The sequence below is a fragment of the Setaria viridis genome, chromosome 3 (assembly GCF_005286985.2).
Source record: "Setaria viridis chromosome 3, Setaria_viridis_v4.0, whole genome shotgun sequence".
Classification (NCBI taxonomy): Eukaryota; Viridiplantae; Streptophyta; class Magnoliopsida; order Poales; family Poaceae; genus Setaria; species Setaria viridis.
The window spans coordinates 47922651-47990545 of record NC_048265.2 but is presented as its reverse complement, the minus strand read 5'-3'; the positions used below and the strand labels follow the sequence as shown (position 1 = coordinate 47990545).

Here is a 67895-nt window from a genome sequence, read left to right as displayed (position 1 = left end):
TATACTTAACTAGCCATTGGAGCAACGGCTCTTTGATGCCTTGGGCTATTTATAACCCCTCCACTCGCCCATTTGAAGTTGCTGAGTGTGCAGAAGTTCATTGGAGATCAAGACTCATCAAGAACACATCTAAGCCACCAAAAGTACATAAGTGATTATTCAAAGGCTTAGCACAAGCTTAGAAGAGTGATTAGTGCCAGGATAGTCCTAGAGAAAGAGAGAGTGCAAGGTGTCCCTACCTTGTGATCGATTTTAGGAGTGAACCACAGTTGTACAAGGTGTGTCGGCTCCTTGGAGCCTTAGTGACTCACTGGCAAGTCTTCAACCTCCCGACTTGGTGTAGACCGGCGTCGACGACCGTGTGCGGGGGACGTGGAGATCCCCTTCCTTCGTGGAGAAGCTTCTTAGTGGAGATGGCATCAAGATGATCGGGAAACTTAGCGTGAGCCTTAGTGGCCAAGCGTTTGTGGCAAGTCAAGGGGTGTCCCGGAAGAGACTTGGTGACCGGGAAACAATACTCTTGTGTGGATGCTTTAACAATGTGGACTAGTGGTGGCTTAGTGCATACCGATACCATGGGATAAATCATCGTGTCAAGAGTTTGCTTCCCCTCATCCTCACCTCTTACGTTTCTGCATTTCATACTTGCAACTGGTGTGCCTTTACTTTCTTAGTGCAGTATCTAATTGGCTTTAGGTTGCAAAATTTATTTTGGAAAGAGGGTTCCACGCTAAATCACCCATAGAATGCACATCTTAGATAGTGAAAGTCATAGGTTAAGATTTTAGATTGCAATTCACCTCATTTATTCTTAAAGTTACGACCAACGATTCCTTGCGGTTGGTGGGCAGCGCGCGCCGCAGGCAGCGCAGGCCTCCTTGGACATGGACCCCGGCGCGGCGATGGGCGGGCTGCAAGGACGATCCTGAGTTTGGTGTCGGCATTCCATCTGCCGTCGTCGAACACGATATTGCTCGCTTCTCTCGCCGTGTTCCGCCCGTCACGCGCGTCGCCTCGACAGCAGCAGCGACAGCGATTGCGGAGAGCTGCCTCGGCGACGCGCGCGTGCGTTCACGGTCACTCCAAGACCATCGATCTGAAACAATCCATTCCTGACTACTGTCACCATCAATCCATCCATCGTCAGCTGCGGAATTGTGTTAAAGCAGTTCGAAATTCAGTCTCTCATCACGGAGGAAACTTTCAGAGTCAGCAGTCGGCATCTGGTGTTCGTTTTTTAAAAAAAATCTATTTTGAGTTTGTCTCATGCTCCGATTATACTTTCATCCGTTTCGTGGCGAGATTGGTTCTTTGCAGTCGACGTCACGAAAAAAGCTGCGACGATGATCATGTTTGAGACTTAGTTTCTTTGTGTGTCTTTTAACAAAGCCTTTCTTTATTTTCATCGACTCATCGAGATCAAGTTGGCCATTGGCATATACAAGCAGCCACCCAGTGTCACAAACATGTGGGCCCTAGCACACACGAGTAATCAGTGAGTTGGCACTTTCTCATCTCTATCTTCACGTAGGGCCTCTAGCTCTCCAGGCCATCGCCATGAATGTCGCCAACTCATCCTCCCCGAGGCCATCTTGGAGCGGTGGGGCTTTACCTCCGCTGTCACCACCTTGTTTTGTTTCAATCCTAACGCCTTCTCATCTCTCCTGCTCTTATTGCACTTGCAGTAGTCGTAAAAGTAGCCGATGCAGCGGCCGCCATTTTTGTGGCCTGCCCTCACGCAACGTCGTTGCAGGTTCCCTTCGCCTCGGCACCTGCTCAAGTAAACCACACGAACCAACAAACCAAACAATAGCAAGATATGCAGTTGCGTGATCCTCAGGTTAATACTTGAGTAATAATGCAAGTATACATGATGGGGTGATCGTGCTTTTGGATTTTGGATGCACTCTCGATCACTCACCGTAGGTCAGGAGAAGCAGGACCAAGGCCGTTGCTGCGATCTTGTTCTTCATGGCTGGACTTAAACTGAATAGACATGAGCTTTATTTGAGGCGAGGGGGAGGGAAAGGCCATAAGCTGCAATTTATGATCCTTGGTCTTGGATTCTTGCAAAGTTAGATCAACTTTATATAATATCTAAGATGATATAGACTACAACATCGCATAGGAGACGCTGCATAGCATACTCTAATAAAATTTGGTGAGAAAATAAGATTGACAACTATTAAATTAGCTCTAATCAATCAAATATTAAAGGAATAGCTATGGGTGTGCTATAAGATTGGCCTAAGATGACATGTCAGCTACGGGAGCGGGCTGCAAGTCCACAGTCCTGGCTTGAATATTGCTGCTTGAAGGTTGGGGGCTTGTTGCTGTACGTTGCCAGGTTCCAGTACCCGGTGTCTGCCATGATGGTCGGTGTTGTGCAGGCTTCACATTGTCCTTAATGGAGGGTTGTGTGGTTATTTTGTTGCTCGGCTTGGTGGTTAGAGTTTAGTCAACATCTGGTGTTTTTCCATCTATTTTGGATTTGGCTCATGCTCCGATTCTGCTTTCACCCATATTGTGGCGAGATTGTTTCTTTAGATTCGACGTCACAAAAAAGCTGCTGCAAAGTAAGGCTGCATTATGACCACGTTGGAGATTTAGCTTCTTATTTGCGTCCTTTTTTTTTAGTGTACATAAGTGCACGGTGTTGTCAGATGTCATGGTTATATGCTATTCGGTCATATGCCTATCTCTTTGTAACTGTGGGTTGGTACTTCTTGAAATAATTGAGGTCCGATGCATCCTCGCCAGACGATCTTAAAAATGACAAATCGAAGACACATGGTAACAAAGCCATTTCTTTATTTTCATCAACTCATCAAGATCATGTTGCCAATTGGCATGTACAAGTAGCACCCAATGACACACAAACATGTGGTTGCACGACTAATCAATGAGCTGGCACTTCTCATCTCTCTTCACACATGGCCTCTACCTCTCCGGGCCATCACCATGAACGTCGCCAACTCATCCTCCCCGAGGCCATATTGGGGCGGTGGGGCTTTACCTCCATCGTCACCACCTTGTTCTGCTCCAACCCTAGCATCATCAACATCTTTCCAAAAACTTCTGCACTTGCAGTATCGTCGAAGGAAGGTGCCAACGCAGCGGCCGCCATATTGGTAGCCCATCCTCATGCAAGCAAGGTTGCATGCCGCCTTATTGCAGGATCCCTTCACCTCGGCTCCTGCTCAATGAAATCAAATGAACCAACAAATCAATCAGTAGAAAGATATGCAGTTATGTGTTCCTCAGGTTAATACTCCAGTAATAATGCAAGTATGCATGACAGGGTGATCATGCTTTGGATTCTGGATGTACTCTCGGTCACTCACCGAAGGTCAGGAGAAGTAGGACCAAGGCCGTTGCTGCGCTCTTGTTCTTCATGGCTGGACTCGAACTGAACAGATCTGAACTTTGTTTGAGGAGGGGGGGAAGGGAAAGGACAGAAGCTACAATTTATGATGTTGCTTGGTACATTAATTGCCACCCCATCACACGCCTTCTGAAGATGGATGTGCATGTCCTGGGTCTTGGATTCTCATAAAGTTAGATCAAGTATGATATCTAAGATGATATAGAGTACCATATTAGATTTGTGCAAACTTAGAAGATAGAGAGCGTGGGGAGGAGCGGCCTGCAAGTCTACCTATAGCACTGCCTGGGAGACGGCCGCATCACATACTCTAATAAAAAATTCGGTGAGAGAATGAGATCGGCAACTATTAAATTAGCTCAAATAAATCAGATATTAAAGGTGTAGGCTATACCCATAGCTATGAGTGCGCTATTAGATTGGCTTAAGATATCATATCAACAAGATTTTTTTTAGATAATGGATACAAAATTCAACTTCAATTCAACCACTTCGTAGAGAAGGAATCAGTCCAAAAAATTATTACAGGTAGTATGCTTGCGCTGTATGCTCACATGACTATTGTTTATATGTTTATCACATATGATCAAAAATCAATCGGAGGCGAAGAAATGAAGCGACGAAGTCTCCAACGTTCGGCATGTTTGGATCATTATATCCTTTTGCTCATCATGGTGTTGTAACTACGTTCATTGTCGGAGCCAATAAATTCTGCATAAGACCTCCATAATAGTTTTCGGTTGACATTTATTAAAAAACACATCATTTCTCGTTAGCTAAATTGCGCAAAATAAATCCACCACCCCTATCAGTAAGTCTAAGTTTGGTTTTTGCCGCCTGTTTTATCCAATTTCCGAATAGATCCTTGGTATTAAATGGAAAAACAATACCAAACACAATGTGTACAGCCATCCTCAAGAACCTAGTATAAGTACAATCAAAGAACAGGTGTTTAATGGAATGTATCAACAAAATATATAGCTAGCAACTAGGTAAATTATTTGTCATGGTCCTAGAGCACGTCCAATAACAGGGTTCTTAATTTTGGTGAAATTTCGCTGCAATTTTATGAATTTCGGTAAATTTGGTGGTGATAAAAAGAAAACACCGAAATTTACTATTACACTTATGCATATGCTTTATTGTAAACATAGTACTTAATACTCATATTTTCTATTGTTTGATAAATCATACTAATCATTTATTTAGATTAAAAAATTCAAAAATCTTCTAATTTGGTCAAGACTTAAAAAACGACGAAATTTTACTGAAATTTCGGTAATTTCGTCGGTGACAAAACCCCGAAACTGAAATTGTAACAGGACAGCTTAGTTGTCGAATCGATCAATTACATCAGCAAAATCAGAAGCGGCAGAGAGAAAAATGAGAAGAAAGAGAGAACTTCTCGACGGACCCAGCGACCGGCGGATCACGCTCTCCAAGACAAATGCTGGTCCCGCCTTCATGCAGCGACTCTTTAACTCTCCCAGCACCTCCTTTGTGAGGATGGAAATCTAACAAGAGGTCCGGTTCAATAGGAAATTATGTATAGGAATAGGTAAGGTACTAAATAGCATTTGTACTATCCACAATAGCATCCGTTATAGTGGTAGTGGTATCCTACCGCTACCGCTACAAGGTAGCGGATCCAAATTAAAATAGCATGTTTGGACTTAGCGGCCGCTATTTGCTAAATTTATGGTTCAAGTGACATATTCATATAATCAAATGATAATAATAATAATAATATTTAAAAGGATTATTTAGGTAATGATGAAGATATGGGATGACAAATGAATTTTTTATTCACTGATATGAGAATTTAATGTTAATATATACATCTTAGTTATGTTTGTAATTATTTAGGCGAAGCAAGCGGTGGCGTGTCTAGGAACAAGAGGGCATGACAGTCGAGGCAGGTTGTTAGTGGGCGCCCCGTCCGTATAAAAATACCATCATTACGATCGACGGGACGCGCCTAGGCCCTTCAGGAACTGACAGCCTCACCCATCCCGTCCAATAGGCGCGCGGGCACCGCCCTCGTGCCAGGAGCGCCCGCTGGCTCCTGACTGCCCACTGCCCAAGGAGTGGGCCCCACTACGACCCCAAGAAGTGGCAATAACCTCCCGGGAGCCAAGTTCAACGCCCCTTCCCCCAGGAGGGGGGGCCAGGCCAAGAAGGACGAAGATTACCGTGATAAGGTGGTAAAAAGTAAACAAAGGACTTGATCAGGATGCCCTGGCGCCGTGCGTACCAAGGCAAGGAGTGTTAGGGCAAATGAATGACGTGTCAGAAAACTGTAGCAAGGAGGGCGGCCATTCAGCCGCCGCATTCACACACAATGTAGAGGGGAGGAGTGGGGCACAAAACTCGCCACAACCGATCCTCCCCTGGGCCTAGCCTATAAAAGGCCAGCTCTTGTACATAGGTAGACAACTCTAAGCAACATAACACACAAGACGTAGGGTATTACGCTTCTGAGCGGCCTGACCCTGTCTAAAAACCCTCTTGAGTGCAATCATTCTAAAAATCCCCTGAAAGCCTCTCGAATCCCTACGCACGAACTAACTAAGCTGGATCTCTAAAAGGCTGTCCCATCAGATCGCGCTCTCGGTGCCTGTCCACCGTCAAGAAGGTTATTAAACTTGCTCTTAGAGGGCTGCATGAGCATAACTGATACTGGTGCTACAAAACATACGATGAAGTGATTTCCTTCTGGGGCACTTTGCTGCATAATGTAATGTAAATATCTTATCTCTGGAGTAGCACTCTAGAAGATACAAAATTGTGGATTTGGACCATGTCAAATGCAATTTGGATAATCTGTCAACCATGCCGTCTTGCTTTTGGTTTAGATCGAGTCCATTATCAAATTAACCTGCTCCTATTACTGTCGGCTCTCATAATTTTGATGTCTTTTGTAAGCCGCGTGCGCTGACGGTCACTGCAAAGACCATCAGATATCAGAAACAATCCATTCTGACTTTTATCACCATCCATCAATCCATCGTCAGCAAGCAGTCGAATTGTGTTCTCATTGTTTTTTTCCCTAAATTTCAGTAGCGGAATTGTGTTAAAGCGGTTCGAAGTTCAGTCTCGCCGCAAGCAGGAACCTTTCAGAGTCAGCCAGCAGTCGGCATACTGTTTCTCTATTCAGGAAATTCAGGGGAACTCGTTACAAAAAGTTTTATTTCTTTTCTTTTTAAATTGGTTTACAAGTTACAAACTAAAGTTGTGCAATCTACTAGTATTAAATTGGTTTACAAGTTACAAAGTACAAAATTTTAGCTTTGGACCATGTCAGATGCCATTGGATTATCATTCATCATAGATGAAAGTTTCAGAGCTGCCACTTTCCTGAACTAAGAAATTTCAGAGATGTGTCATGCTGTAGCATGGACGAGGCATGCCGCAGTAGTGCAGTACGCTCCTAGAGCTCAACTCCTAGATTGCTTTGAAATTAAACATACATGGAGAAGGAGATGACTATAGTTACTCTAACATGAACAGATTGACCTTTATACAACCATGTTAAATTCCTGTCTCACACCCCTGCACAGAGGTCTGGCCGTGTGAGGTAAAAAGATGAAAAATGCAGCTCACTTGGAGGCCAATGGTATGGTGATTGGATGGGTGGCAGCTCACTTTGATGACCGTAGAGGAGCAGTCCGTCGTTAAGCCTGCCCTCAACGGCGTCCTCAACGCGGCAGGACGACCGAAGGGTTAGAGTCTTTAGTTTAGATTAAAATTTATATCACATCGAATATTTGGAGACTAATTAGAAGGAATAAATATGAGTTAATTATAAAACTAATTACAGAAGGCTAATTCACGAGACGAATCTATTAAGTCTAATTAATCCATCATTAGCCCATGTTTACTGTAGCATTACATTGTCAAATCATGGACTAATTAGGCTTAATAGATTCGTCTCGCAGCCTCTATCTGTGCAATTAGTTTTGTAACTAGTCTATGTTCTAATTAATATCAGCACGGCATCACAATTGACGGCTCTGAATCATTCATCACCTGTGTCTGTGTCTGAACTCTGAAGTAGGAGTCGCCTGCTGCTGACTGCTGACCCCGACAGGGTCCGCCGCGAAATGTCTGAAGTTCTTAACAACTCGAGACTGGGACTTCATCAGCTGGCTGCACGATTTGGAGAGAGGAGACGACGACGACAGAAAGAGGGGGGGTAAGGAACGGCGTCGCTGGCCGGCCAACGACCATGGCGCCTCCCCGTCTCGCTGTCGCCCTCGCCACCTTCGCTTTGCTCTGCGCAGCGGCTGCTGGTCAGGACGACAAGATCTTGCGGCCGTGGCCGCCTGACTGCTCGACGGCGGACAACTACACGGCCGACAGCCAGTACAAGAAGAACCTGGACCAGCTTCTCGCCGCGCTCCCGGCGGCGGCCGGCGACAACGGCTGGTTCTACGAGGGCAGCGTCGGGACAGGCGCCGACAGGGTGTACGGCCTCATCATGTGCTACGCCGACTACAACGCGACGGCGTGCATGGACTGCCTCTCCAGGGCGCCCGCGGGGATCACGACGGTGTGCCCGGGCAGCCGGAGCGTTCGCGCCATGTACGACGCGTGCACCCTCCGGTACTCGGCGGCGCCGATCCCGGCCACCGCGGACCTCGCCGTCTTGTATATCGTGTACCTGACCTTCCCCGAGGTGGCCGTCACCTCGGAGGGCGTGCGGGCAGCCTGGGTGCCGCTGATGAGCGAGCTCACGGGCGGCGCCGCCGCCTCGCCGCTGCGGCTCGCCAGCGGCAGCACGCCGTACTCGAGCTCGCAGTCCTCGCAGGAGATGTACGGGCTGGCGCAGTGCAGCAGGGACCTCAACGCCAGCGAGTGCTCGCGCTGCGTCAGCAGCTACGTCGGCCAGCTGGGGAAGCTGTTCCCCAACAACAGCGGCGGCGTCATCAAGGGGTACAGCTGCTACCTGCGCTACCAGGTGGCGGCGCTCGACATCACCCTGCCGCCGGCGCCAGCGCCGGCGACGCCGCCGCCAGCTGGAGGTAAACATTCTGTGTTACTTGCACCTTCCTTTATCGGTGGACGCGAATTATCCTATCTTATACACACCTCGACAGGACCTTCATCATCTTCCAAGACTGGGATCGTGGTTGGTGTGTCCGTCGGCTCCGTCTCGATCTTGATACTTCTGGGCTTCTCCATGTGGAACCTTCTCCGGCGGCGACGGCGGAAGGAGGCTAACCTCCACGAGGAAACGAGGGCGATGGAAGACGAGTTCGAGAAAGGGTCAGGGCCAAAGCGGTTTCGCTACGGCGAGCTCGCCGTTGCCACGGACAACTTCTCGGACAAGTACAAGCTCGGAGAAGGCGGGTTCGGATCGGTGTACAGAGGGTTCCTGAAGGAGATGAACCTTCACGTCGCCATCAAGAGGGTGTCCAAGGGCTCCAACCAAGGAAGGAAAGAGTACGCGTCGGAGGTGAGGATCATCAGCCGGCTGAGGCACCGCAACCTCGTGCAGCTCATCGGCTGGTGCCATGGCGGCGGCGACCTCCTCCTCGTCTACGAGCTGATGCCCAACGGCAGCATCGACAAGCATCTGCACAGTGCAGATAACAAATTATCGTGGCCACTCAGGCAAGTTCTTTACGGCTGTGTTGTTGTCTTTTATTTTTTTATTTTTTGCCTCGGCAAGTGCATTATATTTCTTTTTTAATTTATCAGTATTGTTCAAATTGTCCATTTTGCAGGTACAATCTCAGGAATTTTAGAACATTTTTAACAAGTCTCGCAAGGATTAAAAAGGAGACTCCATTTACTAATAGTAAATTTTGTTAAAATTCTGCATGTTTTTAGGCACAAGATCGTGCTGGAGATCGCCTCGGCGATTCTTTACCTGCACCAAGAGTGGGAGCAGTGCGTGCTTCACAGGGACATCAAGCCGAGCAACGTGATGCTGGACGCGTCCTTCACCGCCAAGCTCGGCGACTTCGGGCTTGCCAGGCTCGTCGACCACGCCCGAGGATCACACACCACGGTGGCCGCCGGCACGTTGGGGTACATGGACCCGGAGCGCAGGGCCAGAGGCAGGGCGAGCGCCCGGTCCGACGTCTACAGCTTCGGCGTCGTCCTCCTCGAGGTCGCCTGCGGCCGGAGCCCCGCCGTCGTGCTCGACGACGGCGCCGTGATCCACCTGGCGTGGCACGTGGCCGAGCTCCACGGCCAGGGGAGGGTCCTCGCCGCCGCCGACCCACGGCTGAACGGCGAGTTCGATGCCCGGGAAATGGAGAGCGTGCTCGTGGCCGGGCTCTGGTGCACGCTGGATGACCGGAGATTGAGGCCATCCATCAGGCAGGTCGTCGGCGTGCTGCGGTTGGAGCTGCCGCTGCCGAGGCTCCCTATGAGGACGCCGGCGGCAACCTACAAGCCACCGCCGGCGGCTGGCTTGTTAAGCACTGATCAATCTTCTGTTGGGACAAGCGGGGTCGTCTCTGAAATGTCATCAAGCTATTACTCTCTCCATCAGCAAATATAAGGGATCCTAAGTTTGGTCAAATTTGCGGAGAAGGGAATTAACATTTGCCCCATCAAAGAAGTAAACTATACACACTCTATTTCAAATTGCAGGTAGTTTTAGATTTTCGATGTTCATAGATGTTGCTATGCACCTAGATATACACTATTGGGGTGTTTGGTTCGAGGAATGGAGTCATGCCTCATCTTATCCCTCGTCACTTTTTCGTTTGGTTTGTGGAATGGAATGAATTGATCCCTCACCATCTCATCCCTCACAAACTAATAAATAGTATAGCCATGAAGAATGGGATCATCCCACTAAATTTTATAAGATCTACTCATGATGGACAATCTCATCTAGGATGAGGTGATTCCTCAAACCAAACACACCATATATCTTCCATGATCCATGGGTGTAGAAGCCGAACATTTTTCCCTTATCTAAAAAGATATACACTATCTATATAACAAAATCTACGAACTAAGAAAGCTAAAATGATCTACATTTTGGAATGGGGAGAGTAGAAATATATTTCGGAATGTACTGCTGACGATGAAAACGTCACCTCTTGAGACAGCCGAGAAACGTTCCCTTTTGCATTTCGAACGACATGGCAACTCTGAAACACGTTTTGTGAGTAGTGACAGCTCTGAAACATCCATGTACGATATCCACATGCATCTGGCGTGGTCCAAAGTCCAAACTGGACAGCACAACGACCAAAGGAAAGCCACAATTTTACACGTCCTAATTCAGAGCTAAGATGTTGTTGAGCCGAAGCAGAAGCAGAAGCTCAGCTGAACTTCGTCAAGCGAAAAAAAAAAACAAAAATCCTCCCGAACTCCGCAGTCGTTACTGACAAGCGCCCACTTGCTCCGGATCGCGCGTTCCCGCCGCCGGTGATGGTCGTCGGGCTGTGGTGCGCGCACCCTCACCCTGACGGCCTGACCGGAGCCTGAGGCCGTCGATCCGGCAGGCCGTGAACGTGCTCCGGCGAGAGGCGCCCCTGCCAAGCCTGCCGGTGGCGACCCTTCTTGCCACCGCCTAATGCTTTGTGCAACACGTCTTCAGTTGCGACAGGCGGCAGCAGCAGCAGCACCGGCACCACCGCTTCTGCACCGGACAAAAATGTAGTGTCGAATTGGTTTAGATGTTCATCATGTTTTAAAAATGTAGTGCCAAATTGATTTTAAAAAAATTCAACTGTCCCCTTGATTCCTCACTCACCGACCATGGTAGGAGTGAGAAATCAAAGTGATGTCCTCGAGGAAAAGGACATGGTCGGTGGAGTGAGAAATGGTGTGGGGGTTCTACGGCAGGGGAGACATCCTCGACGCCGCCGACGCGCGGCTGAAAGGGGAGTTCGACGCCGGCGAGATGGAGACGGTGATGGCGAGCTGTCGGGTTGTAGTGCGCGCACCCTGACCGGAGCCTGAGGCCTTCCGTCAGGCAGGCCATCAACGTGCTGCAGCTAGACTGCTAGAGGCACTGCTGCCGAGTGCCGAGCCTGCCGGAGAGGACCCTTGTCCTCCCATCAGCATAATGGTTGTGATTATTTACATTTAGAAGAAATATTAATACATTAAAACAGTTAGGTCTCAAAATTCTTAAGTCAAACAACTAAATCCGATCAAACAACAACCCCTTTTCTTCTACGTACTTGTCAACAAAGTATGAATTCAGGCATTTTCATTTGAAATATATGGATGCCTTATTAACTAATACTCCCTCCGTCTCAAACTGCTATTCGTTTTGACTCTAAATATATAGTTTTTACTACGTATCTGTAACACCCAAAATTCCATCACAATACAATGTAAGCAACTCGGTCTAGTTTTTCGTGCTCTAAGGATTAAATAAATTACTTTAATTAAATTACGGTCTTTAAATAATTAAAGAGCACTTGAAATAATTTTAGAAGCAATAAGTGCTTGGTAGAGTTTTTTTTCTTTTCTCTTTTATTTTGGCTTTTGTTTGAATGCTTGCTTTTGAATTTCAAAAGAATTTGAATTTGATTTTGAAAGCTTCAACTCTATTTAAATTCTCAAAGCCCTCCACCTCTCTTTTCTCTCCTTGGGCCGAAATCCCTCCCAGGAGCCCCTTCCGCACAAGCTTGAAGGCCATTAATGGCCGGCCGACCTTCAATCTCTCCCGGGAGCCCCTTCCGCTCCTCCTCGGGGCCTATAAAGGTCACCATCGACCTCGCTCGGAGTTTCTCTTTCCGTTTTGCTACTCACCTGCCTCTCTCTCGCACCGCTGCGCCGCCGCCCAAGCCACGCCGCCGCCCGAAACTTCCTGTACGCCGCTGCCCATCCTGTTCGCCGGCTCGAGCGCCTGCTTCCTTCAACTCGCCGCCGACAGTGAGGTTCCCTCTTCGCGCGCCTCTCTCTTTCCCCTTGCCTGCACCGGTTCCTCTCCCCGCCGCGCCAAGGGCGCCGGCAAGCCGCCGGTGGTGCGCCGCACCCCTACCGTGCCTCTGGCGAGAGGTAGAAGATGATAAGGCTATTTTCTAATCTACCCCCTGGCCTATCTAATATTTCTTCTTTTCATTCTTGTGTCTTGTAAATTTTCCAGAGAAGCCCCTGAAGTTCCTGTATTCTTTTATTTTAACCCGAGCCATGTCATTTTGTAGATCTAACCCTATGTTTCTCTGTTTTCGCATGTACTATTCAATATATCTTTCTAAAATTCCATGCTAGCCCCTGAAGTATATAGTTAATTCTGTTTTAGCCCCTGAAACTTGTTTATCTCATATCTTCCTCGTTTTAAATCCGATTTCAGCGATTCTTGCGCTCACGCGATCGTCTCTGCATGAACGTTAGTTTTAGGAGTTTGTTGTAAGACTTTGCATATGTTTTTTGTACTGTTTTAATCATTCTTTGTTTGTTTGCCTTGTGTGATCGTGTAGATGACGTGACGTTCGCGGAGGAGCAAGTCCAGGAGCAGCCACCGTTCGAAGAAGAGTACCCCCAGTTTGCCGAGGAAGGCAAGTGGCCTTCTCCCCCTGCATGTCCTTTTTGTCCCAATAATATCATGATTAAACACTTTACTTATTTCTTGTATGTGCATAAGTTTGACGGGAATGCCTATTAAGGACTTACCTAGTTTTAATCCTTATTCCTTGAAAACCTGTTTAATCATGTTGGGTAGACTTGCTAGTCACTTAAATTGGGTTGGTAATGTGCTAATCATGAAACATGTTAATCATGCTTTATTTATGTTGCTATACATGTTTAATTGCAAGAACACTTGTTTTAATCGGAACATGGAGAACCACCCAAGAAAACAGTACAACCACAACATCATATGGCTTTGATCTTAGCTGAATAATTAGGTATGTGGTTAGCTGGTGGCTTTACCGAAAGGGCAAGGAGGGGGAAGGTGTTGGGTGCACGATCCGGAGCAGTAGCCTTCGCTAAGGTGCTGTCTCATTAACGGGTTATGGTCCACATTGCTACTGAAACTCTAGCGGGCTACCAGTTACCTGCGTGTCTTTGTAAAGGCTTCGTAGTGGACCCCCCAGCCACTCACCAAAGGAAGTGTTTAAGGGCTTTGCAAACCTGGGCGACACGGGGGACCACGAGTTGTGGGTAAAGTGTACGACCTCTGCAGAGTGAAAACTGATATATCAGTCGTGCTCACGGTTAAGAGCGGCTTGGACCCTCACATGATAATTGAACTTAAACATGAGATTAACTGTGTTACCTTTACCTTTGGGTTAATGTTAATGTTATATGCTTAAGTGGGTTGATATAAACTTACATCTAGTAATTAGGTGCTGCTAATAAAATTTGACCAATTAAAATGCTAACCGCTTAAAGCCTTGAGCCATTCCTTGTAAGCCTTGCATGTTTTCCCCCACCTGCTGAGTATCCCCCACCTACTGAGTATCAACCATAAGTGTACTCACCCTTGCCCAAACGTTGTTCAGAAGCTTGTGATGACGGGGAGTTCTTCGACGACTTTGAGGAGTTCTAGGCAGGCAGTTCACCAGTCAAGCCTGTGGAGAAGCTGCGCTGTGTGTGTGTGCGTGTTAAGTTATCGGTGAACGATTAAAGACCTTCGTGTCTATCACGCTGAGTGTAATAAAGTTCCTACTGGTTTATGTACATTTTTGAGCACTGTCTTTGATGTATTCACTGATGACGTCAGCATATGTGTGAGAACGGATCCTGGCACACATATACGATGCATTCGGTTTTGTCCAGAAACCGGGTGTGACAGTATCTAGACACACATACATCTAGATCCATATCAAAAAAATTGTATGAAAACCAAAACGAATAGTAAGTTGTGACGGAGTGAGTATTTGTGATAACCACACATTGAATAAATCTTAGGCAGCGAGTTGCACCTCTGTCTATCAAGGATAATGCATGCTAACTGTAGCAGACCAATTGCAATTTACCTCACTCCATCACCAGAATAAATAATGACAAGAACCAAGCCATTTAGACAACATTGCAAAAGATTGGAACCTTATAGGCTACGCAGGTGCTGTGTAAAGACGGTTGAGATATTTTGATAGGGTCAACATTGAGGTTTGATTGCTTTGGTCATAGGGATCTCCTGTAATTTGATCAATCTGGAAATGGGCTAGTAGATTTATGCCTCGGAGTAGAATCATTCATATGGTAGACTTTTCAGCTATCTGTTGGGCCCCGTGGAAAGCAAGAAATGTAGTTTGCTTCTAAAAAATATAATATATAAAAAGAGTAAATACATTGACGGTCCCTGAACTTGTCTTGCGGTGTTATTCGGGTCTCTAAACTCTCAAAATACATTTTTCAGGTGACCAAACTTGTTTCAAGGTATCATCTGGGTCCATAAACTCTCAAAGTGCATATTTAGACCCCAAACTTGTCCTCGGGTTTCATCCGGATCCCTAAACTCCCAAAATATATTTTCAAATCTTAAAACTTGTCACAGGTCGCTAATGGTAATACTTCCTCCTCACTCGTTGCCTTCACAACCACCTTATGTTAGTGATCGTGCATGTGTTGCTTGGCGCTTGATTGAGGATTTTAAAAGGAACCTTGATAGTTTAAGGACTCAGATGACACCTTGAGATAAGTTAGGAGACTTGTAAATGTGTTTTGAGAGTTTAGGGACCTAGATGGCATCTAAGACAAGTTCATGAATCTAAAAATGCATTTTAAAAGTTTAAGGACCTAATTGATACCCTATGACAAGTTCAGGGACCACCTGTATATTTTACTCTATATAAAATCTCCTATCGAGATTGTGTGTTCAGCATCTACTTTCATATCATTTTGGGCAGGTCTCCAGAAGTCAGAAGACAAATGGAACCTGGAGGCTGGAGCGGAAGCAATGAAGACAACAACGCTTCACTTCCATGCGCAGGAAGCACCGACGGATGATGCTGGAATGGTGCTGCTCTAGTAGAAGCGGGAATGCCTGACAAATCATCCCCATGGTGGAACATGAGAAGACTTTATTTTCTATTTAGATTTAAAGTGAATTCCCTCAATGCCACTAAAAATTATCCCCTCAATGCCATCGAAATTCTTCACCTCCCTTTACTGCCACTATTTGAAATTTCCATTCCCTTCGATGCCATTGTCGTTAAGTTTGTTCCACTTACAATATGTGCCCACTGCTGAACACCGTGAAGCTCTAAGCCTAGCTGCGCCGACGACTTTGATTTTCGCGACTTTGCTTTCGCAATATGTTCCCACGGCCGCCGCCCCACCGCTTCCTGGTGGGGAGCTTGAAGAAGCGGCAGATGATCTTGAAGCAGCGGACTCGAGAAAAGGAGAGTGCGGTGCTCGTCGCGCCTCCTCGACAGTCGGCACGGCTACGACACCGCGATGTGATGGCCGCCCGCTGGCAACGACGCCGTGGCCCCGTGCTCCAAGCCTCCGACGGCTCACGAGCAAGAAGAACGAGACGGTCAAGATGAGCGCGGGGGGCAGCAAGAAGCAGCAGCACGCCGGCGGGCTCCTCCAGGCTCCAACTCCTGCTCATATTCTCTGTGGCAGGGCGGCAGCCCCGCGGAAACCGCCGCGCTGCAGTTCTATTTTCTTCCTTCCTTCCTTTCTTTCTTTGATTCATTCATTCATTCTTTTTCTTTTTGAGGAAGCAACTCCAGTTCTTGCACAAGCGAGCACAAGCACAAGCACTAGCAAAGAAGCTTGTGTGGTCAATGTCATCCTTGCAGACCTTCAGGTCGTACACAGCTTTATATGCTGAACACCGAGTTGAACTTCCACCAACAACCCAGCCGTGACGGCGGCACCGTCCCTTGCCCCGACGGCCCGACCACCTGGGCGCCGTCAAGATGGCCGATGACGTCGAGGGGCAGGAGGTCGCCGCAGAGTGCTGCTACTCTGACTGCGACTCCGACGATGACAAGCAGCGGCTGAGCCCTGCCTACATGCTGGAGCACCCGTTCGAGAGCTTCTCGGTCCATGGCCCATGGACGTGTTTCAAGAGCTTCGGGCGCGCTGCTCTCGAAGACCGAGAACCTCCTCCTCAAGGACACTGCCACTGCCATTACCGACGAGAGGACGGCGGTTCTGCCGTTCTGAAGAGCAGGACGCAGAGCACGATGGACCAGGGCAAAATCATTATTTTACTCGTCTCTTAACTCTCTCCTAACGGAAAGCTAACGGCAATGGCAAGGAAGGGAATGCAAATTTAAACTAATGGCAATGAAGAAAGCCAAAAATTTCGATGGCATTGCAGGGATCATTATAAATTTCAGTGGCATTGAGGAAATTCACTTTTAGGTTTACAGTACATCGATTGTTAGCAACGGTTTGGTCTTTCTGCAAGCCTCAGTTAGAAAGCTTTGTGTGCCACTCTGTTGATGGCATCGCTTGAAACTGTTGGTGGTCACCAGTCCTGGAACCTAAAACTATCAAACTTTGTAATTTCGTTGCTGTTCTAGTAATGAAATTCGGGTGAGGCCTTTAGTGGAAAAAAATATTGAGGTTTGGTAGATGTGACTCTGATTGAATTTCTTCCTGCACATTTCGTCAAAGATATAAAATTCACAACACTTCTAATTTTATAGGGTCAAGACTTTTCAAGAAAAAACATCAATAGCCAACAATTTGAATAAACACTCAATCTAAAATGTAAGAATGTTACTTGAAAAAAGAAACACATGTACATATCCCATATTAGAAGGGGGTTTGATTTTTTTTAGGGGGGGGGGTCCACCCATATGGGAGTCTCCACGTGTGCCACTATATTATCTCTTGTATCACTGAGGCTATCGTTTGAATCTAACTATCCTATCTCCTCCAATCTGGATGCCGAGCATTGGGCAACATGGGGTTGCTATTGGATGAAGTGGATGTATGCTAATAATGGTGGTGGCTGTGAGGATAGGGTTCGGTGTTTCGTAGTTTATGGTGTGTTTGAATGGAGTGAAGGGACAGGACGGAATATGGTCATCCTCTTTTTTTAGGATGAGCAAAAATCCCAGTTGGTGTTTTTTTTTACAGGCGATTTTTGGCCAAACATCTTTACATGGTTTAGTTCAGCAAAAACAAGGAGGGGAGGAGGGAGAAACTGTTTCTAGCATCAAGTTTACATTGAAACAAAAATGGCGCACCAAGTGTTAGCAATGACGCGGTCAGACGCCCTAAAGCGCTCGCTCCAGAGCTGACCCTCATCTCGGCAGGATGTCCAGAAGCGCTGGCGCGAGGGACGAGCTCGCTGGAACACAAGATCATTCCTGTGTTTCCAGAGCATCTAGCAAAGAAGGAGCAGAAAGCTGTCATAGTGTTGCGCAGGAACCATTGCCGGACGGTGAATAGTCCATAGGCTTTGGACAAAGGAGCTTGTTGTGTTCGCGCCAAGGGAGCTCCAAATACTCGCCGCAAAGGGGCAGCGAAAGACAATGTGGTCGCAATCTTCGACCTGCCCACAGAGCTCGCACCACGCATCCTCGATGATGTTTTTCATTACCAGGTTGGCACGGCATTGGATCCTGCCCTGCACCAAAAGCCACACAAAGAACTGCACCCGTGGTGGCCCGCGGTTCTTCCAGACGAACTTGACGAAGGGGGGTGGTGGCGATCCCGACGTTTGCACGAGCTTGGTGTAGACAGCACCAGATCGTAGACTTGAGGCATCACTGAGAAGAGGAGACAGGCGTTGGTCCACGTCATCCCGGAGCGTGACCTGATCCAGCAAAGCTGTTAACTGGTGCAGCTCTTCACCGGCCCGGCACGACAGGCGTGGAGCAAGATGCGCGCCCAGCCCGTCGGCCAGCACTTGCGTTACTGATTGCTCCGTGTTGACGGCATGGGAGAAAAGGAGAGGGAACAAATCGCACACCAGCGATCATGCCCTAAACTTGTGGAGAGGACGTCAGACACCGCAGAGCAGGTGAGAGCTTGGTATAGCAGCAACAGATCTTCCAGGATGCGCCAGTGGGCGCCCTCGACGTCACCCTGCAGGCTTGCAATGTCGATGCGGCTGCGCACCCAATTGGCCTAAGAGGAGCCATCAGGGTGATGGAGGCAGTGCAGGTGCTTGAGCAGGAGGCTCCTGTTTTGTAGGGAAAGATCCTTGAGGCTGATTCCCCCTTGCTCCTTTGGCTGACACGCGGTTTCCCACGTGACAAGACATTGGGCGCCACTGACATGATCCTCACCGGACCACAGGAAGCGTCGACGTCGCCGATCTAGAGCATCAAGAATCCCAGGCGGCAGTAGAAGAGCTGACATGGCATACGTAAGTTGGCTGTCCACCACACTATTGATCAGCACTGCTCTCCCAGTTGAGTTCAGCAGGGACACGCTCCAGCCGCTGAGGTGCTTGTCAACCTTGGCGATCAAGGGGCTGAAAGCAGAGAGCCGTAACTTCTCATTGGATAGTGGCAGCCCGAGGTACGTTTGAGGGAAATTCCCAAGCTGGCAGCCAAGGATCTGCTGGAGCTATGTAGCCATCTCGGCCGACACACTCATTGGTGTAGTGCTTTTGTGATAGTTGATGTGCAGCCCATTAGCTAGAGAGAATAGGTCAAGCACTTCCTTCAGCGCCGATAGCTCAGCCACGTCCGCCCTGAGTAGGATGAGCGTATCATCTGCATACTGCAGAACTGGGCACGATTGGTCTGGAGCAGCAGGGTGTGGCATCCTGGGCAGTGTGCTTCGGTATCAGGACGACGTAGGACCGGTTGAGGCGCTCGAGTTCAGCAATGCAGTCCTGGAACGCCTTAGCCAAGTCCATGACAGCCGGCGCCACCGTAGGCCACGATGCCGCGTAGAACGCCGGCCCAAAGCCGTTCAGGCCGGGCGAGCTCGTCTTGTTCATCGCGCGCACTGTGGGGCACGCCTCCAATTCGTGAACGGCTCGATCAGTGGCGCGGCGTCCACCCTTCCCACATCTGAGTAGAGGTTGGCGTAGTTGATGGGGGAGGGAGCGTGCACCGAGACCACGCGCATAGATGGGCGGTGAGAGCCGTTGTCTTGTCCTTGTGGGGGACACCACAACGCCATCCACCGCGATCGATTGTCTTGTCCAACGGTGAGAGCAGTTGGTGTTTGGTTGGAGGAACAAGAACATTTCAATTTTGTTGTTTGATTTGAGTGACGAGGGACGATGAAATGGATGGTGTTTGTATTCCGTCAACCCTAGATCCAGCCATCACTGCAGAGCCACTATCGAGCTCGCTCGTCTGTGCGCGCCACCGCCAACTTGCACGACCTGCTCGCCGCACCGCTTCGAGCTTCAGTACCACCAGCCTCGCGCTGCCGCCGCCGCCGCTATCGGGGCCTCGTGCCGCTCCTCGCCGGTCGCCTACACCCGCCACGCACCCCTGCCCCTCCGTTGCCGGGACAGCCGCTTTTGTCCTCCCGTCAACATAATGGTTGTGATTGTTTGCATTTAAGAAATAATAATTTTATACATAACACGCGAAATTTATATATATCGAAAACTATCCTACTACTATTCTTCCTGTTAGACGAGTCTGATTGATTGTTCTAATCCTAGATGGCTTCCAGAAAAGCAAGCAGCCCAAAGCTGGCCCGTTCCTAACTGGGCCTGAGCCATATAAAGCCTTCTTCTTCTTCTTCTTCTTTTTTTCTTTCTTGACAAACAAGAAAGCCTTTCTTTTCTTTAGAATAGAGCAAGAGAAAAAAAAATAATCTCAAACTCGACTGAGCGGACTCAACTGAGGCCCCGCCGGCCGCATCGAGAAGCCGAACGAACCCTCACGCCTCCTCCTTCCACCGAACCTGAGCACGCCGGCCGCCGCCTCCTGCCCCCCGGGCTCGGATCGACTTCCTCTCCCTCCGTCGGCAAGGTATAAACGGAACCCTAGCTTGCCCCCCCCTACGGATCAGTGTGTTTGTTCTTCCCGCGAGATCTGTTCGTCTCTTCTTCCCGGCGAGCTGTAGAATCAGATCGGGGTCCCCGCGCTCGCGGTTGGTTGCGGATTCTTTTGCTACGTTTGACCTACCGGTCGAGGCATCTGCTCGTTGAATCGCGCGTGCTACCCTTCGGAAGCAGGTAGCCGGGGGACGCCCCTTCTTCTTTTTTTTCGGCGCAATCTGTGCTCGAATTCGTGCCCCCCTTCTCTGCTCTGAGTACGGCATCTCGCTTGGTGTGTTGGCTAGGCTGTTAGTTCGAGGAGCCACCTCTGGCGCGCGGGTTTCGCCGAGTTACTCAAGTGCCGTGTTCCTCCTGTGTACTGTTTTAGTTTTATGCAGAGTGGTGTCCCGGTCCTTTCGATTGTGGAACTTAGTTGTGTAAGTCAATTTGTGATACTGCAAACTAGAAAAAAAAAAGGAAGCTTTTTCCCCCACAGTGCCTTGTATTGGGCTATTGGCCTGTTAGGTGTCATCTTGTAGTCCTGAAGAGGCTTTGCCTGTCACAAATATTTGGCGGCGGTGACCTGACCGTGGATGCAAAGTATATTGATCTCCTAACGATTTTGAATGAAATTCCATGGTTTTGGTTCAACCGTTCAAGATGAAACAATGTGCTTGCTTTTTCTTTTCCTGTCATGAGTCCATGTCCTTTGATGTTTTAGGCAGAAACGAGTAGGCTCTCAATTGCAGTGTGGCATAGCTGCCTATCTGATTCAGAATGCACAATATCTCACTTTGATAATTGGTTTCTAAATCCTGAGACCCCCTTTTTTGTTAGGTAGGGTAGTGCATGATTGCTGGTTCCATCCGCATACATTTTTTTCTTGTGGGCATGATCAAACATCTGTATACTGCGACTGGTTATTAGTTTTCTGTTGAAGTTGTTTATTTACTTTGTGAGTAGACTTTCTTTTCGTATATGTGCTGATGTGCGTACCATATCCCGCAATGCCCTGTATTACTTATTCCTTTTACATTTTGACCATCCCTGTTTTATTTTCTAACCATGTGCAGTAAACTCTCGTACTAGGGAGTGGCGATGTCTACTTCGGTGCAATCACCGTACCTTCCTCCTCCATCACCTTATGCCAGCAGGTCTGGCGCTTAGCATCTACCAGTGATGCCGGCTCTTCTGTGCTCACCTCCAGTAGATGTTCACCACCCAGATCCCGGACAGCATACCCAGGCGGAGATGTCAAGCCGATGATGTTCTCCACTATCCGGAATCTTAGCGGATTGTTGTCACCGTGATCAGCATCTAGCTTGTCGCCCACCTCGGCTGGTGGCGAAGCGAACTGGATCCCTGGCGGAGTTGGTGACGATGTCGTAGCATCCGGCGTTGTGGGTGTACCGTGGGGCGGCAGGGAGAACGCTGCTGCAGGGGTTGCTGGTGAAGGGAAAACTAGGTGATCGTCTTCCTCCTCGCCACGGACTGGTCCTGCCATGTACTTGATAGTGAAGATGTCGTTACCAACACCCACCGCACCGTCGTGCTCATTGTCGTTGGACCAATCCCACTGGCAAGCCTCGCCAAAGACCACATCCCGTGTCACATGCACACGTTTAATGATTGGGTCGTATGCCCTGCACACCTTGGTCCCACATTCATAGCTGATGAAGATCATCTTCTGGCCGCAGTCCTCCAACTTCTTCAGGTGCGAGATCGTGCTCTTGACATAGACGATGCAGCCGAATGTGCATAGGTGATGAACCGCCAACTTCTTCCCGTACCATGACTAGAATAGTGTCATCCCCTCCAAGCTCTTTGTTGGCACGTGATTCAGCAGGTAGACAGCAATGTTCACTGCCTCTCCCCGAAACATCCCCGGCAGTCCCTTTGCCTTCAGAAGGCTGCGCGCGGTGCCGACCACCATCCCGTTCTGGTGCTCGACAACACCATTTTGTTGTGGAGAATACGACGCCGTCAGCTGCCGCCTCACGCCATCAGTAGCACAGTACTCCACGAATTCTGTCGCTGTGAACTACCCACCACGGTCCGTGCGGAGTGCCTTCAATTTGCACCCGCCTCCACACGTGCTTGGAAGTTCTTGGTAGCTTCAGCTGCTCGATCCTTGGACGACAACAGGAATGCCTACATGAAACAGCTCCTGTCATCGACGAGTAGCAGAAAGTAGTTGTTGCCGCTTGGAGTTGCTGATGCCACCGGTCCACAAAGATCGCCATGGACCAGCTCCAAGTGGCGCTCCGCCCGCCAGAGCGCCTGGTCCGGGAACGCCTTCCACTTTTGCTTGCCGGCGAGGCATGCCTCACACAGTTGGTCCACTGGCTTGATCGTCGGTAGCCCTCGAACCAATTGCTCCCGTGCCATCTTGCGCAATGCTGCCATGTTGATGTGGCCGAGCCTAGCATGCTAGAGCTAGGCGCTCTCCTCGCCGCGTGCAGCCAGGCAGACTGGCCGTGCAAGCTTGATGTCGAGCATGTACAACCGATTCTCCTCGCGCGCCACCTTGGCCAGGAGCCTCCCTCTATGCTCCTAAATCCTCATCACTCTGGCGTCGATGTTGATCTTGTACCTGACTTCGTCGAGTTGGCCAACGCTCACGATGTTGGCCGTGAGCTGGGGAATGAAGTAGATGCTGGTGAAGGAGTGGTGCTCGCCATTCTTGCATGCGAACAGCACCGTCCCGCAACCCTCGATCCGCGCCACCGAGTCATCCCTAAAACGCATCGTCCCGCATACCGTGCTCGGTGGCCTCCCGCGGGGGCACGACGGACGGCGGCGCTCGGTCTCCCAAGGGGCCCGACGGCCGACGGGGTTAGGCTTCCCACGGGGGCACGGCAGCTGGCAGGCCGGTGTGGAGCAGAGGGAGAAGGAGAGGAGAGGAGGGAGAAGGGTGGTGGAGGAGAAAAGAACTAGTCATTTTCCTGATATCAAATAGGGAATTATCTCTTTTTTTTCCTTCCCTTCTTTTCTTCTGTTCCCTTCTTCTCTTCTATTCACCGCAACAAAACAACCCCCGCAACCTCTCTCTCCACCTGTTTTCTTGATCTCCGCCGCTTCCTCCCTCCTCTCCTCCCCCCCGCGTCTCTAGGGTTTCCACGCCGCCGGATTCGAAACCCGCGCTCCCGAGCAGGTTGGTGAGCCTCCCCCTCCCCCTCCCCCTCCCCCTCCCCCTCCCCCCTTGCTAGCCTTCTCCGGCCCCCCAATTTTGTCGGTCCCAACAAAATCCGAGTCGGGCGTGCAATCCAGTCAATTTTGTTGCGGATTTTGTTTGCGCGCGTGGTTAGAGTACCGATAGGAGCTTATTTCTATTTGCAACGTGAGAACGCTAACGAATTCGTTTTCGGAGGTTTAACTGAACCCTAACTATGTTTTTTTCCCGCCATTGAATTCGTCTCTATCATCAGAACGCGGTCAAAAATATGGAATCTGATGGGTTCTATTTCATTCACTGTCATGGGTGTACAGTGTTGTACTCAACAAAGTTTTGAAACCAGAGTCTGACTTCTGATATTGTACCCTTTTCCTCTGTGGTCTGATGAACCACACTTGCAGCGATTGAAGCAGGAGGTGCCAGGAGTTAACCGGAGATGAATGCCCCGGATCGATATGAGCGCTTTGTGGTGCCCGAGGGCACCAAGAAGTGAGTCTCCCCAGCCAGCCCTCTCACTTGGTTTTGGATTGATCTTTGTTGGGTCCTTGGTATGTCTTGTTTTAGCTGTTTCGATAGAAAGCAGCAATGCGCATGATTCAGGGCTTTCAGGCAATGCTACAGCACTTGCTTATGTCCGTATCCATTTCCGACAGTCTATGCAAAGTGATTCATTTGGCATAAACCGTAAAGTTCTGAATGCTTGATGTTTGTCTGTTGGTTCTCTTGCTTTCAGTCTTTTGTAGCGATAGATTCAATTGTGACTATAGTTGCCTTTTGTCATTGCTCAATTGTCTGGATGGTGTGGTTGTGGTACTGATGAGTGTTAACCATTTGTGCAGGGTGTCGTATGAGAGGGATACAAAGATCGTGAATGCTGCATCCTTCACCATCGAGCGTGAGGACCACACCATTGGCAACATTGTTCGCATGTAAGTACAGCAATTCTTTTAGCATGTCTTGTCCTCTTCTGTTGTGTTTTATGACTCACTTATGGAGTGATATTCTGCAGGCAGCTGCACAGGGACCCAAATGTGCTCTTTGCTGGCTATAAGCTCCCTCACCCTCTTCAGTACAAGATTATTGTCAGGGTATGACAGATGCTTTTTTTTTCAGTTCTTTTCTTCAGTTTAGGTTCATTCAGCTTTCTCTTATTTTTTATTGTGTGGACAGATCCATACCACAAGTCAGTCGTCCCCAACACAGGCCTACACCCAGGCTGTCAATGACCTAGACAAGGAGCTCGAGTACCTTAAGCAAGCTTTTGAGGTCTGTTCCTCATATGTTCACTCAAGCTGTTAATTATTTTTCCAGTAATTTGCTGTCGTGCCATGGAATAGTAAGGGACAAAATGAGAAGGAACAATTTATCTTGATTTATACTATATAAAAGAAAGTGCCTCCTGCTTCTGTTGCTATTACATCTTGATGGGAAGTTCTTTGATACATTGATATGGGATTTCAGATGTGCTTTTGTTTGACCTGGCAAGCTTAATAAATATAAAATATTAATGCCCAGTTGAGATTGAAATGCTGAACTTGGAAGCGACCATGACATTGGGTTTAGATACCTGTTTTGGTAGTTTACATGCTATAAGTAGCCAGCAACTTGTTTTGCAACTGCCTTTCTTACTTTGAAGAGTTTGCACAAGCACAAGATTGCTCTGAAGAGTTTATTTGTTTGAGATACTGAATAAACATTTTGGCCTATACATTCCTTGCATGCTCCTATACCATGTTGTCCTCTTAACAATAATGCCATTAAGAGTATCATGGAAGTGCCAAAATTTTACTATGTGATGACACATACTTAAGGCACGTGCTTGGATTAGATAAAATTTACATATTCATTCTGACATTCTTTGTCTTTTGGAAGGATTATCTCATTTCCTTACCACCCCATTGTACTCATGTATAAGTATTGAGTTATTGGAATGCTAGAAAAAAATTATTTGCTGGTTTCACTATGCAAATTTTGGTATTATCTTATTTTCCCAGCTGCATGGCATGGACTTTGGCAATTGTATATACGTGAAATTTTGTTTGCCCTAAGTCATGATGCACAGCAAGTCAGAGTGTGTGTGGGGAGGAAACTTTGTTTGGGAGTAATTGATATGGAAGTAGAAAAGGGTTGGTTTGATATAAATATGATGCATCGTTGCCATTTTAAAGTATTTGGGAAGTGTTCATGTTATGTTTGAAGAATCATTTGTCTTATATTTTTCAGGATGTAGATGGCAGAAGTGATACCAATGTCCTAACATGCATTTGCTAATTAGTGTTGAACCACATAATTACATTAAAAACACTACTAGGAAGAGGAGACCATGGGGCATGTCTTATTTGTTCTGTTTTTTATGCATCTTCTGCTAGGTACAAAATGCTAAATAACAGCCTTATGCCTTCTAATGAATCTTTAAAATAACAGCCTATGAGAATTTGAATGGGTAGTTGACAGCTGGAACTTCTGATGTCAAGTTAATCTTCAGAACGTTAGCAAAGTGGTGATATTCCTGTTAATAAGACCTGCCTGCTGCTACTAGTAGGGATTCTTGCTGATTACCTGGCATGTTTTGTGTTGTGCCTGGCTGTAACTGTTTGCCTTTGTACAAAACCATGAGGCGACAATGCTAGGATCTAGCTGCTTAGGTTGGCTGTGCCATGCTAAAAAGGTTATGCATCAGCACTGTCCTCCGATTCTTGTCTTCGGAAGTTTAATTCAAATAACTTTTGAATGCTGAACATCCGTGTCTATCTTTAAGATGTCATGTTGATACCTGTATGTGGTACTAACGTTCTGAGCCATGTTTTCAGGTTGAGAAGAACAGGTATGAGGAAAGGGCGAAGCAGGGGTTCTGAATTCATGGTGCCTGATATCTGACATAAAAACTCCGTGGGTTAGTCTTATCTTTATCCGATGCGTGAGTCGCCTTGAAACAAACACCCAAGGGTTGTGACTTTGTGAGCATGATGTGGGACTGATCCCTGAACCCCAAGGCGCATGAGTCGCCTGAAAACCATTGCTCAAGGATATTGTGTAACCTGCTGCCAGACTGATCTCTGAACTATGAGTGCCTTTGTCTATCACGAACCTGTGCCAAGAGTCCAGTACCGCGTGGTTAATCTGACATTTGCCCACGTTATCTGTTTCTCTGTCATGCATGTGCCAACATCGTCTTGTTGCTGCACCATGATCTTTTAAGTTGCAATGCATGTTAACTGTGAATCTGTGATAAAGAATGGCAGTAGTACTCATGAGTGAATGTGATAGAACGATGGAATTTTACAGTACATACGTACTTGCGTGGCAATGGAATTTTACAACTTTCGTAGCATTTCCGCGGAACATTCCTAACGGTATCTCCAGGTCATGCTCGGTCGCGTTTTCTCCTCTTGGTTGCTTACAGGCGGTTGTCGCATTGCTTCGCCGGATCTGTCTGCCGTCGGAACGCACCAGGTCTCAGATCTGGCCCCCGTGCTTGCTGCCCGCGCTCCCCTCGATCCGGACCCTCCGTTCCCCATCCTACAGCTCCCGCGCCCGCATCCCCCCTCGCAGCCGACCCCAACCAGCCAACCCTACCGTCCCCACCCGCCCCGCCACGCCACGCCGTCGCTGCATGCGGGCCAGCTCAGGAGAAAAAGAGGCCCCCCATAAACAAATAAAAAAAATCTTCCCTCCCTTCTTTTCTTCTATTCCCCGCAACAAAACAAAATAAGTTTAATGATTGGGTAAGACAAGTTCATGAATCTAAAAATGCATTTCAAAAGTTTAAGGACCTAATTGATACCCTATGACAAGTTCAGGGACCACCTGTATATTTTACTCTATATAAAATCTCCTATCGAGATTGTGTGTTCAGCATCTACTTTCATATCATTTTGGGCAGGTCTCCAGAAGTCAGAAGACAAATGGAACCTGGAGGCTGGAGCGGAAGCAATGAAGACAACAACGCTTCACTTCCATGCGCAGGAAGCACCGACGGATGATGCTGGAATGGTGCTGCTCTAGTAGAAGCGGGAATGCCTGACAAATCATCCCCATGGTGGAACATGAGAAGACTTTATTTTCTATTTAGATTTAAAGTGAATTCCCTCAATGCCACTAAAAATTATCCCCTCAATGCCATCGAAATTCTTCACCTCCCTTTACTGCCACTATTTGAAATTTCCATTCCCTTCGATGCCATTGTCGTTAAGTTTGTTCCACTTACAATATGTGCCCACTGCTGAACACCGTGAAGCTCTAAGCCTAGCTGCGCCGACGACTTTGATTTTCGCGACTTTGCTTTCGCAATATGTTCCCACGGCCGCCGCCCCACCGCTTCCTGGTGGGGAGCTTGAAGAAGCGGCAGATGATCTTGAAGCAGCGGACTCGAGAAAAGGAGAGTGCGGTGCTCGTCGCGCCTCCTCGACAGTCGGCACGGCTACGACACCGCGATGTGATGGCCGCCCGCTGGCAACGACGCCGTGGCCCCGTGCTCCAAGCCTCCGACGGCTCACGAGCAAGAAGAACGAGACGGTCAAGATGAGCGCGGGGGGCAGCAAGAAGCAGCAGCACGCCGGCGGGCTCCTCCAGGCTCCAACTCCTGCTCATATTCTCTGTGGCAGGGCGGCAGCCCCGCGGAAACCGCCGCGCTGCAGTTCTATTTTCTTCCTTCCTTCCTTTCTTTCTTTGATTCATTCATTCATTCTTTTTCTTTTTGAGGAAGCAACTCCAGTTCTTGCACAAGCGAGCACAAGCACAAGCACTAGCAAAGAAGCTTGTGTGGTCAATGTCATCCTTGCAGACCTTCAGGTCGTACACAGCTTTATATGCTGAACACCGAGTTGAACTTCCACCAACAACCCAGCCGTGACGGCGGCACCGTCCCTTGCCCCGACGGCCCGACCACCTGGGCGCCGTCAAGATGGCCGATGACGTCGAGGGGCAGGAGGTCGCCGCAGAGTGCTGCTACTCTGACTGCGACTCCGACGATGACAAGCAGCGGCTGAGCCCTGCCTACATGCTGGAGCACCCGTTCGAGAGCTTCTCGGTCCATGGCCCATGGACGTGTTTCAAGAGCTTCGGGCGCGCTGCTCTCGAAGACCGAGAACCTCCTCCTCAAGGACACTGCCACTGCCATTACCGACGAGAGGACGGCGGTTCTGCCGTTCTGAAGAGCAGGACGCAGAGCACGATGGACCAGGGCAAAATCATTATTTTACTCGTCTCTTAACTCTCTCCTAACGGAAAGCTAACGGCAATGGCAAGGAAGGGAATGCAAATTTAAACTAATGGCAATGAAGAAAGCCAAAAATTTCGATGGCATTGCAGGGATCATTATAAATTTCAGTGGCATTGAGGAAATTCACTTTTAGGTTTACAGTACATCGATTGTTAGCAACGGTTTGGTCTTTCTGCAAGCCTCAGTTAGAAAGCTTTGTGTGCCACTCTGTTGATGGCATCGCTTGAAACTGTTGGTGGTCACCAGTCCTGGAACCTAAAACTATCAAACTTTGTAATTTCGTTGCTGTTCTAGTAATGAAATTCGGGTGAGGCCTTTAGTGGAAAAAAATATTGAGGTTTGGTAGATGTGACTCTGATTGAATTTCTTCCTGCACATTTCGTCAAAGATATAAAATTCACAACACTTCTAATTTTATAGGGTCAAGACTTTTCAAGAAAAAACATCAATAGCCAACAATTTGAATAAACACTCAATCTAAAATGTAAGAATGTTACTTGAAAAAAGAAACACATGTACATATCCCATATTAGAAGGGGGTTTGATTTTTTTTAGGGGGGGGGGGTCCACCCATATGGGAGTCTCCACGTGTGCCACTATATTATCTCTTGTATCACTGAGGCTATCGTTTGAATCTAACTATCCTATCTCCTCCAATCTGGATGCCGAGCATTGGGCAACATGGGGTTGCTATTGGATGAAGTGGATGTATGCTAATAATGGTGGTGGCTGTGAGGATAGGGTTCGGTGTTTCGTAGTTTATGGTGTGTTTGAATGGAGTGAAGGGACAGGACGGAATATGGTCATCCTCTTTTTTTAGGATGAGCAAAAATCCCAGTTGGTGTTTTTTTTTACAGGCGATTTTTGGCCAAACATCTTTACATGGTTTAGTTCAGCAAAAACAAGGAGGGGAGGAGGGAGAAACTGTTTCTAGCATCAAGTTTACATTGAAACAAAAATGGCGCACCAAGTGTTAGCAATGACGCGGTCAGACGCCCTAAAGCGCTCGCTCCAGAGCTGACCCTCATCTCGGCAGGATGTCCAGAAGCGCTGGCGCGAGGGACGAGCTCGCTGGAACACAAGATCATTCCTGTGTTTCCAGAGCATCTAGCAAAGAAGGAGCAGAAAGCTGTCATAGTGTTGCGCAGGAACCATTGCCGGACGGTGAATAGTCCATAGGCTTTGGACAAAGGAGCTTGTTGTGTTCGCGCCAAGGGAGCTCCAAATACTCGCCGCAAAGGGGCAGCGAAAGACAATGTGGTCGCAATCTTCGACCTGCCCACAGAGCTCGCACCACGCATCCTCGATGATGTTTTTCATTACCAGGTTGGCACGGCATTGGATCCTGCCCTGCACCAAAAGCCACACAAAGAACTGCACCCGTGGTGGCCCGCGGTTCTTCCAGACGAACTTGACGAAGGGGGGTGGTGGCGATCCCGACGTTTGCACGAGCTTGGTGTAGACAGCACCAGATCGTAGACTTGAGGCATCACTGAGAAGAGGAGACAGGCGTTGGTCCACGTCATCCCGGAGCGTGACCCGATCCAGCAAAGCTGTTAACTGGTGCAGCTCTTCACCGGCCCGGCACGACAGGCGTGGAGCAAGATGCGCGCCCAGCCCGTCGGCCAGCACTTGCGTTACTGATTGCTCCGTGTTGACGGCATGGGAGAAAAGGAGAGGGAACAAATCGCACACCAGCGATCATGCCCTAAACTTGTGGAGAGGACGTCAGACACCGCAGAGCAGGTGAGAGCTTGGTATAGCAGCAACAGATCTTCCAGGATGCGCCAGTGGGCGCCCTCGACGTCACCCTGCAGGCTTGCAATGTCGATGCGGCTGCGCACCCAATTGGCCTAAGAGGAGCCATCAGGGTGATGGAGGCAGTGCAGGTGCTTGAGCAGGAGGCTCCTGTTTTGTAGGGAAAGATCCTTGAGGCTGATTCCCCCTTGCTCCTTTGGCTGACACGCGGTTTCCCACGTGACAAGACATTGGGCGCCACTGACATGATCCTCACCGGACCACAGGAAGCGTCGACGTCGCCGATCTAGAGCATCAAGAATCCCAGGCGGCAGTAGAAGAGCTGACATGGCATACGTAAGTTGGCTGTCCACCACACTATTGATCAGCACTGCTCTCCCAGTTGAGTTCAGCAGGGACACGCTCCAGCCGCTGAGGTGCTTGTCAACCTTGGCGATCAAGGGGCTGAAAGCAGAGAGCCGTAACTTCTCATTGGATAGTGGCAGCCCGAGGTACGTTTGAGGGAAATTCCCAAGCTGGCAGCCAAGGATCTGCTGGAGCTATGTAGCCATCTCGGCCGACACACTCATTGGTGTAGTGCTTTTGTGATAGTTGATGTGCAGCCCATTAGCTAGAGAGAATAGGTCAAGCACTTCCTTCAGCGCCGATAGCTCAGCCACGTCCGCCCTGAGTAGGATGAGCGTATCATCTGCATACTGCAGAACTGGGCACGATTGGTCTGGAGCAGCAGGGTGTGGCATCCTGGGCAGTGTGCTTCGGTATCAGGACGACGTAGGACCGGTTGAGGCGCTCGAGTTCAGCAATGCAGTCCTGGAACGCCTTAGCCAAGTCCATGACAGCCGGCGCCACCGTAGGCCACGATGCCGCGTAGAACGCCGGCCCAAAGCCGTTCAGGCCGGGCGAGCTCGTCTTGTTCATCGCGCGCACTGTGGGGCACGCCTCCAATTCGTGAACGGCTCGATCAGTGGCGCGGCGTCCACCCTTCCCACATCTGAGTAGAGGTTGGCGTAGTTGATGGGGGAGGGAGCGTGCACCGAGACCACGCGCATAGATGGGCGGTGAGAGCCGTTGTCTTGTCCTTGTGGGGGACACCACAACGCCATCCACCGCGATCGATTGTCTTGTCCAACGGTGAGAGCAGTTGGTGTTTGGTTGGAGGAACAAGAACATTTCAATTTTGTTGTTTGATTTGAGTGACGAGGGACGATGAAATGGATGGTGTTTGTATTCCGTCAACCCTAGATCCAGCCATCACTGCAGAGCCACTATCGAGCTCGCTCGTCTGTGCGCGCCACCGCCAACTTGCACGACCTGCTCGCCGCACCGCTTCGAGCTTCAGTACCACCAGCCTCGCGCTGCCGCCGCCGCCGCTATCGGGGCCTCGTGCCGCTCCTCGCCGGTCGCCTACACCCGCCACGCACCCCTGCCCCTCCGTTGCCGGGACAGCCGCTTTTGTCCTCCCGTCAACATAATGGTTGTGATTGTTTGCATTTAAGAAATAATAATTTTATACATAACACGCGAAATTTATATATATCGAAAACTATCCTACTACTATTCTTCCTGTTAGACGAGTCTGATTGATTGTTCTAATCCTAGATGGCTTCCAGAAAAGCAAGCAGCCCAAAGCTGGCCCGTTCCTAACTGGGCCTGAGCCATATAAAGCCTTCTTCTTCTTCTTCTTCTTTTTTTCTTTCTTGACAAACAAGAAAGCCTTTCTTTTCTTTAGAATAGAGCAAGAGAAAAAAAAATAATCTCAAACTCGACTGAGCGGACTCAACTGAGGCCCCGCCGGCCGCATCGAGAAGCCGAACGAACCCTCACGCCTCCTCCTTCCACCGAACCTGAGCACGCCGGCCGCCGCCTCCTGCCCCCCGGGCTCGGATCGACTTCCTCTCCCTCCGTCGGCAAGGTATAAACGGAACCCTAGCTTGCCCCCCCCTACGGATCAGTGTGTTTGTTCTTCCCGCGAGATCTGTTCGTCTCTTCTTCCCGGCGAGCTGTAGAATCAGATCGGGGTCCCCGCGCTCGCGGTTGGTTGCGGATTCTTTTGCTACGTTTGACCTACCGGTCGAGGCATCTGCTCGTTGAATCGCGCGTGCTACCCTTCGGAAGCAGGTAGCCGGGGGACGCCCCTTCTTCTTTTTTTTCGGCGCAATCTGTGCTCGAATTCGTGCCCCCCTTCTCTGCTCTGAGTACGGCATCTCGCTTGGTGTGTTGGCTAGGCTGTTAGTTCGAGGAGCCACCTCTGGCGCGCGGGTTTCGCCGAGTTACTCAAGTGCCGTGTTCCTCCTGTGTACTGTTTTAGTTTTATGCAGAGTGGTGTCCCGGTCCTTTCGATTGTGGAACTTAGTTGTGTAAGTCAATTTGTGATACTGCAAACTAGAAAAAAAAAAGGAAGCTTTTTCCCCCACAGTGCCTTGTATTGGGCTATTGGCCTGTTAGGTGTCATCTTGTAGTCCTGAAGAGGCTTTGCCTGTCACAAATATTTGGCGGCGGTGACCTGACCGTGGATGCAAAGTATATTGATCTCCTAACGATTTTGAATGAAATTCCATGGTTTTGGTTCAACCGTTCAAGATGAAACAATGTGCTTGCTTTTTCTTTTCCTGTCATGAGTCCATGTCCTTTGATGTTTTAGGCAGAAACGAGTAGGCTCTCAATTGCAGTGTGGCATAGCTGCCTATCTGATTCAGAATGCACAATATCTCACTTTGATAATTGGTTTCTAAATCCTGAGACCCCCTTTTTTGTTAGGTAGGGTAGTGCATGATTGCTGGTTCCATCCGCATACATTTTTTTCTTGTGGGCATGATCAAACATCTGTATACTGCGACTGGTTATTAGTTTTCTGTTGAAGTTGTTTATTTACTTTGTGAGTAGACTTTCTTTTCGTATATGTGCTGATGTGCGTACCATATCCCGCAATGCCCTGTATTACTTATTCCTTTTACATTTTGACCATCCCTGTTTTATTTTCTAACCATGTGCAGTAAACTCTCGTACTAGGGAGTGGCGATGTCTACTTCGGTGCAATCACCGTACCTTCCTGCTACCACTGAGTCGATATCAAAGGCTCAGGAAGCCAAGGATGCGTCTGAGTCCATCTCAATCCTCTACCGTGTGCTCGAAGACCCATCTTCTTCAGCGGATGCACTGAGAGTAAAAGAGCTTGCCATTACAAATCTGACAAACTACCTCACAAAAGAAAACAGAGCTGAGGATCTCAGGAATCTTTTGACCCAGCTCAGGCCCTTTTTTGCTGTGATCCCGAAGGCAAAGACTGCGAAGATTGTGCGTGGCATCATTGATGCTGTTGCCAAGATACCTGGAACTTCTGAGCTTCAGATCTCACTCTGCAAGGAGATGGTGGAATGGACCCGTACAGAGAAGCGTACCTTCCTCAGGCAGCGTGTGGAAGCAAGGCTGGCAGCCCTTCTGTTAGAGAATCAGGATTATACCGAGGCCCTTACGCTCCTTTCTGGTCTCATCAAGGAAGTCAGGAGGCTGGACGACAAGTTGCTTCTTGTGGACATTGACCTTCTGGAGAGCAAACTCCATTTCTCTCTGAGAAATCTGCCAAAGGCCAAAGCTTCTCTGACTGCTGCTAGAACTGCAGCCAATGCCATTTATGTGCCACCATCTCAGCAGGGCACTATTGATCTGCAGAGTGGAATCCTTCATGCTGAAGAAAAGGACTACAAGACTGCTTACAGCTACTTCTTCGAAGCATTTGAAGCTTTCAATTCTCTGGAGGATCCTAAGGCCATCTTCAGCTTGAAGTACATGCTTCTGTGCAAGATAATGGTCAACCAAGCCGATGATGTTGCAGGAATCATCTCATCAAAGGCTGGCCTGAAGTATCTGGGTCCTGATGTTGATGCCATGAAAGCTGTGGCCGATGCCTACTCCAAAAGGTCTCTGAAGTACTTTGAAACTGCTCTCCGTGACTACAAGTCCCAGCTGGAGGAAGATCCTATCGTCCATAGGCACCTCTCGTCGCTTTACGATACCCTCCTGGAGCAGAACCTCTGCAGGTTGATTGAGCCCTACTCTAGGGTGGAGATTGCACACATAGCAGAGATGATTGAGCTGCCGATCGACCATGTTGAGAAGAAGCTGTCCCAGATGATCCTCGACAAGAAATTCGCGGGGACTCTGGATCAGGGCGCTGGCTGCCTCATCATCTTCGAGGATACCAAGACCGAGGAGATCTTCCCTGCCACGCTCGAGACGATCACAAATGTCGGGAAGGTTGTGGACAGCCTTTACATGAGATCGGCCAAGATCATGGCTTAAAAAAGATGTGGTCTACTGTCAGTTTAGCTGGCCTTACTTAGCTCTGCAAGTGATTTGGGCTGCGGACCGTTTGAGCTACAATCATGCCATGTTGCTCATGGACCAGACTGTTGTTTATGGAGTGATTGAAGTACCGTTAACGCTTTGATGTTTTCTACTTTATGTTGTTTCGTTAAATGCCACCGCAATATTTACTGTTATGAAGGTCCATGTTAGCTACATTGTGACGATTTGCTTTGCTACTCTCGAATTGCTGTCAATAGGTACCGGTCATTTAGATGATGTGATTTGATTATTTCGATTTCTGTTAGCGTGCTTTATTTGCACTTGCGGAAGAAAGCAGGTGATGTCAATGATATGATTAATATCATAGTAATCGTGGGCTCTATGTTATGGATTTCTGTGAATTGTATTTTCGAATACGAGTGACAACCCTGTGAAGAATAAAATTGATGGCTGATTGGTAAGTAAATCTAAAGCCCTCACAGAAGCTCAGTGCTAACAAAAGAGAAGTAACAAGATCTTTTCGTTTCAGGACATGCAGGTTTATCAGAGAAAACTCATGGTCTAACAAACATTTCACAGGGAAGTTACTAGTACACGACATAAGCTCTCTTATTGCAAGATAGCATCTCCAGAGCAACTCTCAGTTATACAAACTCTTAATAACGATAGCTACTAAAAGCTTCATCAACTCAGCCGCAACTTGCTTCACTCAATCCTCAGTAGAACTCCGTTCATCGGTGCTGCTTCCTTATCCCTCTTCACTGGTTGCACCTCCAAGTGCAATAGCATAAGAACTTGGAAATACATCGGTATTTACAGACATAGGTGCAGAACCATCTCATTTGCAGGACACACAGCAGCATATCGGGCCACTAGTTAAAGAATCTCCACTTCTCCAGGAGGTGCACATCTGGAAGTAGAGCACAGCTCTATGCCATAGTAAAGCGCGCGTTGGAGCCTTGGTTTAGAGTTCTTTGTATGGCCCTGATGGTGTTTGGAGTTGTCCTGCAGCAACCCCCAATAAGGGCGGCCCCATCTTTGCACCATTCACTTACATAAGAAACAAAATCACCATCTGATACTCCAGTGCATTCCTGCACAGAATATGAAACCTTCAGAGTTTAGACAACAAAATCACCATCTGATACTACAGATTTGTTATCACGTACTGTATTTGGTTAGAAATACAAAAGGATGGCTTAACAAGGGAAGAAATATTGAACAGGAGAAGATAAAAAATACACAATGTGGGTTATACATGTGTATTCAGAAGGAAAAGAAAAGAGAGAATGCCTCTCCCCTTCATCATGTCTTCCAAATACTAGACTGTAGCCATGTTGTTTGTAGGGAAAGGAAGAGACCACAATAAGTCGTGCTACTACAATTTTCCTAGCACCTAGGTAAGGACATGCGTTTATTTAAGTTTCTTAACTTTGGTGGAATGAAAACCCCAAACCGCATAGGCGAAAAGTATGAAAAGAAATAAAACCAGGTATTTCATTGTCGTTTTTCAATTTCGAAATAAGATAGCTGCTATAAGAATATAAGCTTGAGTGTGCCGGATAAACTTACCACCCACTCCTTTTTCTCACCATCATATCTTTCTCCACTGTTGGGATATATCAGAATAGGCTTGTCTGTGACCTGTGGTAATGCAACAAAGCAAGTCAAATAAATAGAACTGCAGCCTGCCCAACACAATGATCTATGCAGTGCAAGGGAAAACAAGAACAGAAATCATCGATATGCACTTCGCATGCTGAAGAGAACTATATTTGTATTGAGGGGCATAAGGTGGTGGATACCTTTCGAATGGAGAGTATCAGTCCATGAATAAATCTTGGAGGTGTGCAATTTATCCCAACCGCACCAACCTTTGCACACTTGTCAGCAATAGTAGCACATTCGATCAATGAGTCTCCGCTCACGATATGAACTCCATCTTTTGAGTTGAAGGAAAACCATGCAGGGATATGTATGTTACATTCCTCAAGAAGTTCAACATATGCCTAAATGACCAACAAGCCAACAATCAGAGACTATTTCACAAGGATGAGTATAAAATGCAAGGAAAAAGATTCAGATCACAAAATAGTAGACCTGAGCTTCCAGTTTGTTGGGGATCGTTTCAAAAGCAATCAAATCAGGGGCTGCTTCAGCAAGAACCTGAAGCCTACGCCGATGAAAATCTTTCAGGAACTGTACTGTACCAGCTTCACCATAATCCCCACTAGTTACAGCAAAACAAAAGTGAAGATCTGGCACAAGCATGCAAAAACATGTTCTGTGTGGTTAAAGTAGCTAAATACCTGTACTCAGAGCCATCAGCAAGATAAGCCCCATAACTTCCTATAGAAGCCGCAACCAGAATAGGTTTTTGTGTAGGAGTGGATTGCTCCAAATGTTCCTTCAGGAACATCTCACGCGCTTCCAGTGCAATCTCGACACTCTTTGTTAATAAGTTTTCACTCTGTTCTTTTGAGAAACCCTTTGACTCAAACCCTTGAATCGTGGCCTACAACACCCAAGGTAACAATCAGTACAGTTGACAAATGAAGATTACATAAAAACTAAAAAGTAGGGTGTTTACAGCTTCCAACCTGATATGATGCTGTGATTATAATGTTTGCACCAGCTTCTAGGTAGTCCATATGGACCTGTTTCACCAAATACATAAAGGAACATTAATATACTATTATACTGTGACAATCTCAAGACAGCTGTCTGCAGATGAAAGAAAACATATTTAAAAATCAAGATTCCAAAAATATAAAGCTGCTTCTTAGGTAACTGCAGAGAGAACAAGTGGGGGATTTGAACAACCTATCAGGATAAGAAATTGCTGTCAAGCTCTGTTTTTTTAATTATTTTGATAGAACCAAATAGTAACCATACTTCTCACTGATAACCTAGAAGTTCATGCATACTTAGTCCAGAACTATCTTCTGAAATAAATTCACATAATCACCGTAGTCCGGAATGTTCGTGTCCAGCCTCCATAATTGAAGGCAAACATGGGTCCTGATTTCTGATAGATATAGGAGAATGACTCAGTTGAGGATAAGTCTGGAATCTGGATAAGATATGGGCTAATAAGCTGGACCAGCCAGTAAACACATGATTGCGATGCGGCTATACAGTCTGTGCCAAAGACTGGTCAAGGGCAAGCTCAAAATCAAATTTGTTCCTAAATGCTCACTAAATTCAGTACGTAGCATAAAATTGTCCCTTGATCCATGAGCAAATTCGGCAGCATGCAGGAACTTTATTCCAATCTCCGCCACATGCCCATATGCTACTGTCCTGTTCATGTCGTGATACTAGCCTACCTACTCTAGTGGAGCTGTGGGGACATTCGCCATATTCTTTTTTATACATCGATATTTCCTTCCGAGTTCCAACACCCTTGGAACAAGAAAAAGAACACTTCCCCACTCATCAGTAGTGAACTGTGACCCCAACGATATCACAACCTTGACTAGCGGAGCAGTTTCATTAGTTAATTTCGTTCCCAATCTAGGACAAACAAAGGGGAAAAAGATTAAATTTTTGCCGCACTGCCGCATCGCCGCGTGCTTTAGTTTTTCCTCCAAGAACAAAAGACGCAGATCGAACGAATCGCCAAAAAGTAGAACGCCCCGACGGATGAATCCGAAGGAACAGAAGGTGAGGCTTGCCTTGCGGATGAGGTGCGGGGAGGCGAGGAGGCACTTGGCGCTCCAGAGCGGGTCGTTGAGGTCGGCGCCGTTGGCCTCGAGTTCCGTGGCCAGCCCGCCGTCCAGCACGAGGCGCCCGCCGCCGGCCTCCACCCACCGCCGCACCGCCTCCTCCGCGCCGCCGCCGGCCGTCCCCACCATCTCTCGCCTCGCCCTGGCCGCTGCTGCTCCTCTGCTCAGCGCCTTGTGCTCGCAAATTCTCGATGTAAAAACTTGAATCGGGGTCTGGATTTGGATTCCGGCGTGGGGGGAGGATTTATAGGAGGAAGGAGAGCGGCGCCAGAAAGGTGGGGGTGGGGGGAGGCAGCGTGCAACGCGATGGGCATGTGCTCGGCTGCTGACGAGTGACTGACAGCCTGACGGGGCAGCAGGGTTTATGGCTATCTCCAAACATTTTCAACTTTATTAGTATTTCTTTTGATTTTGAATTACATTTATTTAATAATCTTTTTTCAAATATATATTTAATAATCTGCCTTCGGAATGCAGGAAATTTCACCATTGTAACTTCATAGCAAGAAAAATACGTTACTTCAATTCTCGGGGAAATCACACACTTCAAATGTCGAAAATGCCAATTATTAATCTCACGACAAAAAATAAAACAAAAAGTATTGCCTACTCTTAATCATTAATGTACACACGAGGCATTCGCGGTGGTTTCATCTATTTCAAGGATCCGTCAGGTATGCTCTTAGTGCAAGTTTTATGTTTATAGGGTTGAGTGTACTTGTTTTAAAATAAAAGTGGGATTCCGAGTAGAGCTGATACGGTGGGTAGGCTGAAGGTGGTGTTGATTTGATATGAGAAGAAGAAAACAATTGTGCAGTGTCCAGAAATGAATTATAAAAAAAATTGGGTGCAGTGTGTCAAGAAAGTTCAGAGTGATAGTGTTGCTCTCTCAGAGAAAGTGGAAACAGTAAAAAAAATGTCTCTCTCACTCCTTCGGTAGTCACTCTGTCCCAGAAAATCGCTATCGTTTCTTCCTTTCAACAACCCTACAAAAACCGCGATCATATGTCCTCATCAGCAACAAACCAAACAACGATAACGACGAAAGAGCATGGTGGAACGGTGAGCACCAAAACTTTTGTCAGTTTACGGCGTACGGGCAGGTCCATTGCACCTACCCACAAAAATGGCAGCATTATTCAGCGTGTTCGAAAGCAGCCGTCTGGCACTTGCTGTTTGTAGCTTTGTGGAAAAAGTACAAAAAGGTTGCGCAAAGACTGTGAACCCTGTTTTTTTTCCTTGACGACGCAGCAAAATCATCTATGTCATGTATGCTTAAGAAAAAAATAGAGGCTAGACGATTTTTCATCAAGAAGAAGAAATAGACATCCAAATTCAAACTAGAGGGACTCAAACTTGGGTGGTTAGTGTGCACAACCATACCTTCTACCCTAACTAGTTGAGCTAGACTTACTTCTTCCTATATATGCTTAAGATTAATTAGCATCGTGATCAAACCTGCTCACGTAAGTACGCTTGATCATGACAAGACCAGAGAGGCGACGTGTTTAGGAGGACTCAGGAAATTAAGAAGAACGAAGCGTGCACGGCGAGAAAGCGTTCGCACAAAAACAAATTAGTCTCGTCGATGAACAGCTAATTCCCTTAATTATCGTGATGATTGTTGTTCTAGACATCTATCCTAAATTACTATCCATTTTAATTTTTCTACATACATAATTTTTAATATGTAACTAGATAAATATTACCTAGATACGATAACATCAAAACCAACTAATTTGGCACAGAGGGAGCGGTAAAATAAATGCGGAGTCTTTGAGCACGTTTGGATTTCGTGCTAGCCGCTTGCCTCGCCTGGCACGGCAAGAAATCGGTAGGGTCTTATCATTTGGTTCGTTTACTGCTTGCCTCGGGGCATGTGATTTCCAGGTTTTACGATGCCAAGTCAAGCTAGCCGAATTCGGCGCGGGGAAGCTTAGGAGGTGTTTGTTTGGGTTTTAAAATTTAGCCTTGTTATATAAGATATTTAGATACTAATTAGAAATATTAAATATAGTTTAATTATAAAACTAATTATACAGATGGAGTCTAATTCGTGAGACGAATCTATTAAGTCTAATTAGTCTATGATTTGATAATGTGGTGCTACAGTAACCATTTACTAATGATGGATTAATTAGGCTTAATAGATTCGTCTCGCGAATTAGCCTAGAAATTCTGCAATTAGTTTTATAATTAGTTCAGGTTTAGTCCTCCTAATTAGTATCCGAACATCCGATGTGACAGGGCTAAACTTTAACTCCTGGTATCCAAACACCCACTTAACCCTGCTCTAGGCAAGCGCACCAAACGTGCTCTTTGTTAATTCGCGTGCAATAAAAAAACAAAATTAAAGGATTAGCATCTGAACTGCTAAGGAAACAAGATTAGCATCGCCATTACCGTCCGTCTAACAATTCGCGGTCCAAATTGGCCCTCATCTTCTTCTTCTTTTTCAGAAAACAAATCAAAGACCCTAAAGTTTGTTTGGATGGCCACCGCTAGCGTGAAGCAACCACCCAAATAAAGGCCGGAACCACAATCCAATGTCAAAGCAAGTGGAGAAAGAAAAATAAAAAAGGATTTCACGATCGACGATCCAACGGCAAGAAACAGGCCGCTCTCGTGAAGAGGGCAGCAATAGCGTTTCCATGAGATGAGAGAATGAGATGCGTGTGGTGGAATAACATAATAATAAGATAAAAGTTGATTAGAGAAAGACCGAGTAGGATTATGCGCTGTGGAACATTATTCTGTCGGAGAGTGTTGAACGAACGGCGCTGCTGAGATGTTGAAAAGACATGGTACAATTAAATCCGGGGAAATAAAGCAGTGAGGATAAGCTCATCTTCACCGAAACACGATCCTTGACAAGAAAGGTACTCCTCCCAAGTCGAAAGAAATGTTATCAAGCTGGGGGAGAATGGATGCCGGTATGCTTTGTGTGGACTTTGACTCTGCATGTGGGTGAAGTTTGCTCCAGAAAGAGCGAAAATAGCTATTTTTATATGCGTACCGAGTAGAACCTGAAACATACCGAATAGAACCCTACTTCCTTCGTCCCAAATTATATGTTATTTTGATTTTTCTAAATTTATAGATTTTGTTATCCACTTAAATTCTAGATACATAATAATACGTACGTATCTGGAAAAAACTAAAATAACTTATAATTTAGGATGAATAGGACGAAGGGAGTAGTGTTTTAATAGCTTACCTCATGAGTCGCGATAGAAAAATATGCATGAATTTCATCGGAATGGCTGGTGTACGGTTTCCAAAAGTGGTTTACAAACTCGAGCACAGCCCACAGGGTGCCAAGAAACTGAACTGGAAAGCTAATAAGGTGGGCCGGCGGGGGCCAATGCGCAAGTGTCGCCGTGTCACTTATCTCGTCACACACGGCATGCTCAGCTGGTGATTCACTCTCGTGTTTTGGTCCCAAAGAAGAAGAAAAAAACTGCATCATATCTTATCACTCTCTTGGGATTGTCGCGGATGCTGCCAAACCGGCTGGCAGCACGTCCGTTCGCTTCGATCGCCAGTTCTCCACGACATGGGACGCGTGGAGGGAGGGAGAGACGTGCACGGTGGAGGAGAGCAAAACAAAAGCAACCAAACAGATCGATCTGCACTTGAGCAGTGCGCATCCCTCTTCCAAATCCAGATATGCTTTCCTTTGCCCTTTTTTAAGGAGAAGATAATGCTTGCTTAATTTGCTAAAGGAAGTGTCAATTGATGTGCCCTGAAGAAAACAAGAATGAGCGTGCCAAATTCGGCGACGTTGAACCACCTTCCCTTCTTTTCATCAGAGAGGACGACGAGTCATCATACCCGATGCTCGATCGGCGGCATCTTAGTTACCCAACTCCCATTCTGATCACACTTGTAATTAACAGAGCGTTTGGTTTGCGTCACCAGAGCGTTCGGTCTGCCCTGTGTATCGTTGAGCCCAACTCAGTTTCCAGAATCGATAGGTTCCGCGAGAAATCACCGGATGGCCCCGTCCGATCGTCTTGCATGCGGCATGGACTCGTGCCCGTGGAACAAGCACGATGTAAATCGCCAGCCGCAACCTGCGGTCCAGAATGATCTTCCAACATCTCCCCTGGATCGTCCACTGGTTGCTGACACGGCGGCCAAGCCTTCTGGGCTCCTCTGACAGCAACCACACAACAGTTGGGTAGCTTCCATCCATTCCATCCAGCTGATAGCACGAAGTTCCTGATAGCATGGTACTAGTTTTTCTGTAGCCCAACCCAGCCAAGGCAGCCATGAATGCATGTTACTGACTAGGTCATCGCAAGTTAATTGCAGGATTTTTCCGACTTTACATGTATGTACATCAGACAAGGCTCGAGTTGAAGAGAGCCAACATCAATCCATCGAGGCCACGATGGTGTTGTTGGGGTGGCAAGCAACGATGCTCATCTGCCAACCATACCACTTTCATGAGCCTTCCAATCAGCATCTACTAGTCTCGGCACCTACCAATGCCATCGCACTGCAACAGCAAGAGAGCTACAACCAAAAATCCAGAGAAATGTTATCGAAGCTAGAGGAGAATAGACATGCTGGTTTGCTCAAGAGGACAACCTCAACCTTGCTAGTATTTCAATAGCTCATCTCAGAACGGAATGGATGAACCACTTGCGGGTGTCCAACCTCGAATGTGTAACACCCACCATTTCCATCCTGGATACTACCTATATGGTTAACCTGTACACTTTACATGTCTCCCACGCCCACACCCATGCCCAGCAAAGGGCCCGAGAGCAAAGGAGGATGACCCGGACTGCATGCTAGGTTTTTGGTTTACCGCAAAATAGAGTGCGGGCGCCTGGCGTTGTTTCCCACCTTCCTGGGAACGCAACGGAAGTGCCGCGCTTGGCCCCTCATGTCAGCTATTCCAAGTTAATGAGTTCACTTTTTCTTCTGTAAACTCTTAAGACCTCCATCTTGGTCTCGTTGTCACTGTCGCTGTCAGGAACTATATCTGGAATTGGTGCCCTACGACTACGAGTGGCCCCCTCGTTGAACCTCGGTCTTTCCGGTGATACAATTGCAATCAATCCTTCTTTCTCAGTTTTTGAGCTGTCAAAATCTGCTTTCATGGTACCTTCTTCGTCTTTTGCGCTATCAGACTCTGACAGAGCACATCCTGCAGTCCTTTCACCACGTCTGCTGCTGCTAGTATGTTCCTCGTCTGATACAGACTCCATATTCTTATCAGTGGATAGTACACACTCCACACATGCTTCTTCTGATGCTGCAACCTTGATGCCTTTCTTAGTCTTACCAGCATGTCCAAGCTCCACGCTTGCTTCATCTGATTCTGCAACATTGATAACTTCAATACCCTTACCAGCATCTCCAAACCCTACACTTGCTTCTACTGGTTCTGAAGCATTAATGCCTTCAATACTCTTCCAAGCGTCTCCTGAGTCCCCACTTTCTTCTTCTGATTCTGCAACATATCCTTCAATACTCTTACCAGCGTCTCCAGACTCCCCAGTTGCTTCTTCCGAATCTGCAACATTGATGCCTTCAATACTCATACCAGCATCTCCAGACTCTCCACTTGCTTCTTCTGATTCTGCAAACTTGATGCCTTCGTTACTCTTACCAGCATCTGCTGACACTCCACATTCCTCCTCTGAGGCTGCAACCTTGATGCCTTCACTGCTCTTGCCGGTGTTTCCAAAATCTACGGCCATTTCTGAACTTTCAGAAGGTGCATCTCCTTCCGATTCTCCACCCTTTATGCTATCTTCAATAGAAGAGCCATTGGATGCAGCTCCGTCTGACATAACATTATCCAGCCTGGCACTTTCAAACTCTTCCAGCAGTAGCGCTCTTATTCTCTTCCTTAAATCAGAAGCATCTTCAGGGTTGAACCAACTGCAGCTAAACTGTGCAACAAACACAAGTCCAGTATTGAACAATTAAAGTGTGTAACAAACACAAGCTCAGCATAGAACTATCTCAAACAGTCTTAAAAAGCTCAACAGAAACAGAGTCGTAAGAACTGAACAAGTATAGAAAAGAGTTGGAAGGACTAACCATGTCAAGTTTATCTATCGTGAACCTTTCTGGTGCCTCTCTTATAAACCTTTCAATATAATAAAGCATGAAGATGCCACAGTCGTACGCATTATTCTGTTGCGGAACCTAGCAGTTGTTAAAAAAATCATGTTAGATTGATTTGTGAGTAAATTGTACCAAGTAATCACAATCTGGACAATTATTTAAATCAAACATCTGTAAACATATATACCAAGAACAACTGGAAGCACTATATAGTGATACTTGGCAACTTTGTTCAACTGTATGTACCTGGACTTTTGCCTTGTGTATATTACTTGGAAGATCCTCCCATGTTGCATCCAAAACTGATGTGTCAGGAGAAGGATTCTTCTTTAAGTACCGCCATTCTTCTTCAAGGTATCTGCAACATTTGATGCCATCAGTGTTGTACAGAAGATGGCCGGCCACTTGCATGAAAATGCAGCAGCAAGCAAGTCTGCCGCATTCTAGAATTTCTTGTTTCTGAATATTACGAGTGAAAAATAGCTAAAACAATATAGCTTAGATTGGTTACTTGCCTCCCAACTGTGTCCAAGATCTTGGTACTGTGATGCATCCCTAGGGAGTCCAGATGAAGTATTATGATTGGACCTGAAATACTCTCTTTTGCTGGCATGCAAATGATTACCAAGCTCCAGTGAGCCCTGAATTACAAATGCAAAGAGGTAATATTTAATACACTATAAAAAATGCAGGTATCTTTTTCTCAAGTGACACAGGAGAGCTGCACGTCATCTCGTTAAGAAGAAAGAGTAACAAATGTACAACACACCCGACACACACGCACAACGAACTAAAGGACACAAACACACAATACGCGAGACCAGGAGAGCCATGCTATAAAAGATGGACAACGACACAAGTGAGAAGCTGAGACCGAGAACACAAGGCCCTGAGCTTCGGCTGCATACCATAGAACTCCCTCCTACTCTACTGTCTGCATGACCAAAGATGCATTCAGAGTAGCATTGTTGAAGACACAATCGTTGCATGCTTCCAAAGAATATTAGGAATCTCAGGAGCCACATTTCAAATCTAATAGAATTTGAATAGATGCATGGCCCTAGGCATTTTGAAGCATGGATCCAGACGAACCATGAAGCTTGCTAAATAGCTATTCACTAACTTATTCAAGTTTACCGTTGAGAACCAATTATATTGCATGGATCTAAACAATAGTAATTTGGCTTCATAATGTAAATGTCTTGTTTCAGTAACAACTTACATCCCATGGATCGGCAAGATGATATATGCTCTATGGAATATATTGACACCTTTCCACCATCTTCTCAACTTTGAGAAGTCACCCTAGAACAAAATCCAAGGAAAACATAAATTTTCTAATCTTAGACATTATCTTAAGTTAATAAAAAAAATATGTTGAACAAACATGTAGCACAAAAGATAATGTCAAGACAGAAGAATGAGAGAAGAAAAAATCAGGAGGAAATTTTTTATTCAGAAGTGAATTTTGTTATTAGAAAAAAAAAAAAAAGAGGATCAAATTCTGTAAATGACTGATGGGAAAACAGCGGAAATGAAATGGGTATTGAAATGCAGTTGACTGAAACTCAAATGTGTGCCAACCATTAAGCAGTCCCGATCGCAGGGGTGCAAGATAGAAAATGGTAATTCCTCACTCAAGAAAAACAAATAATTGGTTAATTGTAATTCCTCACTCAAGAGCGGGCCGAGTGCAGTGGTAGTCTCTCTACTTGCAGTTTCAAGGTCATGGATTCGAACCAGCCTCCTAACAGAACAAGCAAGGGTAAGGCTGTCTAGAAATTGCCTTCCCTATGGGAGCTTTGAAGAACAGGTGTGCCCCTTTCTTTAATTGTAATTCTACCCAAGAGAAAGGACCTATCTCATATCAAGGAAGAATAAAAACTGTGTATTTGCAAGGAACTCATCCTATCTCCTTTCAATTAAAGTTGTCATGTTGCGACCCAGTCGATGGATGAACCGCAGTGTAAAGGTTTTAACTCGCTGATCATTTTGGTTGTCTGGCTTCTCTGGAAGCACCGCGACAAGTGTGTTTGGGAACTGGAATTCGAGTACCTTGGCTGTGGTCCACGATGTCCTTGAAAAGGTTCGCTCTGGTATTCGGCAGGAGCTTCTGCCTTGAGCTCCCTGATAACATAAATCTGCCTGGACCATATGTACGTTTAACAGTTTTGAGTTGGGGATGTGTGAGTGTATATGCGTTCAGTTTTTCCCTCACTGTGCCTTTTGTACTATTGTTTCATTCCTTAATATAATGACGGGCAGCTCTCCTGCCAGATTGAGGAAAAAACGAAGAACTAAAACTTCTACTACAAGGTACTCATGTATTATGTACCCAGAAGAGTAAAATCATCCCTTTTTTGCACAAAGACATAATGCAAATCATTTGGTAAGAGAAGTATGACTTCATGGCACAAAAGATCGTACCCGCCGATACAATGCTTCTTCAAGCTTTCCATAAAAATACGTGTTAAATATGTAGAATTTGTCTCTGCAATCATCACTGCACAATATGTTCCTTTTTATGTTCCTGCACAGTAACATCATCGGAAGAAGACAGAGTGGAACATAATCAGAACTCAGAAGTCCTAAATTTGTTTGGTCTTAATACCTCTTTGCAAATAGCATATTTCAGAGTTCACATAATACTACTTTTAACAAATTCTTCAGCTAATTATCCCACAACAAATAGTATGATGGTATTCAAGACATTACAATGTGGAGCAGCAGTAAAAGAGCAAATATTAACACCTAAACATTACGTTAGCAAACCTTGCATTGGCCACTTCCTATTTGTTTCAAAATTAAATGGCACGCTCAATAAGACTAAGAAAAAAGTGTAAATTTCATAGAGTAGGTTAATACAAAGTTGCAACTCAAAAATAGAGAGATTCTTACTGGATGTAGTAGTTTATCACCGGTGACGACAAAAATGCTCCAGGGTCAAGACAGTTAATATCAGAGCCCGTGAGCTCCACAGCTTCTGGATCATCTCTGTTCACAAAATAAAGTCAAGAGAAGGTAAAAACAACCATGAACTCTTCACAAAGAATGCAAAATATTCACCTTGATGGGTAGTAGATCTTTGGTTCATTCCTGAAAATACAATTGGCGCATTTGAAACGTAAACCAACAGCTCAGCTAACAGTGTACCATGATGAATATAAAACTAGAGATAAGCTTACCGTCTGCCAGACATCTCACAGTTTACTTCTCCCTCAGTTTGCATATCTTCATCGTCCAATAGAACCACATCTTGAACCTTATAGGAAATTCATATCAATAAAAGTAAGGTCAAAATGGCAAAGCGGCGCTAGGATTACAGTACTATGAAAAGTGTGGCATAGTATCCAATAAATGCCCTGGCTCTCACCAATGTAACATATGGCAGCCAAACTTATGAACAAATAATACCATGGCAAACTATTAAAGGAAAGTAAGTATAGTAGTGTCTATTAAAGGGAGTAATGACCACCCAACCTTCCTGAAGACAAGATCTAGTGCGAAATAGAAAACTTTGTAACCTCATGTCAAAACAAAGAGAGTTTATTTTCTTCAACCTTGCCCAGCCTTTCTAGTGGGCAATCATTAATGCAATCAAGCCATCAAGAATTCAAAGAAATGTCTTCAATGGTAAATAACAACACTCACTATATTCTCTACTGTTCATATAACCATTTAAGTCAAACACAATATGCTCACTACACATTGCATTCAACAGGAAAACATGGATGATTAGTTCACAAAGTACTCTTGTTGGTATAGATTAAGTATCAGCATACTAACCTTTCGAGAATAAACAGAAGATGAAGCCTGAAGCTGTTCCTTCCTCCTGCATAGAAGAATTGCAAATGGACTGTTGATTGATAACACATTACAACTGTAATAATGGTACATCATACATGACCACATGTGCATAATGTGCAAATGCTTTGTGCAACATAACGAAGGCAGTAAATATCTTCAAAGGTATACAAATTTTCATATCATGGATTATTTTCATAACAAATACCAAATCGTTGTACAAAATGCACAGATAATATTATTGGAGTCTAATAACAAAAGAAACTTATCTCAAAGTTTGAAAGGTAAGATGAAATAACTGGTCCGTAAACACAAGGAAAACAGATGCCTACCTCTTAGTAAATCTACTGAAACTGGAATTTTCACTCTGCTGACATTTTCCATTATCAGACTCATCTGGATCAATGGCATGAACCCTCTGTAGGTTCCCAGAAACAGGTGTTGAACATGGTTGGCGTTTGTACATCTTATCCACAGATATAGTCCTTTGGCTTTGGCGTTTAATCATAGGTAGCTGCATTCACAATTCTCCTCATTATAGAGCTTAAGAGATGCCTACTGGTCAGCAAGGATTTTTTTAAAAAAAAACACTGTATCATACCTGGCCATATTTATTCTTTCTATCTAAATCGGGAGATGACTTCAAACAGTACTTGCGACCCACATCTTCCCCATCCTCATCCACCTTATCTACAAACAAAATGACAAATCAGTGACAGTTTGGATCAATGAACAACTGTAACAAATTCAATGAACATTTTATCCCGACTGATACTCCACATGAATAAGCCAGCATTTCCCGCGATAAATCCGCTAACCCATCACATGAGACCAGGGTTTCCCAATCCACCTCTTGACATCGGTAGATGCGCAAGCTCAAAAACGAAAGTGACAGCAAGTGCGGAGATCTTACTGAAGCTGAATACATCCCTGGTAGCAGAACGAGCATCCAGTCCTTGACGAGCAGCCTGCAAACCAAGCAACCAACGGGTTCCCTGAATAATTGACACAATGCAGCTCCAAAGGGGGTACGGAAAACCTAGCGCGCACCTGAGGAATAGAGTGCGTACCAAAACCCAACAAAACTACCCCCCCCCCAACAAATGTCAATCGATTCACAATAATCAGACACTCCGGCCCCATTCAATGCGGGTACATGAGCGGGGCGTGCGTACGCACCTTCGCGGCCGCGCGTGTCAGCGGGCGGCGCGCCCCGACATCCACCAGCGCGCTGCGGCTGCGCCCACCCACGCGCCGGCCGGGGTCGCTGCGCATCCCCGGGAACCTCCGGTTGGAGCTGGGGGTCCCACGCCGCTTGTCGTCGTCCGACGACGCCCTCGCGGCGGGCCCCGCCCGCGGCCGCTCCGCCGCCGCCCCGGCGTGCGGCGCCGACGAAGGGTACTCGAAGCGGACGTCGGAAGGGGACTCGCAGTCGACGTTGTTCCCGTCGCGGTCAGGGCAGTAGGGGCTGAACACCTCATCCCAGTCGATCTCGAGCCGGGAGCGGTAAAGCGCCATCGGCAGGCCGCCGCCGCCGATCGCCTGCGATCGGGGGAGGGGGAGAGATGGGGAGAATTGAAATTGGGGGGGTTTTGCTTTGGGGGGGTTGTGCGAGGGAAACTGGAGCCGAGTGAAAAAAAAAAATGGAGCTGGTTGCCGCTAATTATTGAGCCAAATCATCAGGCTTACGCTGGAAGGAAGAAGATTCGGCGGCGGCGGGTTGTATAGTGCTGGGCTGTATCTGTATGGCCGGTGATCACTCATAGGCCATAGCGCTGTTAGGCCAAGGCCCACTAACAAGTATGGGCTTCAGCATCCTCCCACTGACTTTCATCACGCGCCGCTCTCCCGTCCGACGACGGCAGCGATGGCGGGCGCGCCGCCGGGGGAGCCGCGCCTCCCGCCGCCGCCGCTCATCCACGTCTTCGAGCTCATGGCCACCTAGCAGTGGCACTTAGACCTGATCATGGCCGCCCGATCCAACCTACACGCACACCTGAGGAACAGGATGGATGCGCACTAAAATCCCACAAAACTCGTCTAAAAAAATCCCACAGAACCACCGCAAAGTTAATCGATTCGTAATCGAACGCTCCAGTTCGATACACAACCACAGGAGCGGGCGGGCGGGCGTACGTACGTACCTTCGCCGCCGCCGCGCGTGTCAACGGGCGGCGCGACCCGTCGCCCGCAGGCGCGCCGGGGCGGCGTCGGTCGAGGTCGCTGCGCAGCCCCGGGGTCCGGTTGGGCCCGGGGGTCCCACGCCGCTTTTCGTCGTCCGACGACGCCCTCGCGGCGCCCCCCGCCCGCGGCCGCTGCGCAGCCGCCCCAGCGTGCGGCGCCGACGAGGGGGACTCGAAGCAGACGCAGTTCTCGCGGTCGGGGGAGGAGCGGCTGCTGAGCACCTCCTTCCAGTCGATCTCGATCGGGGCCATCGCAAGGCAGCCGCCGCCGCCGCCGCCGCCGCCGCCGATCGGCCTGCGGTCGGGGTGAGGGGAGAGATTGGGGGGGTTTGTGCGAGGGAAACTGGAGCCGGGTGGGAAAAAAAAAATGGAGGTTGCTGCTAATTGTTGAGCGAAATCATCAGGCTTACGCCGGCGGCGGCAGGTTGTATATGTGGGCTGTATGGGCCGGTGATCACTCATAGCACTGTTAGTTAAGCCAAGGCCCACTAAGAAGTACGGGAAACAAACCTGGTGGCCTGGACCGGAACGGCCCATGAAGGAAATGGCTGCGATCAGGGTTTTAAAGTTTGGACTAAAATGATCACATTTGAACGCAAAGAAAGGCGCTTAATTTTTTGCCAAGAGAAGCTAGGCGCAAAAGCAACTCACTTCTACTATCTAGATTCGGGAAAACTCTTTCCAAGTGATGGCGCTTTTCACACGAGCTCCCTAAACAGGCAATAGTAAACGAAAAAAAAAGGGCCAGTTACATTTAAACTCACCATAAAAATTGCATTTAGACTCCTCTCGTTCAACCCTTGTAGCGCCTTCTTGAAGAGGACCGGCAATGCACGTCGTCAAACTACAAGCCTTCTTGAAGAGGACCGGCAATGCACTTCGTCAAAGGAGGATTGAGATTCACTTGATACCATCTTTTTTTCAATGATCGCCAGGGGGAGAGCATCCCCACGTCAATTGTATTGATAGGATGTGGCAGATCACGGATCGACGACCTCATTTTTAGGGAACGAGGCAAAGAAAAAACCTATATCGCACAGTTAATATGGAAAACTAGGCTAAAATCATGATACAATAGGCACCTACCTAGCTAAAATAGGCTTCAATAACAATCCTGTTCAATTTTTTGAGTCACCGAGGGACCTTACTTTGCTCGCACGCGCGGCCGACCTGCTCATGCCATTGGACGTCCACAGAACACAGCGGCGGCTCATGGAGCCCTCCTTCTACCGGAGGCAAACCCTCATCTGCTGTCGGACTTCGTGCTCTGACAGGTCATGCATTTAACTGAACGGATTCTTCGAGATAGATCCAGCAGCGTTGCACTTTGCATCCCTGGATCGCAAGCAAAATTTATTGTTCTTTTGTATTATTTAGTTTTCCCTTGTGAACAGATGAAGTTGAAAGAGGGGCTCTTGTTAATACAACAATTTCACAGCAACTCTTTACGGATAAAAGGGAGGAGAAGGTTGAGCTGATGAAGGTTATAACTGTTGGCACAGAACGAGTTCAAGCTGACACCCCTGCCTCGGGCATCTCTTGGACCTTACTTTATCTCGCTAATAATATTGTGATGCAGAAAAGATGGAAGTGTTTCTTGCTAGTTTGTTCGGTGAAAACAATTGATCTACTACGTGTTTGCCAAGACATCTCATCATCCAAAAATAAAAAGGTATTTGTTATTTGATTGTTTCCAATCTCCAACATAGCATAGTGCTGAGCGGGAGTGATAGCTTACCAATGGCGAGCCGGTCAAAGAAAAATTACTACTACTATTATTATTATTATTATCACAAAAGAGAAATTATTTATGTAGCTAAAGTAGTAGCATCGAGGAAGAGTTTGCCTCCCATCACCTTCTACTGCGACTGCCTCTCAGCACTCTCCAATCTCCACCAAATGACATCATTCGCAAAGCACATTGCCGCCACCATCACAATCGTCCTTCTCTGCAGTCTCTCCACTGCTTTCCACGCCCGCCATCCAAATTTGTCTCAATCCTTCATATCCAAGTACACCTGACAAAGACTACAACCATAATTATATCCCTTCAACCGTAGGCGTCCTCGTGCTCCCTAAACCCCATCCACCCTCTCCTGTATGTCACCGGCCGTCTGGACTCAATGAGTTGATTCCTTCATGTGTCGGTTAGACTAGGGGTGGTATGGCTTGAGGGATTGCTCTACTACCGCAGAGTATTTTGTTTGCTGCATGCTCTGCCATTCGAATGTTTGATTTGCTTTTTTCTCGATGGAGCACGTACAATTAATGACATCGATTTTTTTTTAGAAATTGTAGAGAATTTAGCTCAGCCTCGTACCTGACAGCAGAGGCGGAGCGCCCCCTACGGCAGGATAAGGCAGCTGCCCCAGCTACCCGCGGAATAGAGATTTATTTCTCATTTTCCTTCTAAAATTCGATTTCATGGGACTGGAGCAGTGTCTTTATTGATCACTAGGAAAACGTAAATTTAAAACGCGCGGCCATTTACGTCTCCGCTAGGCGCAGGCGCACCCTCTCGTCGATCCTTACAGGCGCAAATCCCCTCCACTGCGGCCCTACCGGCCAGAGTTCATCTCCGCAGCCAGACTTCTCCGTCCGAGCTCTCAACAGCTCACTCTTCTCACGATTCGTGCTCGTCCAACTCTGGTGGGTGGTGGTAGACGGCCGGCGACGAGGTGGGTCCTCCTCCTCCTGCTCCTGCTCCTCATTCCTCTCTCGGATTTAGGCATGGTGGTGGCTGGGTTAGGGTTTCCGGTTCGGGGTCGTCGGGGGAGGGCTCCATAGCCGGCGTGCTTAGAGTGTCTGGCGGCGGCAGTAGGCACGGCGGTGGTGGCGGATCGAGGGTGGCGAGGTGAGGCGGCGTGGGAATCCATCCATCCATCCATCGAAGCTCCGTTTCCCCACCTCTCCAGGCTCCAGACTGCCGTTAGCTCGCCCGCGCCGCAACTGGCGGCTCCTGCAGCGGCGGCGCCGGTGGCCGCCCATGCGGGGTCCTCCGCGCTCTCCGCATCTTTCTGTTGCTCGCACTCGGTGGTCAGAGCTGGATGCAGCGTGGCACCGAGATTTGATTTGTTTTGTATTCCAACATGTTGACATTTGTTTCATCCGTTCTGATTTGTGTCGATTCTTGCTAATTTGGGTCATTTTCTTTGCTGATAGCTGATTTGCCAAGTCTGGTGCTGTGATTACTGCCCCACAGCAAGTCTTCTGCTGGCTGAAGCTTATGGGCGCCAAGATCCAGGCCTAGATGCATTACTCGAGAGGAGGCTCAGGGATGAGAATGTGCCTCTAGAATAATGTCTGTGCTTACCTGCGTGATTGAAAGCATGGGCTCATCCTGTAGCAGACATCATTCCTTAAACGAGGCTGAAGCAGCTGAAAATGCAAAGGTAACTTGTCGTTTAGACCAAGTAAATGCTATTAGTAGGTTTTGATTTTGAGTTGGTTAGCACTAAGCAGCTGCATTTGATTCCTGCTGATACTCATGGTGTGTGTGTGTAGTCTGCTGACATCGACCGGCGGATTTTGCAAGAGACAAAGGCAGAGCAACACATCCACAAGCTCTTACTTCTCGGTAATTCCAACTTACTTGAACTGAAGAGGTATTTTGTCATGTGAAGTATCTGTTGTTGTGTAGACTTTTGTCTTGGTAGTTTGCTGGATCAGCCGAAAAAGCTATCTCTATAGTTTCTCCCTAGCCAATTCCCTTTGTGTATCATTCAGACTTGAAAATGCTATCTTTGCATGCTGGTCATCAATAAATTTCTTTGCCTGGCTGTCTTTCTTGGTAAGGTGCTGGAGAATCGGGAAAGTCTACAATATTTAAACAGGCAAGGCTCATGTCATTCCTTTGTGGACCATATTCCTATGCCATCAGCAGGCCACTTATATTCTGATTGCTCATTTGCAGATAAAGCTCCTTTTCCAAACTGGTTTCGATGAGGCAGAACTTAGAAGCTATACTTCAGTCATCCATGCGAACGTATATCAGACAATTAAAGTATGCTATACTAGAAAGGGTGTGTCATTTTTTTCGCTTACAGCATAGTGGGGATTATGTAGAAAAAAATGACTGTAGATTGATATGCTGTTTTTATGGGGGTGTGTTTGCACATCTTTTGCCTCAGTAATGAGTTAAATGTGGACAGATTCTATATGACGGAGCTAAAGAGCTAGCCCAAGTGGAACCAGATTCCTCAAAATATGTTCTATCCCCAGATAATCAGGTTTGTGCCCTTGTTTTCTTCAGTAATTAGAGTTCCATTTTGGAATATAAAAACTTGGTTATTCTGAAATGTAATGATTCTAATGTGGTACGTCTGAGATGATTGCAATAGTTGAATCAGCCTGGAATTGTGCTGATCTCAAATGCATTATTATGCTTTGCATTGTCACTTGCTAATGGAATAGTATCCCTTGAACATTAAATTGAACCAAATGGAAAAGGGGAGAAATGATGTGTAGCCATTCATTTTATCTATTTTCCTTAGTTTTTCCAGTAAATCATTTATGTCTTTTGATAACTGGTAACCTTGCTGATATATTCGATTGCTTGAGAGAAGAAGGCTAAGATTGGTATGCGTGACTAGTTGTTGTTTGAAATGTTGGGTATACAAAATTCATCTACCATGAGGTATTAAACATTGTTTTTGGTTTGTAGTTCTGAGGCTAAACAGTTACCAAATGTCACCTTGTAGGCATTGAGATGCCTTTGCTAGCTCATAGAAGCTTCTCATCATCCACCTTATTGAACTAGCAAAATGTTTTGTTTATTTATACTGTAACTTTATCCCTACTTCAGGAGATTGGGGAGAAACTATCAGAAATTGGTGCAAAATTGGATTACCCATTGCTGAACAAAGAACTTGTACAGGATGTAAGGAAATTATGGCAAGATCCAGCCATTCAGGTGAAAAACATTGCTACTTTATTTAAAGAAATTTTATAGACAGTTGAACAGAAAGCTTGATTACTGAGAAAAGCATTTGTAGGAAACTTATTCACGCGGAAGTATTCTGCAAGTCCCTGACTGTGCACAGTACTTCATGAGCAATTTGGACCGATTAGCTGAAGTAGATTATGTACCAACAAAGGTATGCAATTACGCCCAATTTAAATCTTGTCAGCCTTATTTACAGGTTTTTTGATATTAGCATACTATTTCCTTTTGATTGTGTTTGAGGTTGCCGAATTGCATTAGAGGCTGGGGTCAAATGTAAGATATATAGATATTCCCATTCTTTTGAAGACCTTAGGAGTTAGGAGGTTATTAGTTTCAGTATTCAGGAAGGGGGAATATACCTTGCATGTAACAATCTTGAATAGAATCCCCATGCACAATTGCAGTGAAGTGAGAATAAATTTTACTAAACTGCTATGAATAAGGCATAGTCTTACCCCCCCCCCCCCCCCCCCCCCCAACACACACACACCCCTTTTGAGTTTTGATGGGTTGGTTCGTTTCACAACTTCCAAAACATAAGCATGGCTAGTTGGCTACATTACCCAGGCTATGTTTCAGTTTTTGTAATGACGTTCCCTTCTCCTAAGCAAAAAAAAATGTTAAATTGTTTTTATTTGTTGAATCATTATAGTGGTGCATTGTGAAGCAGCCTCTAAAGTAGATACCATGGAATCATCTTGTTCTGGTCAAGTCATCCTCAAGGTGTATAGAAAAACTTATCTTTTGTTTTAATTTTCTTTTATGTGAATGTTCCATCATATTATTTTGGTTTCTGTACATGGTTATTTGATCATAGGTCTTAAGGGTTTGCACTTTATCTATTGTACTTATCTGGGCTGGTTCTTTGCAGGAGGACGTGCTTCATGCAAGAGTACGGACGAATGGTGTGGTAGAAACTCAGTTTAGGTAAGCTGCTGACATGGTATTTGCATATTTCTTTTGTTATACTCTGTCCGGATGTCGAACTAAATTGGTATTATCGAGTAACAGATAGCTTTAATCTTCTAATTAGTAAGTTTTTAATTTCCTACAGCCCTCTTGGAGAGAGCAAAAGAGGTGGAGAGGTCTATAGGTTGTATGATGTAGGAGGCCAAAGAAATGAGAGAAGGAAGTGGATTCATCTTTTTGAAGGTGTTAATGCTGTAATCTTTTGTGCTGCCGTTAGCGAGTAAGTGCATTTTCATTGTTTACAATTCATTGACTTGAACTTACCTTAAACTGCCGAATTCTACTCGGAAGCTGTTCCTTTAGATTTTGTCAAGATGCACAGCACCACAAAAATTTTGGTTTATAAGTTGCGGTGTACAATTTTGATCCAAAGTTGAGCCCTGGCTGTTAATTTCAGGTACGATCAGATGTTATTTGAGGATGAGACGAAGAACAGAATGATGGAGACCAAAGAACTCTTTGACTGGGTCCTAAAGCAAAGATGTTTTGAGGTTTGTTTAAAATTATCAGAATCTTTTTGTTCTCACGCTATTTTTTTTTGTCATAATGAGCCCTACCTGATGCGATTCTGATTTCCAGAAAACCTCATTCATGTTGTTTCTCAACAAATTCGACATATTTGAGAGGAAAATACAAAAGGTAAGGGTCATCTTTTGACACCTACCAAGAGCTGAGTAACACTAAGTTCTCTGGTGTACCAACAATTGTCTGACTTGTCGTCCTTATATAGGTTCCTTTGAGTGTGTGTGAGTGGTTTAAAGACTACCAGCCTACTGCGCCTGGCAAACAGGAGGTTGAACATGCCTACGAGTGAGTGCGCTCCTGCCTCCCTATCACTCTATCAATGTCAGACAAAGATGTATACGTGCACATACATGCCAAAAAACAACTTTTTCCACTTTGCTATCCTACACCTGCATGTGCAAAACTGCTGCTTATGGCCTAGAGGGTTTCATTTACAGGTTTGTGAAAAAGAAGTTTGAGGAGCTCTACTTCCAGAGCAGCAAGCCAGACCGCGTAGACCGAGTGTTCAAGATTTACAGAACAACCGCCCTGGATCAGAAACTTGTGAAGAAGACATTTAAGTTGATCGACGAGAGCATGAGGCGCTCCAGAGAAGGAACCTGACCAAGCATGGGTTGTTGCTAGTCACAAGAAAAGTAATTAGGATGGTGGGAGGAACAGAGTTTACGGTGTCACAGCTTTGCTGATTGTAATTCTTTTTTGGACGGGGAACATTTTATTGATCTCTTTGTTCTTCCACAAGCTAGTGAAGATGTTTGTTGCGCGCCGTGGCCTGTGGAAAATTTGGACCCTTTGCGTCATGTCGCGGTCAAGTTCATTAGTTGCTGATTGTGATCCTGAATTTGTTGTCCAGAAATAGCTGAAAGTTTGATTTCAGGTGTTGTGGCTGAAAATTTGCATTCGTTTGCGTTGGGTGTCTGAAAGACTGAAGCTGTAATACGAACATGCGAGCAGGTTCCTTCGGCATACATGCAGAAAGCACAGCCCTGGAAGGAGTTACATTACGACACCCAAAACAAAAACGTTTGAAGTGACGTGATCTGCCAAAATAATTCTGCATGCCGCATTGCCAGAGGTTTGTGGTTCGATGGTTACAGAGCATGCGGGATGATTAGATTCCCCGGAAGATGCTCAGTCAGGTACGGGTCACAGATGGTGCTGCATTGCATTAGCATCATGGTCATATACGCATCAGGAAAACTGGAGACTTTGGGCGTCTCTTCATTCTCACTGACAACTAAAACAACAATTGACTTTATTATCTTCATTTTAAGGACAAGCAGCACTCAGCCAGCATTATGTTTAAACTGAAATCAAGAAGTGTGGATAGATCTCCTCTGGCCATGTTTAGCAGGAGTCTTAGGAACTGCTCCAAATTTGAGTGGCATACCAACATTTGGTTATTTATTTGTAAGTCCAGATTAAAATGCTGTATTTCCTTTCTCAGTTTTTACTTTTAGACATCTTACAATCACACACATTTACATCATCAGCTTGTCACAGACTTTCATTTTGTCAATATTCCTTCTTAAATGCCTCTACTGATGATCTTCACAACACCAGAACGATGCCATTCAATTTGCAAATCCAGGTTCAAGTATATATTTCAGGGGAATCGGCATGGAGATCTACAAGTGAATGGTGATCGATTTACATTATATTGCTCGTCGCAGCTGCTGCAGGAGCACCCCGGCCGGTCGCGTTCGCCTTCGCCATCAGCCAGTGTTCGCTTCATCTCCGCCGGCTGCCGAGCCGATTGGGAGCGAGGTGCTTGCTGGTGGGGGCGTTCCGCGAGAGCGAAGCCCGCGGAGGTAGCCAGCTAATTAATGAAGCCGGGGTGCTGGCTGGCGGTGCCGCGGATCGCGCGGCCGCCGCCACGTAATACACCAACACCAGCCGCCGCGGCGGCCCCTCCGGCGGCGACACGTCCGCCAGGCGCGCCGCGCGGTGTCACCACGCTGGGACGCTGCGTGGCACGACCCGCGAGACGACTTGGCTTTGCCTCCGGCGACTCGTCAAGGTTCGAGCTTGTCAAGGTTTAAGCCGCGAAGCATTAGGCTCAAAAGTATCCGGGTTTACCGTTAGATTATAGGTCGCTACATCTCGAGTGAAACAAGGTGTGGGCACCAAAGAACTCCCAAACCACACAAAGCAAATTTAGCAACATGCCACTAGCCTTCATTTTCTCACAAGCAAACAGCCAAACATTCACTACATTTTGAGAATCCAAGCAGGGAGTTCACAATAGCTTACCTAGGGCTAAACCAAAAGACATGGCTATTCGATACATGGTCCAACAAAAGCCAAGCCCTAGTACCACAGCTGGTGGAAAGGAAACTAAACTACCATAATCTACAACTTACTAGTTAATTAAACACATAGCATTCGGCTGACGATACTTGTTCCGGCATGCTGTCAGATACTTGCCCTGCAGACCAGACATGGCAAGCATAGCAAGCCTTGCTTCTTCACTGGTTGCCGATCTCCATGAGCAGCCAGTCCTTCCTCATGTCGCTGGGCAACGCCATGAGGCACCTGAACTGGCGAGCATCGTGGATGAGCTTGCTGTAGGCTCTCAGCAGATCAGCACGGCCCAGGTCGGGTATCTCCTTGAGCGCCTCGTAGATCTGTTCCGGGGAAGCAGCTCCTGCCTCGCTGCTGGCTTCGTCTTCAGTCTACGGGAAAGGAAACGAAGAATGAATGGTTGGTTAATGATAATCTCCCGAGATGATGATCCTCCACGAGCAGATCGTAGCAGTGTTGAGATATAAATAGTCTGAGATCGAACCTGTCTCTGGCGGCGGCGGTGGCTGGACCCCTCGTCGTCCTCCTCGGACGGCTCCGCGCGGCGGCGGCGGCCATGGCGCGTCTCGACGTCGAACCACCGGATGCCGAGGCCAGCGCCGGGCGCGTCCGTGAGTGGAGGAGCAGCAGCAACGCGCGCCGAGTTCACGGCCAGGAGATCGAGCGGCGGGTCCTCGATGTCCGACAACGAGCCCGCGTTGTCACCAACCACCGCCGCCGGGGGCGGCGGCGCCAGGGACAAGTCACGGTAGTAGGATGCCAGCAGCTGCTGGCGGCGGTTGTGGTCGTTGATTCCGATCGAGCCGACGCCGACGCCGACACCTCTCTGCGCCATTGCCGCCGCTGCCGCCGGTTGCCGGTTGCGGTTGATTCCGGCCAAGCCGCGGCCGCCGCCTCCTCTCAGCGCCATCGCCGCCGCCGCTCTCGCCGTTGCCAGTTGCCGGTTGTGGTTAGTTCCGGCCAAGCCGCCGCCGCCTCTCTGCGCCATCGCCGGTTGCCTGTTGTGGTTGGTTCCGGCCGAGCCTCCGCCGCCGCCGCTGCCTCTCTGCGCCATCGCCGCCGCTGTCGTCGCAGGTTGCGGTTGCGAGTTGCCAGCCGGTTGGAGCGAGAGCGAGGAGAGAGCTGCTGGGAGGCTGGGGCTTTGCGCTAGGGGTGATGGAGGGAGCGGTGGAGAGTGAAACCGGAGGGGATAACACCGGAGGCTCTACGTGGCGCCGCCGCGAGCTCCTCCGGCGACACGCGCGCCACTTGCTGTCGCCGCTCTGACGCGGCGTGGCATGCAGGACTCGTGGCTTCACTTTTGACTGCGGCGCGTGCGGCGTACGCTGTGTGTAGGTGAGTAGGTGACGGTGAAATGCTATTTACACTTCAATTAAGGTCCTAGTACCAATCCTAATGCCTACGTGGCACATCCACGTCAACAATGAACGGTAAAACGGGTTAAACCCCCCAACAAGAACAATATAGGATAGGATATGCTCGTCAAGGTTCAACCTTGTCAGACGATTTTAAGAGAGTTGAAGCCGCTGCATTAGGCTAAAAGTATCCTCATGAGAGACAGTTTAGTGTTAAATTAAGATTGTGTCGTTATGTTTCGAGTGAAAGGCCCGCTATTGTGTGGTAAGTTAGAATTTAAATATTTCTCATATTAGGTTCAAAATCTCACATTAAAAAATTATAATTTAAAAAAAATCATAACACATAACATAAGAAATTACAAACTTTACATAATCGAACTGAGATTAATAGCTAAGAAAGGTACTCACGATCTCTGACAATTATTTAATCAATCTTTTTGGACACAAACGCATAAATGTTACATTGTGAAGCATGTTGCTGGCGCGGTGTGTGCGGCGCACTCAACGTGTCTCACTATCACTTGAGTTCCCCAAGTAGCCACTTCGAAGAGTCATAAGAGTTTTGAAAGGCAATTGTGACGAGTAGTAGACTATAAGCTTCCAAAAAGAAATTGGAGGTGATTTGTTGTGCTCTATACCTACGTAGAAATGATGCACAAAATCACATAATAAACTTAATAGTTGTAATGGAACGAGTATATTCAGAAACTTAGTTAACACAAGATAAAGTGAAAAGAAATGATTTGATGTGTTTTTTTATATTGGATTTGATGTGTTATTCTTCTTCCGTTCTATAGAAGAAACAGAACACATCAAGAAAGGCAGCACTTTGTTACACTGTTTTAAAACCATAGGAATCTAGGGGCAAGTTTGACAAAGCTACAGCTCAGGATTCCATGGTAGAAGTGATTATGCCTCTAAAATAAATTTGCAAGCTAGCTAATTCAATGTTCCTGAGAGATAAGATTATGCTAGAAGTTTCCTCGGTGTCTCTAAATGTGTACAAGATACATCATTTGTCAGCAATCTAAAGTGGATAACTTGTTGGTTTCTGAATAAGCGTAGCAATAACTACACTATTTTTTTGACATTACAAGACGGATATTCAATAAAGATATAATTTTTCATCAAAGCATATTACTTATCTCTCTCCAAAATAGTAAAATCAATATTATACAATAAAAATAGGAGAAAAATTGAGTTACCCTACCGGAGGAAGCCGTGCGACGTGAGTAGGTGGCGGTGGATCTGAAGCTACCCACTGCCGGTGACATCCTCTGTGAGGCGGATGCCGTGTGCCATCTTCGGATCATCGGTTGGCTGTCCAAGAGAGGACGGAGGAACACATTAGGTGGCTGGCTTTGTTGCTCCTTAGGTAAGGGGCCCGGATGCGGATGGCTCTCAGGGTGTTGAAGCGCGTCGATGGAGGAGAACATTGGTCGGTAGGCATGAGTTGCCAAAGGATCCGGCACAATGGGTAGGGAGATCTGCTCTCTCACCCTAGTGGCGGCGCGTCTAATATGGTTAGTGTGGTGGATTGATGGGATGGGTGCCGAACCCTAGAAGTTTTTCTTTTATACTGATGGCAGAGGATGGGTAGTTTTTCCTGAAGTCCAAGGGACAATCTCATAAACACCTCGCCACAATCAGTGGGATTCTCTCCTAAGCGACGTTCAGGACCAATTCATCACGCACGTTGGTTTGCTCGTGGTTAGAAAAATCGATTCCCCCGAAGCGGATGGAATCACATCATTTGGGACTCAGGAATGTACATTTTTTTACTAGAATCCGCTCCGGATCATTACCTAAATAGAGCCAAGGTTTCACATATAACTAACTACCCAACTTGTTGTTGATGATGTTCATAGTTAGGATGAGGAGGTGGAGAGTAGGATTTTGTTTTATCCATAAATTTTTTAAATGAACAGGCACGAGTCTGTGCCTATTTCATTGACATATTTTTTCCACATTCGTTACTTACTAAGTGGGCCATGAAAAAGGGCCACCACGATACCGTGGACTTGGGATAGGCTAATAGAAATTGTGGTCGAGCCGAACGACAGAAGGCATATATGGATGTGCTCGCCAATCATGGGCGACATGAGCTAAAACAAAAAGGAAAATTTACTATACGAAATAGTAGTGCTCGGAAGTCAGAAAAGTATGCATGGTGACCACATTAAACATATGAGCTATATAGTAGTTTTTTCGGATCCAAGGGTCAAACATAGCAATTCAAATGTAGATAACGTTTTATACATGATATAGTTGTGGTGTGTCCACATATTTTTTTTAAAAAAAGTGATGCTTACACTCTATAAAAATTCTTGTAGCGCACCCACTTTTTTTTAAAAAATAAGGAATTAATTAATCAATTAGTGTTCCACAGAAAGTAAGAAAAAACATCCAATCGGCACCAAGGACAGTGAGTAGTAGTGATCGGACGGCTTGATTCAAGTGCGCAAGGGATCTCAAAATTGGTACAAAGAGGTCTAAAAGGCTTTATGTGGACACTCATATCTATATCGGTATTCAAGCCCACTAACGGGTGCAGTCCAAGATGAAACTCAGTAGGCAGTTTTCAAGCTATACGCAACTAGAAATCAATAAATTTTTGAGAGGCACAAGGTTCCTTACCAACAAAAGACGCATAAAGTCTAGTCGGCCGGAGAAAGACGATGAAGCCCAATCTACCCCTGTTCTGCTTGGGCTGAGCCGGAGGAGAGTATACAGGAAGTCGAGATTCCATTGTAACGAATGGCCATGTTTGCTAATTACTACTAAGATGGCACTTAAAAATAAAATAAGTAAATTTCGAGTGAAGCTGAACTAAACATAGATTTTACGCATCCAATTCTACTCCATATCCAAACATGCCCTGTATGTTTGAATATTATCCCGTTTTAATGTGATACGTATCTTTAAAATTTGTTATGCATAGCTTTGGAGGTGACGTGGCACAAAATTGATATCTACTTACTCCACATGTTACCACAAATAAACACCCTTATAATTGAAAAGAATAAAGACGGTTTTCACACGTTCTCATGTAGAGATTTTTCGATTTGTTTTGTTACTAACAAATGTAGTTCAAATATTATTCAAAATCAATTTCACTCTGGTTCCCATAGATTGGTGTTAAGGTCTAAACTTGCATGAACTGTGAATGCCACACACAATTCTCCCGTTACCATGAACTGTGAATGCAGGTTTGCTAGGAAGATACTCTCTTTGTCCCAAATTGTACGTGATTTTGACTTTTGTAGATACATAGATTTTACTATGTATATAGACATAATATATATCTAAATCATATATCTAGAAAAGCCAAAACGATATACAATTTGAAACGAAGGGAAATAAGTATATTTCAAGTCAAGCTGGATTAAACCTATATTTTCCCATATCCTGTCCTACTCCCTATCCAAACATGCCTCTATGTTGAACCTGATCCGATTTTAATGTGGTAATGTGGTATTTTCAGAATAGATTATGCACAGATTTGAAGGTGATGTGGCACAAATTTGATATCCTGCTAACTCCACATATTCTCACAAATACACACCATTATAATTGAAGAGAATGTTTGTTCTCACGATTCACGAATTAGCAACGCAGCATCTGTAGAGAAAGCGTACTAGCTGAGGGAATCAAACATTGCACAACTAATAACATACAAATAGCTGAGGATATCAAACATTGCACATCTAACATATTCATGCCATTCATGATATTTGTGTGTGATATTGCAGGGCAAACTCAACAAGTCTCACTTGTTCTTGAGTTCCATTAGAAGGCTAAAAGAAAGAGGTCTGAATTCGCTATCACACACACGGTGCCTCGATAAGCCTCATATGCCTCCAATTTCCATGAGCAGCCATTCCTTTCTCATGTTTTCCGGGAGTGCCATAAGAGATCTGAACCGGCGCTCATCTCGGATAAGCATACTATAGGCTTGCAGCCGGTCAGCGTGGGCCAATCTGGGTATCTCTCTGAGAACCTCAAAGATCTCTTCAGGTGAAGTGTCTTTGGGCGCTTGTGGAGGTTCAGCAGCCTTCAAAGAAGCTTGAAGTGATTTGTTGATTTCACCGAGCATGTGGAGAAGTGCATCTTCTTTCTCAATATCTACAAACAGATGGGGCACAAACAGTAAATGAAATGAGCACAATTATAGTCGTAAAGGATCACTGCAGCAGATTAAATAGCCCCCCTTTTTTTTCCTTTTTACCATATAAGCTGCAGTTTATTTTCATAGGCCTCATTCAGTTTATATTGTGAAAAATTATATGACCACGAAGCTGCTTGCTATGAAAAGACAGAAATCAGGTAATAGAACCATCCTTTTGTCACTGAATGATTCTGTTTAGTGGATGGATGACCGAACTGACACTTCGATAAAAGCTATATCCAGGACTAATCCAATTGCCAAAATGGAGTTAGATAGATAAAATCACAGGAAGGGGTGTCTGCTGATCAGTGAATTTGATTCGGCTCGGAATCTAATCATCCAAACACGCCCTGAGTGTGAATCATACCAAGCTTGCGTGATTTCTTCGCAGCGGATGCAGGGCTACTTTCCCCATCGCGCTCATCTTCCTGAAACAGGCGTAAAATGAGCAGCTAGCACACACTAGCGTCAGATAAGTACTACGCAACGCCTGAGAGAGGGTTCGATAAGATTGGATCGGCAGGATGCGTAGCCAACACGAGCGAACCTTGGCGGCCTCCGGCACCGCGCGATGGCGGCGGCGCACGCCCGCGCCGCGCTCGATGCGGCACGGAGGTTCTTCGACTTGGACCCGGGGATGGTGGCGGCGGCTCGTCGCCGCCCTCCGCGGCCGCCGACCTGGAGTAGAAGAAGGTATGCAATTCGGAGGAGGAGCTGCGGAACACGCGGTCCCAGTCTATCTCGATCCGGGGGAGGGCCATCGCCGCCGCTGTTCTGCGACCTCCGGGCTCCGGCTATCGAGGAGAGAGAGAGAGATTTCGGGGGATTCCAGATTTGCCGCCGCGGCGAGGAAAAAGCTTTCCATTTTCGCGCTCGGGATGTTTGGGCCGGGCCGATTCTTCAGGCTCAGGCCCGTTGATACACACACAAAAAAAAAAAAATTGGGCCAGTCCGTGACTAGACAGGCTATCGTGTGCTTACAATAAACCCCATTTGCCTCCGATTTCCTTGAGAGCAAAACCATCAGGATCTGAATATAGAAGATCATCAACACGGATCAATCTAATAAAATCTGTACACATGCTGAACCCGTTCTCCCAGAGAAATCCATAACGGCCCATTTTATGATTCAAGTAAACAAACCATTTTATAAGAATGCAACCACGAATTAGCCCAAACTCTGTATCATGCACTTCTCACTGGTATTCACATTGATCACTATCAAACGAGCGCCAACCATAATAAAGACTGTCAAGTTATCTCCAACCAGCACAGCCAAGGGGCCATTTGGTACCCCCAATGACGAAACAGAGGCTCGCATTTGGCTCCGACATTGTAACAGTATCGACAAGGAGGCGAGGAGGAGAGCTGTAGGAGTTGTTTCTAAGGGCCACGGGCTCTGAAGAAGCACAAGCACCCGCCCGCCTGGCCTTCCGGTATCATGCCGCCGCCCTTGCTCGTGTCGAGGGCCTCCATGAGCCGCACCACCTCATCCATGTCCGGACGCTTGTCCGGGTTCGCGTCCCAGCACTTGCGCATGATGTTCGCCATCGCGCTTGAGCAGCAGCGGGGGATGTCCGGGCGCAGATTCTGTGCAGACAAACCATTAATCATTCATTCTTCCCAATATATTATATATGTTCAATACGTGGATGGTAAAATAGCCATCTGACAGTGAAGCCAGCAGCTGAAAACGAACCTGATGAACAACAGCAGATGAGACATCTGCAAAACTGAGGTCTGGATAAGGCATGTCACAGCAGTATATTTCCCATAAGCATATGCCAAAACTGTAGACGTCACACTTCCTATTGTATGGCTTGCCTTCAAGGACCTGCAGACACGAATGGCAAAGGAACAAATAATTACTTAGAACAGAAATAACTAGCTAAAACTCCAACAGACTAAAATACTTAGCCTGATAAAGACAGGAAATACAAAGAAGAGCATCTGTTTTCATACAAATCTTATACAGTATAGTATACCTCTGGGGCCATGTAGCCAAGTGTGCCTGTCGCGCCTGTCATATCCTTTGGATTCTGAGCCTCAACACGAGCAACACCAAAATCAGCGATTTTAAGGTTCCGTTGCGTATCAAGTAGCATATTTTCAGTTTTAACATCCCGATGAACTATCTTTCTTGAGTGTAGATAGCTCAATCTGCAAAACAAACAAAACAAGTGGCCATCATAAGATTTAATATAAGAAAATGTATGACAGCAACTTTACCCAACTTCTGAATGAAGGGGGGTTTTATATAGCTTGCTTACCCTCTGGCCAGATCCAATGCTATCTGAACCACAACCTTGTATGCAAGCTTCCGTCGCCTGTTCTTTATTAGATATTGTTTTAGTGTTCCACCAGCAAGATATTCTACCACAACACAACATGCTCTTGGCGGCAGCTCAGTGCGAGAACTATTGACTGGAATCTTAAGGTCTGTAGTACCCATCGATGCACCAATGAACTGCAAGAAAGAAAGTAAAGAGTAAACAAACCATGTAAGTGGATGACAAGAAGAAAGCTACTACTCAAGAGCACAGACAGCACAGTGTGCCACATACTGCTAAAACAAACTAAGCAGAAATATTCACCTTTGTAACATTTGGATGACTGAGCTCATGCCAGACAGCAACCTCCTGCTTAAACGATGCTCGCAGTGTAGCAGTTTCAGTTTCCGTTGCAAAGCCATCTTCACCCCAATCCAACAGTTTTACTGTACACATCATGAGAAAAACAGAATGAACTTAAAGCACATGAGAAGATCAGGACAGTGTAATGCATGTGCAATTGGTAATTTGTTAAAGTATCTGACATTCTAACTCAACAGTAATACAAAAATTTCATAATATCCAGATAATTTCATCCATTTGATAATACGCCGTTTGAGGTAAGCTGTCTATTTGTCTACAAGGCAAAAAAGGGTATGGTGAAAGATGTACAGCATCTCGGTCCTGTGTAGCAAGAGAGCTCAGGAACAGGACACCTGAATAAGCTCATGACACCAGAGGTCACAGATGCACCCAAAACACAAAGCAGACACCTGACGAAATGAAGTTACAATGGCTATTACCCTTCACCCACTAGTATTTAGGTTTTAGGATTTCACGATCAGAATCTCTGAGCAAAAGAAAAAACTAAATCCGCAAAGGTGCAATACTTCACACACATAAACCAATGCAAAG

At 46.6% G+C, this 67895-nt stretch overlaps 8 protein-coding genes and 1 long non-coding RNA gene across 13 annotated transcripts in view; 4 read left to right on the top strand and 5 right to left on the bottom strand.

Annotated features, from left to right (window-relative positions):
• Positions 1-2794: 2794 nt before the first annotated feature.
• On the bottom strand, positions 2795-3609 carry LOC117847512 (uncharacterized). Its single transcript, XR_011897920.1, has 2 exons — positions 3345-3609; positions 2795-3196 (listed from the first exon to the last, which is right to left on the bottom strand). It is a non-coding gene; the product is annotated as an uncharacterized lncRNA (long non-coding RNA).
• Positions 3610-7566: 3957 nt separating this feature from the next.
• On the top strand, positions 7567-11275 carry LOC117847511 (L-type lectin-domain containing receptor kinase IX.1). Its single transcript, XM_034728725.2, has 4 exons — positions 7567-8409; positions 8485-9001; positions 9221-9814; positions 10939-11275. Exons 1-4 carry the CDS (start codon positions 7614-7616, stop codon positions 11066-11068), a joined length of 2037 nt encoding a protein of 678 aa, XP_034584616.2. The 5' UTR covers positions 7567-7613; the 3' UTR covers positions 11069-11275.
• An 8715-nt stretch (positions 11276-19990) lies between these two features.
• Positions 19991-26435, top strand: LOC117849708 (DNA-directed RNA polymerases II, IV and V subunit 11). Its single transcript, XM_034731353.2, has 6 exons — positions 19991-20169; positions 23754-23841; positions 24192-24281; positions 24362-24440; positions 24523-24618; positions 26163-26435. Exons 2-6 carry the CDS (start codon positions 23789-23791, stop codon positions 26205-26207), a joined length of 363 nt encoding a protein of 120 aa, XP_034587244.1. The 5' UTR covers positions 19991-20169; positions 23754-23788; the 3' UTR covers positions 26208-26435.
• A 5630-nt stretch (positions 26436-32065) lies between these two features.
• Positions 32066-34925, top strand: LOC117848116 (26S proteasome non-ATPase regulatory subunit 11 homolog). 2 transcript variants are annotated; one of them, XM_034729437.2, is made up of 2 exons: positions 32066-32243; positions 33341-34925. In XM_034729437.2, exon 2 carries the CDS (start codon positions 33350-33352, stop codon positions 34628-34630), a length of 1281 nt encoding a protein of 426 aa, XP_034585328.1. In that variant the 5' UTR covers positions 32066-32243; positions 33341-33349; the 3' UTR covers positions 34631-34925. The 2 variants fall into 2 exon arrangements, with proteins under 2 accessions (XP_034585328.1, XP_034585326.1); XM_034729435.2 differs by having other exon boundaries at positions 33325-34925.
• A 204-nt stretch (positions 34926-35129) lies between these two features.
• LOC117848117 (homocysteine S-methyltransferase 3) lies at positions 35130-38678 on the bottom strand. Of its 2 annotated transcripts, none has more exons than XM_034729438.2 (7): positions 38314-38678; positions 37237-37293; positions 36946-37151; positions 36737-36866; positions 36442-36645; positions 36209-36280; positions 35130-35730 (listed from the first exon to the last, which is right to left on the bottom strand). In XM_034729438.2, the coding sequence occupies exons 1-7, from the start codon at positions 38491-38493 to the stop codon at positions 35566-35568; spliced, it is 1014 nt and encodes a 337-aa protein (XP_034585329.1). In that variant the 5' UTR covers positions 38494-38678; the 3' UTR covers positions 35130-35565. The 2 variants fall into 2 exon arrangements, with proteins under 2 accessions (XP_034585329.1, XP_072149006.1); XM_072292905.1 differs by lacking the exon at positions 38314-38678 and adding an exon at positions 37532-37555.
• A 3333-nt stretch (positions 38679-42011) lies between these two features.
• On the bottom strand, positions 42012-50822 carry LOC117849610 (uncharacterized). 2 transcript variants are annotated; one of them, XM_034731222.2, is made up of 15 exons: positions 49948-50369; positions 49438-49800; positions 49172-49226; positions 48860-48948; positions 48591-48772; positions 48241-48286; positions 47640-47716; positions 47521-47550; positions 47353-47448; positions 46882-46984; positions 45677-45759; positions 44970-45095; positions 44701-44812; positions 44428-44535; positions 42012-44276 (listed from the first exon to the last, which is right to left on the bottom strand). In XM_034731222.2, exons 1-15 carry the CDS (start codon positions 50020-50022, stop codon positions 43269-43271), a joined length of 2553 nt encoding a protein of 850 aa, XP_034587113.1. In that variant the 5' UTR covers positions 50023-50369; the 3' UTR covers positions 42012-43268. The 2 variants fall into 2 exon arrangements, with proteins under 2 accessions (XP_034587113.1, XP_034587114.1); XM_034731223.2 differs by lacking the exons at positions 49438-49800; positions 49948-50369 and adding an exon at positions 50403-50822.
• Positions 50823-52959: 2137 nt separating this feature from the next.
• LOC117850693 (guanine nucleotide-binding protein alpha-1 subunit) lies at positions 52960-57756 on the top strand. Of its 2 annotated transcripts, XM_034732551.2 has the most exons (14): positions 52960-53119; positions 53604-53833; positions 53946-54018; positions 54237-54274; positions 54355-54444; positions 54593-54670; positions 55246-55353; positions 55436-55537; positions 56258-56313; positions 56441-56575; positions 56753-56846; positions 56935-56994; positions 57086-57165; positions 57318-57756. In XM_034732551.2, the coding sequence occupies exons 2-14, from the start codon at positions 53741-53743 to the stop codon at positions 57481-57483; spliced, it is 1173 nt and encodes a 390-aa protein (XP_034588442.1). In that variant the 5' UTR covers positions 52960-53119; positions 53604-53740; the 3' UTR covers positions 57484-57756. The 2 variants fall into 2 exon arrangements, with proteins under 2 accessions (XP_034588442.1, XP_034588443.1); XM_034732552.2 differs by lacking the exons at positions 52960-53119; positions 53604-53833 and having other exon boundaries at positions 54355-54463.
• A 1280-nt stretch (positions 57757-59036) lies between these two features.
• LOC117849375 (uncharacterized) lies at positions 59037-60481 on the bottom strand. Its single transcript, XM_034730914.2, has 2 exons — positions 59669-60481; positions 59037-59555 (listed from the first exon to the last, which is right to left on the bottom strand). Exons 1-2 carry the CDS (start codon positions 60236-60238, stop codon positions 59349-59351), a joined length of 777 nt encoding a protein of 258 aa, XP_034586805.2. The 5' UTR covers positions 60239-60481; the 3' UTR covers positions 59037-59348.
• Positions 60482-65838: 5357 nt separating this feature from the next.
• Positions 65839-67895, bottom strand: part of LOC117850633 (serine/threonine-protein kinase 52) — a 3538-nt gene continuing 1481 nt past the window's right edge. The window contains exons 3-7 of the mRNA XM_034732490.2: positions 67305-67426; positions 66981-67177; positions 66696-66870; positions 66410-66544; positions 65839-66300 (exon numbers count right to left, since the gene is read on the bottom strand). Of these exons, the coding sequence (XP_034588381.1) occupies positions 66094-66300; positions 66410-66544; positions 66696-66870; positions 66981-67177; positions 67305-67426 (836 nt within the window). The 3' untranslated portion in view covers positions 65839-66093. The remainder of the gene's footprint in view (positions 66301-66409; positions 66545-66695; positions 66871-66980; positions 67178-67304; positions 67427-67895) is intronic.

Coding starts and splice junctions, on each gene's coding strand:
- LOC117847511 (XM_034728725.2), top strand. CDS start 7,614: ATGGCGCCTCCCCGTCTCGCTGTCGCCCTCGCCACCTTCGCTTTGCTC. Junction 8,410..8,484: donor GACGCCGCCGCCAGCTGGAG/GTAAACATTCTG, acceptor ACACCTCGACAG/GACCTTCATCATCTTCCAAG. Junction 9,815..10,938: donor CCGCCGGCGGCTGGCTTGTT/AAGCACTGATCA, acceptor TAATGCTTTGTG/CAACACGTCTTCAGTTGCGA.
- LOC117849708 (XM_034731353.2), top strand. CDS start 23,789: ATGAATGCCCCGGATCGATATGAGCGCTTTGTGGTGCCCGAGGGCACC. Junction 24,282..24,361: donor ATTGGCAACATTGTTCGCAT/GTAAGTACAGCA, acceptor GATATTCTGCAG/GCAGCTGCACAGGGACCCAA. Junction 24,441..24,522: donor AGTACAAGATTATTGTCAGG/GTATGACAGATG, acceptor TTGTGTGGACAG/ATCCATACCACAAGTCAGTC.
- LOC117848116 (XM_034729437.2), top strand. CDS start 33,350: ATGTCTACTTCGGTGCAATCACCGTACCTTCCTGCTACCACTGAGTCG.
- LOC117848117 (XM_034729438.2), bottom strand. CDS start 38,493: ATGGTGGGGACGGCCGGCGGCGGCGCGGAGGAGGCGGTGCGGCGGTGG. Junction 37,294..38,313: donor CCCCGCACCTCATCCGCAAG/GCAAGCCTCACC, acceptor TTGGTGAAACAG/GTCCATATGGACTACCTAGA. Junction 37,152..37,236: donor TAATCACAGCATCATATCAG/GTTGGAAGCTGT, acceptor TGGGTGTTGTAG/GCCACGATTCAAGGGTTTGA.
- LOC117849610 (XM_034731222.2), bottom strand. CDS start 50,022: ATGAGTGATCACCGGCCATACAGATACAGCCCAGCACTATACAACCCG. Junction 47,717..48,240: donor CTTCTGTTTATTCTCGAAAG/GTTAGTATGCTG, acceptor ATTTCCTATAAG/GTTCAAGATGTGGTTCTATT. Junction 47,449..47,520: donor AAGATCTACTACCCATCAAG/GTGAATATTTTG, acceptor TTTTGTGAACAG/AGATGATCCAGAAGCTGTGG.
- LOC117850693 (XM_034732551.2), top strand. CDS start 53,741: ATGTCTGTGCTTACCTGCGTGATTGAAAGCATGGGCTCATCCTGTAGC. Junction 56,847..56,934: donor TAAAGCAAAGATGTTTTGAG/GTTTGTTTAAAA, acceptor TCTGATTTCCAG/AAAACCTCATTCATGTTGTT. Junction 57,166..57,317: donor GAGGTTGAACATGCCTACGA/GTGAGTGCGCTC, acceptor TTTCATTTACAG/GTTTGTGAAAAAGAAGTTTG.
- LOC117849375 (XM_034730914.2), bottom strand. CDS start 60,238: ATGGCGCAGAGAGGCAGCGGCGGCGGCGGAGGCTCGGCCGGAACCAAC. Junction 59,556..59,668: donor ACCGCCGCCGCCAGAGACAG/GTTCGATCTCAG, acceptor CCTTTCCCGTAG/ACTGAAGACGAAGCCAGCAG.